Below are 71,313 nucleotides of genomic sequence, written 5' to 3' on the forward strand. Positions count from 1 at the left end.
CTCTGGGAACAATTTGAATGAGCAATTGGTAAATTGCTTTATCAGGACATTGCATGACGTCCCATTGACATACAGCGGGGAAGAGCGATGAGTACGGTGAGTGTGTCTTAGCAGGGATCTGGCTCTAAAGTTGGATGAATTCATCAAGTACAGAGTATGAAAATGCTTGGCTGTGTTATGTATGTACGTGTGTGTGTGTGTGTTGTGTGTTTTATATTTTTATTCTCTCTGTGTTGTATGTTGTATGTGTTGTGGGTGTGTTACATGTGTTATGGGTGTATTATGTGTGATGAGTGGGTTGTGTAAGTGAAGGAGACTTGCCTGATGACAGATTTCTTCAACACTGAAGACCAGACATTCCAACAGCCAGTGCTTACTTGGTGCTCGCTCCGAGCCACGCGCTCCTCTCAGTGCTTCCCGTGTAATAAGTCATTCATCTCTGCAGCAGTCCTATGCAGTGGCTGCTAGCAGTATCGTCGGTTTATGGAGAAGGCCGTGGAGGCCCAGAAGGATCAATCAACATACTCTAGAGCACCCAACAGTAAAAGGTAGAGCTGGGATTGGAACCCGGGGAGACTGGCTTCAAATTCTGGGGTCCTTTTTCTTTTCTTTTTTTAAAAAAGATTTTAATTAATTAATTAATTAAAGAGAGAGAGAGAGACAAAGATAACGAGAGCCAGCAGGAGTGGGGAGGAGAGGGAGAAGCAGGCTCCCTGCTCAGCCTCCCAGGACCTTGGGATCATGACCTGAGCCGAAGGCAGACACGTAACCGACTGAGCCACCCCTAACTGGTGCTCCCAGATCCCATGTGGAAGATGATAGAATTATCCTCCTCATTCTGTGGTGACGAGCCTGTGGACCATGTGAACACGTGTTGGCTGAGACAGTCAGCACCTCCAATTAAACATTAGCTGAGGGGAGCCAGCCATTGCTGGCCTTGTAGTGTATGTGTGATTTCTTTTAGTTTAAAGATTATTAAGAATTGAAAAGCATTGTTGTTAAAATCTTATATTTCACGCTTGAGAAATCTGTACAGACAAAATGGTTTCGTTCATTTGTTTCCTCTAAAACCGTGGACTACCTAGAGATGACCAATATCTATGGATCAGATGTTGTCTGGCATATGAGGACAGACTGTGATTTATTTGAGGAAGGATGGCATTTTGTCTCTCGTCTTTCTTTCGTTGCCTTCCTGGAGCCTGTCACTTTGAGGTTGAGAATAACGGCAAAAGGTCTTTGGTAATGCCACTCAAGGTGGAGGAGGAGACTGAGTCCGTTACTATAGCAACGCAAAGGCAGTGCTCATCCGTCCATCCATCCATCCATCCATCCATCCATCCATCCATCCAACAAAGGTCTACTGAGCACCTGTTTGGTGCCAGGCACTGTTTTAGGTGACAAACATTCCGAGATGAATGAAATAAAGCAGTTACTTTTGTGTAGTATCTATTCCAGTGGAGAAAAAAAGACCTCAAACCACTGAATAAATATAAACACAACAGAAGTCTAGGCAGAGATAAGGGCGATGAAGAAAAGCAGGCAGGAAAAGCAGAGAGAGATTGGCGTATTTTACACAGTGGGGCCACAGGGGCTTATCTCAGGCTCTGTACAGTGGTTAATCTAATTGTGTAAAGAATTATCTTAAACATCCCGGGGCGCCTGGGTGGCACAGCGGTTAAGCGTCTGCCTTTGGCTCAGGGCGTGATCCCGGCGTTAAGAGATCAAGCCCCACATCAGGCTCTTCCGCTATGAGCCTGCTTCTTCCTCTCCCACTCCCCCTGCTTGTGTTCCCTCTCTCGCTGGCTGTCTCTATCTCTGTCAAATAAATAAATAAAATCTTAAAAAAAAAAAAAAGAATTATCTTAAACATCCCAAGCCTAGACCCCACTCTCAGTGGACTGCTTTCTTCTTGTTCCCCGTCTTCCACAGGATCTGAGGGTAGCCCATGTCCCCAAATCCTCAGCTGCAGAATAGAGGTGGATGAGGGACATGTGGGCAGGGGATGAGGAGAAAGTGCAGCTAGACCCTGGGGAGGGGAACAAAGTGTTCCGAGGGCTTGGGGCCCATGGGATGAAGGATCAGTGGTTGTTCATTATTACCTACTCAATATCCATTCCTCTTCTCCCCACTTCCTACCAGCACTCATATTTGCCTTCTGGGTTTGGATGGGATGTCAAGGGGGTTCCTGGCTGTCCTAACAATCAGCATCATCTCAATCCTTTTGCCTCTGTGATCAGTTCAGATTGTGGAGTGCAAGTGTGACACTAGAGTCTTCTGATGGACATTGAAGTAAAGTTCTCTTCCCTCCCGGTGTAGACACAGGTAGTCCTGGGTCCATCTTGTGACCTTCATGGAAGCCATCCTGGGGATGAAGCCGGCACATGGAAGAGGGCAGAGGGCAGAGAAGTGGAGCCAGACTCCCAGTTGTGCTTGAAACACATAGTGTTGGATTTTTCCCTTTGTGAACCAATTCATTCATTCATTCAAAATATTTTGAGTGCTTATTATGTGGTAGACATTGTTCTACATGTTCGGGAAAAAAATCCCTGTCCAGTTTTTGTTGGCTTTTCTTTTACTAGCATGGGAGGAGTTGTGGGCAGACGAGCACCAGAGGCAGTCTGCCTGGGTTTAAATCCTGGCTCCACCACTCTGTGGCTGTGTGATATCAGGCAAGTTATTAAACCTCTCTGTGCATCGGTTTTCCACCCACAAAAAGGAGATAGTTCTAGTGCCTACCTCATAGGATTGTTGTGAGGATTAAATGAGAGAACATGAAGGGTGTAGGACAAGACTGGGCATGAGATATGTGCTTGTTGGGGGGGGGCTCTGATGTCCACCCAGCCCACACTTTGGGAATGCCTTATTTCTCCCAATCATGGGCAGTCCTTTACAAGCTTTGCCCCAGGGGAAGATGACCATGTTGCCCCAAGGCCAGGACCTCTTTCTGGGGACAGGCTACATCCCACAACTGACCTATGAGGAACTATAAGGGCTGGACCCCTTGATTCAACTCAGGACAACTCTGAAAAGTCACACTGGTTCTGGAACTCTCCCTGGGGCTGATGGAGGTCTTTGTTGGGCTTCCATCTCATCTCAATTTCTCCTTCTGCCCAATTCTGCTTCTTTCTCCTCCCTTTCTGTGGACGTTGATCCAAACAACACATCGTGCATGCTGGTCTCTGAGTTTCTTGTCAGGAACCCAACCTATGACTCAATAAATGTTAGCTGTTATCCTCACCCCTCATCTTCATCCAAAAACATCCTAAGTGGTAGAGAAAAGAAGAGAAAGAGTGTGAAGGGGAGAGGTTTTCCTACTAACTGGGGAAGTGGGACCGTACAGGGCAGCACAGAATGGCCAGAATGAAGACCTCACACCTTTTGTGAAGCTGAAGGGTTGTTCGGTGGAGTAGGGGAATCCTTCTCAAGTCCTTGTCTCCAGTTCTGGATTGGAACTGGTGACTTGAACCTCAAGTAGAGCTCTGTGTCTGAGCTTGACTGGCCAACAGTAAGATTCTTATTTCTTAATGGACTGTCCCACCCTCTCCCCTCCAATGTTAAGGGTGCAGTACAGGGTTACACTTTTACCTTGTTATTCAATTTCCTGCCACTGCTATTCTGGGAATCTGGCAAGTACTTTTCACATATAAAAGCTCAGCTTTTAGTGCCGCAATGGGTGGACCAGTTGGAAAGGGATGGAGGCTCCCGGTTTTATAGTCGCATGGGGGCAGGAGTTTGCTTTCTTGAATCTGGAGAGCCATCAGGGCACTGGTATTCACAGGCTGAATCTGGCAAATGAAAACCAGGATTTAGCACATGCCCTGCTCATGGCTTTGCTGGAGGGGGAAGTTCGTTTCTGTCCTCTGGCTTTTTAAGCCAAGTGATGGTGACGCAGGAAAGCAAACTGGCTGTGCTCTCTTTAAAATGCTAATGGATTCAACTGAACCCCAGAGCATCATTCAAGGGCCCACCATGGGCAAGCACTGTGTGTGTGTGTGTGTGTGTGTGTGAGAGAGAGAGAGAGAGAGAGGGAGAACAGGGCCCTACCATGTGCAGGGGAGATAAGCCATGTTGCCAAACAGCACACTACCGAGCACAATGGATTTAGAACCAGACAGACCAGTGCTCAAAACCTGAGTCGAGTTCTAGTCCTGTTACTGAAGGATGTGGTTTTATATTCAGGGTGACACAAAGCTCTGCAGACCAGTGGGCAGGAGATGGTAACTCAGGAAAAGGGAACTGTCTTGTTTGGCGTGTTATTTATGAATATTCAATTTTGCTCTAGAAAAGGAGAGAAATTAAGTATAGAAGCAAGTAGCTTATGAGATTTTTTTAGACACAGATAGAATAAATAGAATATCTACGGGTTGAATATAGATCAAATGAGAACGTTACTTACAGACAAGGAGTGAGACCAAGTGAACCTTAAATATCTATAAGGCGTGGATCATGTCTTCTCTAAACTGAAGCAACGTCATTCCCACGTTGGCCACTCGGTGGTGATGCCCTGAGAAACACAGATAACACCCACAGCTGCTCAGCATAGTCACTGGGGTGCTGCCGTGTGAACAGGTGTATTTGGCCCTGAGTCTTCCCAATAGAGGCAGTTTGTGTGTTAACTTGAGGCGCCGCCTCCAGGTGGCCCCCCTGGCTTCCCCTCCGCGCTGACCCCTGTAGCCACAGCAGCAGGAGAGAGCGCGGCTGGGGCGGCAAGAGAACAAGATGTAGAGTGTGGTGTGAGCCAGGGTTCCGGTCGGGTGATCGTCCATCTGCTGGCACTTACCCTCCATGTGTTCACCCGTCCTGTCTCTTTGCCTTGCTTCTTTCCAGTGTGGGTTCTAGGCTGACTAAATAAATGCCACGATTCAAGCATCTTCACTTGGCCCGTGAGCCTTTCTGTTCTGTGGCCTCTGGTAGAGGCCGCCTGGAAGTATAGTCAGAGGCTAGCCTTGCCTCCAGGTAACTTCCCGAATGACATGGGAGTCGTAGCTCAGGCTTCCTGGAAGCAAAGCCCAACACATAAAATCTTGTGCAAGTGATTCGTGAGGGGGTTCTGTCTGGAGCCAGAGTCTGGGGAAGTGAGAAAAACAGGCTGGGAGAAGGGAAGAGGTCACACAGAGATGAGGTTCCACTGAAGTATAACCTCCACCTGGTCCCGTGGAGAGCTCTGGAGCACGGACGGTACGCAGGTCTGACCTTCCTCGAGGCAAGAGTCCAGCCTTCTTCTTTTTCTTCTTTTTTTTTTTTTTTAAGATTTTATTTATTTATTTGACAGAGAGAGGCAGCCAGCGAGAGAGGGAACACAAGCAGGGGGAGTGGGAGAGGAAGAAGCAGGCTCATAGTGGAGGAGCCTGATGTGGGGCTCGATCCCAGAGCACCGGGATCACGCCCTGAGCCGAAGGCAGACGCTTAAGGACTGTGCCACCCAGGCGCCCCAAGAGTCCAGGCTTCTGTACCTGGCATCAGGGAATGGATGCGCCACCCTAGGACAGGGTGCTGCTACGGGTGGTCGGTCTGAGCTCCCTTCCCAGGTGGGTGACAGTGGCAAGGGAGGGGAGAGAGAACTTAGTAGGTTGGGAAAGTAGTGGGAGAAAGGACTGGAAAGGCACGGTGCCGTGTGACTTGGGAGGGTCTGAAGCCAGAGCAAGAAGTTAACACCTGATTCCACGGGCAGGAAGCCATAGGGAGCCACGGCGTGTTCTTGAGCATAGGTGTGATTTTGGAGCAATGGTTAGGAAGAGAGCCATATGACAGTGGTACGTGGTGGGAGGAAGCTGCTGGCAGGGAGGGCGGCTGGATCTGGTCTGGGCACTCGTACAGGCGGGCAGCTCTGTCACTCCAGAGGCCACTTTACCAGGGTCTAGTTTTGCAGCCTTCTTCCTGGTCTCAATCTCATCTGATTCTCTTAAGAATCAGCCTGGTCCCGCAGGCAAAGGGACTGGTACCACATCCCCCGGAGGTCAGCCTCCCTAGGCCAGGCTGGGGTGGGCAGGGGTAGGGAAGAGGTGCATTGCTGAAGGTTCTCCCTCAGAGAAGAACACCTCGTAAAAAGCTCAGCGCAGATCGAGGCCGGCTGCGGAGGGCTGATTAATGCTGGAGTTGTACAGACTGAGCTGGCTCCAAGTAAGTTTACCTGATCTCTAAGTAATACGGAGCTTTTAAGCCTCTGGCTTTTGTCCGGGGCTCTGTAGCCACCTGATGGGCAGCAGGCCGAAGATTCTTGGCTTCAGACCAAGCCAGCCTCCAAGAGATGATCCCTCCTGAGGACAGAGGTTTTGACTATCAAAACTTTAAGGGCAGTGGTTCCTGAACTCTAACCTGCAAAAACACCGCGTGGAGGGCTTGCTGAAAGCCCAGGTTTCCGGGCCTCACCTGCAGGGATTCAGACGCAGCAGGTGGGGGCGAGGAGTTTGCATTTTAAATAAGTACCCTTGTGACCGGCACCAGGCTGTGAAAGGGTCACAAGTGGGGAGCGGGACGATCCAGCACTGATTGACTCAGGAAACACAGCAGCCCTGTGGAAGAGGTAATATTATTTCTATTATTCTCAATTTATAGATGGATAAACTTAGGCTCAAAGGATTTAACTACACTTCCCAAACTCTCAGAACTAGTAAATGACAAAGCTAGGATTCAAATCCACTCACGTACAGCCTGTGCTGCTGTCTGAGATCTGGAGGAAGAAGAATAGGGGATCGGGCTGGCTGCACGCATATGCGGGGTCGTGTCCTGACACCCCCCAGTATGAGCCCTCTGGAGCCAGGCCAATGGTACCAGTGAGGAACAGGCTAGGTTGTGCTGCAGTAACAAATGAGCCCTTGGGTTCATCTCTTGCTCATGGTACACGGCCATTCAGACCAGCAGGGGGCTCTATTCATTGCAGTCACTTAGGGATCCAGGCTGGGAGAAGCTCTATGTTGACAGGCGTTTCCACGATTGCAGGGGTAGAGAAAGAGGACACTGGCTCTTGAACCATGCATTTCTGTCTGGAAATGAATGGGTGTCACTTCTGCTCAAATTTCAGTGGCCAAGGAAGTCCCATCGCCCTGCCTGAGTTCATCAGGGTGTGGAAATGTAAACAAGAATAGAGCCCGCCACACCAACATCCACTCATAGGAGCCTGAATGCACCTTCTTTGCTCATGTCTTTGCACATGCTGTTCCATCTGTCCTGTCCCTGCTTCTCCTCAACTCAGTGTCTAATTCTAGACTCCCCTGCCACCAGCTCTGGGCAGCCCTTCCTCATCTGTCCCAATCTCCAGCCACCCCTCTCTCTGCCAGGGCCCTGGGCTGATCTCTGTTAGGACGCATGCCATGTTGCATTGCAACCGTCAGTTTGTCTGTCCTCCACCCACTGGACCGTGGGCTCCCGGGAGACGGGAACATGTAATGGCGACAGGCCTGGGAGGCAGCAGGCGGGCAGGCACTCAGGGCGGCAGAGCGGGGTGATAAAGAGCTGGATTCTGGAGTTTGCAGGAGCTGCCCCTCTCCTTTTCCCACAGGAACAGGCTCTGTGTGGGCTTCAGAAAATGGGGAAGAGGAAGGTAAGGGTTCTGTGACTTCAGGATGAGCCAACTGCACACAGGAGAAGGAAAACCCCTGCAGCAGGGGGCTTTTTCCGAAGCTTCATTGCCCCATCATGGAAAGACTCACCTCAAACCCGGGTTAGTCACCACCCGGAGCTGGCTGTGTCACCACAGGGTGAATTTCAAGACCCAGAAAAGGACATTCTACAGCTGGGGGAAAATCCTTGCTGTCCCCGCTCTGGGGCCCCTGGGGCCCATTAGAGGTCATCGTTAGCCAAGGGACAGGTGTTGCGGTCTCCTCAGAGAAGCTTTGCCTGAGTCCTGTCACGCCATGGCCTCTGGGGTCTGGGGCAGGCTCTTTGGGTTCAAGGCCTGCTCAGCAAGGTCATTAGCCTGACTCTGATGTGGGGCTCTGCCAGGTCTGGGTCACTTGCTGGGTGCCCCACACCGGGAGTGACCACAGAAGCGAGGCAAAGAGGCCCAGAACTGCGGGTGGGAATAAAGTTCCTGCAGTCTTGGGTGGCACACGGCAGGATCTGTCTCTGTCACCCCGAATTCCATGGGCTCAAGCTTTCTCCCCCTTCCCACCTCACACCTCTGGGGGAGGAACCATTTTCAGTGCTTGGGATCCCCCGTGCTCCCTCACTTCGGAGCCCAACACAAATCACGGCCTTCTCACTGCATTTTTCACGAGAAATTAAATTCTTCCAGTGTCTTGCCTCTTTGTAGTGTGGCTTTTCCTGAAGTCTGTGGGAGGCGACTGTGTAGGGTAGGTCCCCTTGTGCTGTGACCACACTCAACTCAGCTCCCCCTTCCTTGCCGGGGAGGGGGGGCAACCTTCCTCTCCACCTGGATGTCCCAGAGCCTCAGCTCCTCCCTCCATCATGCACCCTTTTCCCCCTTCCTTTAAAGCCTCAGGGCCCCACACCCTGGACTTAGAGGTGCAGTTTTTGCCCCGATCCAATACCTTTTCTTGAAGAAGGAATTACTCTTTCCGAATAATATTCTCCCTGCTCAGCTGCTGAGCTAATATATTCCCCACCTCCTTGTACGGATTTCCTTTGCTTGGACGCGGGGTCCCACTTGGCCTCGCTAGGCCATACCCCGTTGATCTCAACAGGCCTGACTCCCTACGGTTTAGGCTAGCGCTTCACCAGGGGGCTTCGCAAGAACGGATTGTTCAATTTTCAGGAGTTTTGCAGGCTGATTGTTAAACTCGGCCATTATTAAAAATTCAGGTATGGTAACAAATACTAGAAAGTCATCATTTCCTAAGTACTTTAGTACATATTCCCTGTGCTCTTGAAGTTAGATCTCTTGGACCCCTATGGTGAAAACACTCTATATTTTATAGGCTACTGTGCACCGCCAAATCTTCCTTCCGTGGGTTACACTGTGTCTTCGTCTTAGGGCTATTATAACAAAACACCACAGACTGGGTAGTTGATAAACAACAGAAATGTATTTCTCACAGTTCTGAAGACGGCAAGTCCAAGATCAAGGCACCAACCTGCTTGTCTTTTGGTGAGGGCCCTCTTCCTGGGTTACAGCCAGTGCCTTCTTTCTTCCATGTCCTCACGTGGTAGAGGTGGCAGGGATCCCTCTGGAGCCTCTTTTGTGAGGACACTAATCCCATTCTTGAAGGATCCACCGTCATGGCCTAACCACCTCCCAAAGGCCCCATGTCCTAATACCATTGCTTTGGATTTCGACATATGATTTTTTTTGGTGGGGGGGGGACACAAATATTCAGACCATAGCACGCGGAGAGCTTGAAATCAGCTTTTGTTCGTATGTTTACACCCTGAAAATCAGCAAATACTATAAGTCGGGGATTAATTTACTGTTGTGTCGATTGTCTAAATTTAAGGAAGTGATGGAGAAAACGCAGATTAAACTTAAAAGTGTGAAACTTGTAGCCACTGCATTGTGAATAGCACAAAAAATCAAGGAAATATTCATTTGGTATTTACAAACTACTATCCAGTTCTGCAAAGAAGGTGTTCACGTCACTGACAAATAAGTGAAGTTGCAACATACATTTTTATCTCACTTTTGTCTTTTTTATGAACGTAAACAAGAATATCAGCAAATATCCTGTTGGGACCACACTTGCTCATCAAGTCCAATGCTAGACTGGCTCTAGGTCCAAATATTAGCAAAACCAACAGAAGTATTCTGTGAAAATCAATAGGTTGCATGGAATTTATAATGAAGATCACTGTATATGTTATGATTTGTGAATTACATGCTATCTATCCTTTACAGCGGTAACATTCATAAACACGCACAAAGTTTTCTGGAGAGTCCGTTGTTAAACATTCGCCAGCACACCACTGCCCAGAGTCTGCTGTTCTGCCCCCATCCTAGAACTTACCTGCTGTGCTTGAGGGGCGTGCTGGCTCGTCTGTACCCCCTCGGCACTGTGGGCTCTGTGGTGAGGAGGGCCATCTTGTTCACGTGCGGGTACTCAAGTACTAATCAGGACTCAGTGCTCAGGAGTCACTCAATCCATACCCGTTGCATGAACATGCTAATGCAAAAATACTTCTGGGTCCTAATGGTGAGGCAATGATTCTCGTCCTCTGTGTCAGCCTGTGAAGTGGAGGTGGGTATTTAACCCACACATAGCTGGCAGCCAGCACAGCTTTCCCTTCTTTCTGCTTCTCTGTCCAGATCCAGAGACGGGCCCAGTGCTGGGTGGGCTCCCTGCAGTGTCCCATCTGCAGCCAGATGGCTCTGAGACCTAAGGGGGCGTGAGGAGAATTCAGGACGACAAGTACATACAAGCGGATGGGAGTGGGATACAGTGGTCCTGGGGTCAAGCTGTAAGCCCCTTGAGGGCTGAAGGCAGATTTCATTATTGTCTCATCCCTAGAACCTGTCCTGACAATGGCCAACATGGTCCTACATAGCGGACCCCACTCCTCTCTCCTCCCTGCTCACCTCGGCTTACCTCTTCTGACCCTCTCTGCCCCTACGCTCCTTTCCGCTCCAGGCACACCGACTCCTGGCTCCTCCTGCACCATGTGCCCTCTTGCCTCAAGGCCTTTGCACCGACTCTTCCTGACCTGCTCTTCCCCAGAAATCCACATGGCTTGTCCGTCAAGTTAGGTCTCTGTCCAAATCTCACCCGGTCAGAGAGGCCTTCGTGACTGGTGTGGCCTTCGGTCCCTGTGCCTGGCCTCCTTACCCACTTAGCTTTTCTTCCTGGGCCTTTCTGCCCCGAGTGAGTATGCACTTGGTGATTTTCTGCCATCTCTCTCCCTGGTAAACTCTTGGAGCAGGATCTTTTCTTTCCTGTTCCTGACTTTATCCCCAGGGTCTAGCTCGGTGTAAGTGGAGGTACAGTCCTCCCTGAAGCAGTGTCTGCTGACGGACTCAGCCTACCAGAATGAAGGGTCTGCAGTCAGACAGAATGGGATACTGATCCAGCTCTCGGCTCTCCTGTCTAATTTGGACCTAGGCCATGTTCTTCTTGGACCTGTCATCTGAAAACCTGTGTATCTTTTCTTCTTTCTCTGGGGTTACCTCCCCAGCTCAATGGGAGGTGTCAGCTCTTCTCCAGAGGAGCCTGAAATCCATGCCACTTCCGGGCAGCATGCATCAGAGGCACCGCTGGACGGGCTGGGCAGCCCGACTCTGACCCAGGCCACCCCTGAGGCCCAGGGCTCAGGTTGGTGGGTCACACTCAGCCTGGGGGTGGGGGGTAGGTCTGGCTGACCCGTAGATGCCTTCGTCTGGTTTTACATTGAAGATGAATCCAACATTCAGGAGTGGAGACATTTCACAAGACAGTCAGAAGACCCGGCCACCGTGGGCCTGCATTCAGGCACGGCACAGCCCCAGGAGCTGAAAAGCTGGCCCTGTTTTAGCTCAGCTCTCCGATTTGCCACGGTCCTCACCCCTCCTGCAACATTTGCTTTGGGACCGTCTGAAATAAAGCACACAGATGCACACAGGGTAGCTTCTCTCCTCACACTAGCCGTGGGACTGGAGCAAGGCTCTTAACTTCCCGAGACCCCTTCCTCTGCAAGACGGACTTCCCAGCGACCCCCTGAGTCCATGGAGGACTGGATGGGAAATTCCTTGGGAAGCAGCAGCACTCTGCCCTTCCCCCAAGCGCTGCTCTGCCACTTCCTCTTCTCTTCGTTCTCCTCCCCAGATGCCACCCCTTCTGTCCATGGACACTGCTGTCTAGCTGGCCCAGGTGGGTCCTTGCTTCGCAGCTGGATCTGCCTTCCCAGGTAGGGAGACCTGGGAGCAGCCCCTTACCGCTGCACCTGCATCAGTGTGGGGTCTCTCCTCGGGAAGGATGCCTATGTCACGGTGAAGGCGTAAGGAAATGCAGGAGGGCTCTGAGTCCTAGTGGGGCTTGGCCTCCGAACAACGACAAACGAGATCTGAGCCGCCAGATGAGAGGTTGCTGCGGACAAGTCTTCCCTTTCCAGTCCCGAGGTCCTTGTTCTAGAACCAGGTGTCACAGCAAACGCCTGTGAAGTCAGCTGGGTTTGCTCAGCTTTGCTAGGAAAAGCTCCTTCTTCCCTCCTGGGGCTATTAAGCTAGTGCACCTTTTAAAAGGTTTTAAACTTTTATTGCTTCTTTGAAATAAAACATTCCTCTCATTCCAAAATGAAATGCATTTCAAATGGATTTCCCAAGATTTTCTTTATTTTGATGACAAAAGTAATCTGTCCATGGTTTTTATAGAAAAATTGGGGAAATTAAATATAAAGATGCAGAAGGAAATGAAAGCCTCCTATAATCATTGTTAATACTTTTGGTTTATATCACTCCAGACTGTTTTCAGTATACTCCAATCGTTCATATATAAAGGCATATATATGTATATGTATTATATTTAAACAGGCATTTTTCACATAGGATGCAGATTATTATATATGCCATTTTATAATACCCAGCATAAGGCTTGGAAAACAGTAGGCAAGAAATAAATATTGCCACTGCTAATAAATATCATTTATCGAATGCTGACCACATGCCAATATGTTAGGTGTTTTATATACACTGTCTCACTTAGTCCTCAGAACGGTCCTATGATACAGAAGCTGCCTTCCTCATGTTCTAGAGCTGAGAAGCTTGGGGCCAGAGAGATTATGTTACTTGTCGAAAGTTGCAAAAGTCACCAATGAGATGGACAAATACATGTTTCTGTATTTTTGTGTGAACAAAGTGCCCATTTACAGGTTTAAAAGTTTTTCAAAAATGGATTTAAGAAGCAACTTATTGCCTACTCAGGTGAGAATTTTCACTGAGAATGATGGAAAAACAGGCTCCAGTCTTGCAGGCAGGAAATCTAGGTCTGCAACTGATAGCGCTATGATCTGGAGCAAGTAACAGCCTCCCTGACCCTCGGTTTCTCCTCCACAAATTGGGATTCATGTGGAAGGCAAGGTCAGCACTGTGCCTGGGATATAGGGGCGTTTGAAATGATTAACAAAGGTTGATGGCAATTGGAAAATGTGAAGAAACTGCAAAAGCACAGAACACAAAGCTTGCTTTTAAAAAGTTCACCCATGATGCTTCAAGGCGATATTAGCCAATGTGGAGCTGGTGGGGATACGACCTTGGTCAGTAGTGAGTCCCCACGAGGCTGTGCTTACTTCCTAGGGAAATGCTGAGCTGTAAAAAGACTGCTTATCAATTTGTCTTTGAAAAACAGGTGATCTACAGTGTCTCAATGTGTCCAACTCCTAAAATAGCACATCTGTGTCTCTAAAATCTTTGTGGCCCAAATAAAAATCAGTGGCAGGGGAAAATGAAAATGCACAAGTTATCTGAATTAGCTTGAATGCTACTGCAATTAGGGGGTCTCCTAGTTCTCCCCCTTCCCCCTGGCACATTAACTTTTCTGAGCCTCAGCTTTGCCCAGTGTCAGCTGGGAGCGGTAATACTCCCTCCCCGGGGTAGTGTGACGATGAAAAACAGTGTGTGTGAAGGTGTGAGCTCAAGGTCTCAGTCATAATAAACAACACCCTTTATGAGGCCATATAGATGAGGGGGTCTGGACGGGCTCTGAGGTGAGCCACGAGCTAGAACCCTGCTTCTGCCATTCGCCAGTTTTGTCACCTTGGACAAGCTATCGAGCCTCTCTGAGCCAATCTCACGAGGTCTGTAAAGACTAAATGCTAATATATGTGTTGTTTGGTGCAGAGCAAGCATCCGACATCAACTATTACAGTGAGGACCTCCTTGCTTTCTCCTGGTCGCAATGTTCTTTGCATTTTTGATCCTCGTAAAGCCCGAACCGCATACTAGAGCCCTTGATTATACACCGCCTTGTACTGTCCTCTTTGCTTTCTTTTTTTTTTTTTTTCTCTTCTCACATGCTTCCCTCTGGTTTTTTTTCACGGGGCCCAGACCCTTGAGGGCACCATCTGGGACATAGACTTCTTCAGTATTCCTTCCAGGGACTCATGTATGTGCATGCCCAATAAATCTTTGCTGCCTTGAATTGCATCTGATTGATGGCTCTTTCCCTGCTGATTTCTCAAGGTTTCACCCAGATTGAGCCGAAACCCTCGGGAAAAATTGCAGCAGCCTGTCCAGGTCCCCAGAGACCGGAGCTCTTGGCTCTGCTGAGAATGACAAATGGAGGAGCTGAAGGGCCCGAGCGCCACTGGAGGCATCTGACAGCTAAGGAGAGGGGCCCCTCAGCCCCCCTTCTTGGCCCTCCCAGCCACCTGACAGCAGTGCCTGTGGCTTTGCGGGACAGCTGTGGCCTTAAATGGCACAGGAGCTTAAGATGCTTCCCTTGTTTACATAGCTTCTGTGTTAAAGCTGGGAGCAAGTGCTTCTGCCGTCCCTGTCCCTGTCCCGTCCCCGTCCCCGTAGGTAACTGGAGGAAAAGTTAAACAAGAAGGAAGTGAGGGAGGGGCCGAGGAAGGACCTGGCTGTAGACCACATTTGTGCTTAGTTTCCCCAGCTGAGTATAAGTCACCGAAAAGGGGAACTTTCCACCCTCCCAGTGCCTCTGTTATTTCCAACAGTTTACTACTAGGAGAGGGACTAAAGGCTCATGAAAATAAGGTAGTTGACCTTTGGTGTAGGGCAGCCCTGAGGAGGGACTGTGCTAATTTGTCTATGGTTTTCTGCGAGGACAGTTGCATAGTTCGTGGCTGTTCATGAGTACTGGGCTGCTTTGTAGAACTTTTTTTTTTTTTGCTTGTTTGATTTTAGGAGTTGCAAAGTCACTCATTCATTCATTAACAAATATTTATTGAACTATGGACTAGGTCCCATGAATACCAAGTTTACTACTGGGTGAATATCGGCTCGATATCCTACACGCAGGCCCTGCGGCAGGTGCTGGGGAGAGAGCTGTGGCTGAGACAGGCGTGGGCCCAGTTTCGCTGACCTGCGGGGAGCAAGACGCAAATAAAGGGCTAGTTATAACATCTACGGTGCAAAGTGCCATTTCATAGGGTGGGAAGCAAGTTCTTAGTAAGAGTCCTATACCGAGACTTGGAAGTCCAGGAGGAAGGGACAATTAAGCTAAGCCTGATAGAAAAATAGAAGTTGGCCAGGTGTGGAGGGGAGTGGTAGAGAGCCAGTACGGAAAATCCTTGCAGGCAGAGGGGAGAGCATGTGGAAAGAACTGGAGGGGGTACCGTAGATGATACTGCAGGACGAGAAAACCTCACAAACTCCAAGTCACTTAACGCAAGGAAAGCTTCTCACTCAAGCAAAATTGGATTGGAGTTCAGAGCAACTGGTCTCCATGGGGGAGGGGAATCTCAGTGATCCAGGATACCTCCATCTCAAGACTCCATCATGTCAACATAGGGCCAGGAAGACAAGGAGAGAGAGCAGGGAGGTGCACTGGAGGTGAGTTACTTTAGCCCAGGAGTGAGCGCCTCACTTCTGCTCCCAACCCATTGGCCAGAACTAGTCACATGGCTGCATGGACTTGCTGCAGGGCTAGAAGAGTAGGGGAGCAAGGGTAGTATTTGCTGAAGGAGGCTGCCTGGGCCACACAGAGAGAGGATAACCCCTTGGGAAACTGCCCATTGTTCTGAGGGGCAGGGCCTATTGTGTGTGTGTGTATGGGGATCTGGTGGGCAGGGGTGGGGAGGGAAATTGCAGGGGGATAAGCTGAGACCAGCCCTTAAGGGCCTTGCAAGTCATGTTACATGATGAGGAATTTGGACTTTAAGGAGGCAGAGAAGAATTTTACTAGGGCATAATAGAATTATATTGGCATTTTGGAAAGATTATCTTAGGAAGATCGGGCTTTCTGTGGAGACTGGATGGAGGCGGCATGAGTAGAGGACAGTTAGGAAGCTGTTGCATTGACCAGGTGAGAGATGATGCCCCAAGTAAGGAAGGGTCTGTGAGGGTGGCGGAGGTGGGCACATGCAACAATTATGTAGGATGTGGAATCCACAGTGGGGGCGAGGACAGGCAAGGTGCAGGGTGAAGCTCAGGTGTGTGGGTTTAGCCACTGGCTGGAGAGTGGATCTGTTCACCTGCTAAAAATAACAGGAAGAATAAGTTTAGGGGAAAGACATGTTCCGTTTGGGATTCATGGAATTTTAGGGGTCTAGAACATCTAAGGGGAGGAGTTCAGGGGGCATTGGGATCTGCATCTATGGCTCTGATGCTTAGGAGAGTCTGGCTCGTGATATCAACTTGGGAGTCTTGAATACATAGATGGTATTTGAAGTCATGACGATGGAATGTTGAGTAGCTCTTGAGTAGCTAAGAATCTAGTGTAAGCTGGGGGCCAGGCATATAAACAAATATTGGAATTCAAGGTGAATGGTATGACACAGAGGCAAGTACAAGGTTCAGTGGGGGCACAAAGCCGAGAAAGTCTGATGGAAGAGGGACCAGGGCTGCGTGGATCATGGAAGGGCAGTTTACATGGAGGGAACAGCATGTGCAAAGGCACAGAGATATAAAAGCAGCACTGTCCAGCCAAGAAGTCCTTGGAGCATTTTCTAGAGCATTTCAGTGTGCTTGTCTGAGAGAGAAGAGAGTAGTAGCACTTGGAGCCTTTGACAAAACACCTGTCACCAACATGCAGGCAGTGCATGCTACGTGCAGGAGATTTGCACAGTTGAAGAGTCCATGATAAGGTGACATCTTTTTTTTTTTTTTTAGGATTTTATTTATTTGACAGAGAGAGGAAGAGCACAAGCAGGTGGAGCCACAGGCAGAGGGAGACGAAGAAACAGGCTTCCCACTGAGCAGGGAGCCCAAGGCAGGACTCAATCCCGGGATCAGGACCTGAGCCGAAGGCAGATGCTTAACCGACTGAGCCACCCAGGTGCCCCTAAGGTGACATCTTTTAAATTTTTTATCTTTTTTTTTTTTTTTTTTTTACCATAGGAGCTTTTAAGTATATTAAAAAAACAGAGAAAATAATACAAAGAACCCACGTGTATTCATCACCTAGCTTCAATAATTATTAACGTTCTGACAATCTTTGTTTATTTACTCATTTCTCTCTCTTTTTGATTGCCAGAGCACTATTTTTAACTTTCTACTATGGAGAAAGTAGACAGTGGGGTATAATAAACCCTCAGGCGCCCATCAGTAACTCCCAGGAAACTTCAGCGGGAGGTCATTCCCTCCTGGCCACGCCCCCGCCAGCCCGCTCCTCTCCCCTGGCAGCATTTCGTCTGCCAATACTTCAAATAATATATCTCTAATAGATAAAGACTTAAAAATACAACTGCCTTCTCATTATCACACCCAACAAAATGAACATGAATTCATAAGGGGGCATTTTGAAGACTTCGGGGCCGTGTCTGCCAGAAAACGCTATGACCGTGAGAAGTGCATTTCAGGTAGCAATTCCTTAACAAGACCACACCGGGCAAGCCAGGTGGAGAAGAAACTAGGGGGAATTTAGCCAGGAGAAGCTGTGGCGGGGGAGGGAGGACAAGAGGCCACTCAGCCCTCCTGGGTGTCCCTGGCAGGCATGAGGCCACCACCCAAAAGAGAGAAAGTGGCAGAAGAAGGGATGGAGAAAGGACCAGAGAGAGAAGGAGGTGGGTGGAAAGAGGCTGATATTGAGAAGGAAAAAGAAGAGTAAAAATAATCGCGAATACCCGCAGCGCGCCAGGTGTCAGTCAGGGGCACTGCCTCTGCCCCTCGCGGTTTCCAGGAGCGGGGCTCCCCCAAACCTGCCTGGCCTCTTGCTCAGCCCTTCAGTGAGTCACTCGGTGGAGCGAGGGCAGGGGCAGGTATGCAGGTTTGCGTGGATTGATAAGGAAGGAGCGTTTTGCCAAGGCCTGAGGGGCAGGGCTCAGCAGCGAGGGCGGGGCAGTCTCCAGCAGGGCGGTGGCAGGGCCGAGCAGGTGCCGGGCGGTGGCGTCTGCGGGGTGGCATCCGCCAAGGCAAGGAAGAAAGCAGGCCGCAGGAACGAAGGGGTTGGTCCTCGCGTGGGAGGGGTACTGCGGGGCACCGGTCTCCCCAGTCTTGGGTCTGCGCAGGGCTCCCCCGCCTGTGCCGAGGGTCTGGTAGAAACCGCGCCCCAGCGCCCTGCGGCCTCCCTGGCTGTGGCCGCCCGCGACCCTGCTAGGGGGCGGGAGCAGCACGGGGATGACCTGCGGAAGTAGCGGGTCCTGGGGTTTCGGGAAATCGGTGAATCGCGGGGAGACTGTGGAGCCCCCGGGGCGGGGGCGGGGACGGGGGCAGGGGCCGGCCTGGGGCGCAGGGCGCGGCTGCTGCGGGTGCGGTCCTGCCTGACTTCCTCCCAGCTGGAAACGCTGCGGGTGATATCAGCGGTGGAAAGGCGGTCATCGAGGCCCCAGAGTGCCTTCCTCGAGGGCTCTGGAGGAACTGGCGATGGGAGCTGACTAGACAGTACCCCGACTGAAGACTGCTCTGAGCGGCTCCAAGCCCCCACCCCCAGCGCCCCCAGATCCCGATGAAGTTCTGGGCCCTGCTCCCGCTCTCGGGGGCGGTGGTGGGGGGGTGCTTCTTAGTTCCCTCTCAGCCAAACGCTTATCCTCCAATCTGGGGTGGAAGCGCACCGAGGAGACCAGGGACTCTGTTCCCCTCCCAGACGCCCCGGTAACTTAATGGCCAGTCTGCCTGTTGCCGCTGCCCTGAGCACTCATTGGCAGGGTGCTTCCTTCTGGGACGTCGTGGGATGGGGTGCAAGAGACCTGCGGTCCAGTGAGGACCCTGACATCTCTTTCTGCCCTTTCTTACTAGACAAGGCTTGGGCTGGAGGTGAGCCGCATCGATTGGAATCGGCACAAGGCTGGTGGCCACGTGAAGCCAGGGGACCGTCTCAGGGGCGTGGCTTCCCATCAGCTCTCGGAGGTTGGTGAGCACACCGCAAAGGGACAGAGACCAGAGACGGGATAAACCAGATCTGAGGACTTGTCTTCAGAGGGGAATAGAAATAACGAACACCTAGAACTCTCCTTATGGGCTGGGTGGGCACAGTTCCTACCACTGTCCCAATGCATCTCATGCATGTTCTAAACATGCACAATCTGATTCCACGACATTATTCCTGATTTTATAGATGGAGAATCTGAGCCACTAAGACATGACATCGCTTGGCCAAGATCACGCAGCTTCTGGGGCCAATGTTCTATTTTGCCTTTGTGAAGAAGAGGGAATATGGCACTGAGCTGTTCTGCAGCAAAAACAAGCTGATGTCAGGGATTCTTCCAGAAAAGCACATTTCAGGGCCATTGCTGAGATCACTACCCATTCAGCAAATGTCCCAAACACTGAATGCACTTCTGTGTCTCAGCCCGTGGCATAACTGATGTTCCTCATAATGACCTTCAACTACCCAGGAAAGGTTAATTTATATTTTGCAAGCTCTGTTTAATCAGGCAGGGGGAGTGAGTGACAAGCTTTAACAAGATCTCTATCAAAACCAAATTACCAAAGTTAGACACTTAAATGAATTAACCCCTCTCTCTGAAAAGCTGGGCTGCTCTGGTAACCCCTTGTAGAGGAGCCTTCGCTTTAAACATTGCCCCTTCTAGAGGGGCTCTGCTCTTATGCTGCTGGTGTCCCCACTGCATCTAGGCATCAGGAATGAGCTAGGTCTCACCATTATGTCCCTGACAAGGACTCCCAGAAGATGGCGGGGATCACGTGGGGAAGTTCTCTTTCTTCCCCTGGCCTCAGTCTGAAATTCCCCAAACGCTTGGGGCCCTGCAATGCTGGGCAGCAGGCAGTGTCCCCAGCAGTGGTCCTGGCATCCTGCCCCCTTTACACAAAGCGATCACTGTTGCAGAAAATGAGGGTCCTGTGACCATTTGGCACCATCCCCTGCCTGGCATTTGCGTAGGAGAAGGAACTTTCTCTCTCCCTGACAATAGACTCTGATCACAAACCAGGCCCCTTTCAGAGAAACAGCTTTGCAGAGAATGACTTTGCCTAGAGGTAAGAACTGAGTGAGTGAACAGAAGTGGTTTCTCGCAGGAAGCCTGTTAATATCACTGAGAAATCAGCCGGCCCATGGAGGCCTCAGACAGCTTTCCGCGCACCATCCTCATTGCCGCGCCGGCTCTCAGCCAGGCCTCTCTCCCTTTACCCTGATCGGCTCCTTGAATTCGTTTCCCACGGTGACATATCTGGTTCCCGGCCACTGTGACACCTGTGTCACCCTGTTGTTAGTGTTCTAGAATTCCAGCCTTACCTCTAAATGCAGGTGTAACAATCCTACCTTACAGAGAGCATCTCCCTGGGTAACTTTACTGGGAACTTAACATTGGTGTAAAACCATTAACCAAACTACAGGTTTTATTCGGATTCCCCCAGTTTTCCCACTCATGTCCTTTCTCTGTTTCAGGATAGTGTATCACACCGTGCCTCCTGCGATCTGTGAAGGTTTGTTTCTCTGTTGTTCCTTATTTTTTCACTACCTCGACATTTTCAGGTATTTTATTGAGTGTCCCTCGATTTAGGCTTGCCTGAAGTTTTCTCATGGTTAGACCAGAGCTATGGATTTTCTGAAAGAATACCGCAAGGGTGAAGTGCCCTTGCTTTTCACGCTGTATCAGGAAGTACACGATATCAACATGACTAATTAGTGGTGAGGTTAACCTGGATCACATGGGTAAGGTGGCTTTGCCAGTTTTCGCCACTGTAAAATGACCATTTTCCCCTTTCTAGACTCTACAGATTGGAAGTGAATCACTAAGTCCAGCTCCTACTGCAAGGGAGGGAAATGAAACTCCACTCCCTGGAGGGGGGAGAATCTACAGGTATAATCTGGAATTTTTCTATACAGAAGACTTGTCTCATCTCCATGATTTCTTTATTTATTCACTTCTTTATTTATATCGGTATGGACTCAGAGATATTTATTTTATTATCTGAGTTATAATGCAATACTTTTTAAAATCGTTGCTCAAATTGTTCCAGCTTGGGTCATTGGGATCTCTCTCAGGTGCACTCCTGTGTCTTTTTCATGGGCTCCCCATTTGTTTTTTCCATTATCTTACTTTCCGGCACTCTATGGTGCTGCACGCTCACCTGTCTTTTCCTTGCCTTTCTTTCTCCAGGGAGCCCTGGTTCCATTATTGGAAGATGGTCTTTGGAAACCAAGTTCTGAGTGCTGGGTGTGCTCTTTGCTACTGGGTCATTGCTCTCTGCCCTCTCAGGGCACACAGCTAGGAAGTGTCTGGATGTAGAGTGGCCAACGTATGTGCCCATATCTGTATTTTGACACCTGTCTCTAGATATCCTTAAATAAAAATGAGTTCACACCAGTACCTCCAACTCGAATTCGGCACCACTGGGCTTGTCCTGGCCTTCCGCCTTTCCTCATTGCCCTTCCTTTCGCAGACAGTGCCAAACCCGGCTCCTGCTGTCTACAATTTATACACTTACTTGTTCAACCTTACTTTGCATGTAGTTTCAGAATTGCTAATCCATATCCCTATGAAAGAAATTTTTCATGAGAATACAGCGTTTTTGTATAGTTCCTTCTGTTTTTAGCTTTACGGATTCCTGTCGAAACACTGTTTCCGAAAATTGCTTGGGTCAGCTCATCCCCCCCTTCTTGATGGGTGCAGCTTCGTATTTTCAAAGGATTTTCACGTGAGGCTTCACCTTTGATCAGTTCATTATTTTGCGCGAAGGAGGAAGAAACCGTGACATGTGGAGGAAGACTTGGTTGCCTCGCGATCATTTGGACTCATGAGTATACCTGGGAACTTTGGGCTTCGCTGGACCACGCCACCTTCGCTGGACCTGCTGTTCGCTGGGTGGGTCTGGGCTGCAGAGACGGCTGTGACATACAATGTCTAGTCAAAGGAGGAGGTGAAGTACAGCTGAGTATCTCTTCCTTGGGCAGGCAGGATTGTCAAATGTCAGGGAGAAGGAGACTTGGAGATCTCGTAGCTCAATTTCCCTTATAGATGGGGAAACTGAGGCTTAGAGAGGAGATGTGACTTGTTCAAGATGAACTAGCTGGTTCGAGCCATAAAGGGTGGGGGGGGATAGGATTCAGGACTCTGCATTCCCATGTCTGTGCTCTTCTCACCACCCTGTGTGGGTTACAGGGCCAGAGGTCACAGGTCTGCAGAAAAAAAGCCCCTTTGAAATGGTTTAAACAGGTGGAAAAATTCACCCTCCTTTCCTGAATAGAGAGGTAGATCCAGGAACATTTCTTCATACCCTGTGCCGTCTGAAATGGGGGGTGAGTGGATTAAGAAATGATTGATGCAAAGTTGGTCCCTGCATGTCACACAGTAGTGACCTCATTCAAAAGTGGCAACTTGAGGGATCTTGTGAATTCCAGAACTACCTTTTTTTTTTTTAAAATCAGCGTCATGTTCTCTCTTAACTGTCATCCCCCTTAGTACCTAAAAAATTGAGATTAGTGTCTGTCTTGCCCAGGTCAGGGGGCTATTTTAAGGCTCCTTACCTAATTGGAATGAAGAAATCAAACTTTTTTTTTCTTTATTAACTGCTGATTTCCGAATCTCCAGCATCATACATAGCACACCATAGGAATTCAATAAATATGGGATGAATGAATTACGGATCACGTGAGATGTTTCACGTAAAAGGACTGTTTTATCTCTGAAGCCTTATACAAATGTAAGGCATTGTTAATGGCGTTAGCTAATGCTCTGACCTTGGGCAAGTTGCCTAACCTCTCTGGACTTCAGCGTCCCAATCTGCATTATAAAATGCTCCAGGCTCATCTTGTATCCGTAATTAAACTAGATGATCTCTACGGTCCCTTTCAGATCTGTAATTCTGTAATTTCAGTGTTCACTGTTATTATAAAGAGTATTCTGAGAATTTCCAGATAGATTTAGGATATAAAAGTATCACAAACCATCATGTGATAAAAGTATCACAAAGCAAGGGTGACAAGTCGATTTCTTTTCCTGTGTGAATTCTAGTTGATTGGTAGTGGCTGCCTGGAAGGACTCTAGGTATAGGGTTATAGTGATTGATTAGTGATGTCTGTCATGGGTACAGAATACAAAGCAATAGCAAGCATGCCAAATATCTACCATCTCCAACCTAGATGCTTAAAATAGCAGCTGCCCTAGAATTTCTGAGAGCAATGTTATTTTTCTTTGATTTTGCATGATAATGTAGACACCCCTTGGGTGAGGCCAGGGCTTCCTGGAGGTAAACCCAGAGCTCTACAGACTTGTAGTAAATCACCCTTCTCCCTTTCGTTGTGTCTCTTTTTTATTTATCAGGCAAATAAGGACAATTAACATGATAGATTAATGATGGTTGAGAAGTGAAATCTAGACTCAGAATCTTTCTACCACCCTGAGACTCAAACAGATATATAGCCTCTGTTCTTGAGGAAATTGAGAATGTGGAATAATGTAAAAATTCTACATATAAACATGAACCCATTCATCCAGTAAATATAGGTTGAACACCTACAGTGTTCAGTCAAATGCATGCCACTGAAAACATAGATAATCTTTCCAGAAATAAAGCTTTTCCCTCTTCTCGTTTCTACTGACCGGTCATTATATGTGGGTCCGTGAGCTTTCTCTTTTCTTTTTTTTTTTTTTTAAAGATTTTATTTATTTATTTGACAGAGATAGAGACAGCCAGCGAGAGAGGGAACACAAGCAGGGGGAGTGGGAGAGGAAGAAGCAGGCTCATAGCGGAGGAGCCTGATGTGGGGCTCGATCCCAGAACGCCGGGATCACGCCCTGAGCCGAAGGCAGACGCTTAACCGCTATGCCACCCAGGCGCCCCTGTGAGCTTTCTGAATGTAACCCGTGTTTCCCTCTTTCTACCCTCGTGGTGAGGAAATGATAAATTTTGGGTCTAACTCCCAGGATTCCTGAAGGAAATATACCAGTGAGGCATCTTAAATCTCTCATTACAGATGGGGGATGCTACCCGGGCCAGGAGAGAACGTCCCAGCCCTCAGGTACCATCCTGTTGCTCAGCGTGCTTTTGAAGCCCAAGGATACTGTGACCATGAGGATGCTCCCATTCTTTCCTGTGCCTAGAAGTGTGGAGAGGCCCCTGCATCTCGGTTTGGGGGTCATGTATATTGCTTCCCACCTGTCATCACTTCATAGCTGTCCAGAAATGTGTCTCAGTGGAGGAGGGATGTAGGCAACCCCAGCCCCTCTTCTCCCTTCCGGGTGGTCTGCCTTTGCCATATAACATTGGCTTCTGGTTACCCTCCCTCAGGACTGGTCTTTCTCCACTGTCCAGGCAGTTCCTGAAAAGGCTGCACTAACTGACTGAGTGATTACTTCAGGACTTGAAATAGCTTTTTTCCTGTCCCAGATATGACACAGTCACTTCCCCAATAGAGCCATCACTCCAAGAGGAACAGCACGTCCTTGTAATGAAGCCAAGAGGGTCACATGATCAGACAGCGGGGGGCAGGGAGGGGCCTCCTGAGACCTTGTTTCCCCTTAAGCTGTTGGCCCAGAGTTGTCTACAGAAGCCTATCTGTGACAGACCCTGGCAAGCCATCCCCAGCCTGCCCTCTTCTAGGGTTTCAGTCCAGAACAGTTTCTCCAAGGAATACGTGTTAGCGAATGAACGAACGTCCAGCGCGGCGATGGTGAGAACTTCTGTGGAGCATCTTCGGCGGCCCCATGCATGCATGTGGTTCTGCACTAGAAGAATCGAGGAATCCCCACGGCTTGTTACCCTCACCCCAGCAGCACCCCTCCAAGAAGATTGGACAGGCAGCCCATCTTGCTGATTGGGGAACTCTTGGCCTAGCTGGAGTAGAGAGTGTGAAGCAGTGGAAGGAAAGGTTTTCCTCAGGAGTCCGGGTCAGACGGGAGAGAAAAGGTATCTACGAAGGATGAAGACCAGCCCAACCCCAGCCCCAGACCCCCGGACCTCGCAGACATGGTTGAGTTTTATTGCGAAGTTACCAGGCACTCCAGGGGGAAAATATGATTTAGGCAGCCATGCAGCAGCAAGGGTGAGAGAGCTGAGAAAGGTCTTCAAGAGGCCCAAAGCAGGGGAAAATTCGCTGAGTCAGAAGCCAACAAGAGGAACCCGAACCAGAGGAACTCAGTCAGTAGAGTCAGAGACAGCCTCACACTGGGAGAGAGAGGTGGGGTTTTTTTTCCCTTTTTTTTTTGTTTTTTTCAACTCTTGCATTTCCGGGGTCATACAAATCTGTAGGAGACATAAAGTGATCTTACATTTATTTAGCTAAGCCTTCTAGTCAACTAAAAGTCACCTTTTGGGTGAACGGGAGAATCCCCAATCAGACTAGGAAAAACCTCCGGAATGCCAGGAACCTGGGCAGATTTTCCAGGGCCATCTGGTTTTGCTGCTCAACCCCTTCCCTTCTTTCCAAGAGTGAAATAGCAGATAAATCCAAAAGCTCCAGGGATGTTGACCTCTGGAAGAACTGAAGCTGGCTGCCGGCCAGAGGAGGCCACATAACTTCGATTCATACACGGGCTGTGCGGAAAGCCAGTCGGGGCGGCATCGGTTAGAGTGCACGGTTGCGGACCACAGAGTTCACGGTAGCTACTCTCAAGCGGGAAGGGATCTAGCTGAGGACGCTGGGAAGCTCGCAGAATTCTAACCAAAGCCAGAGGGGCAGGCTGCAGGCCGCAACGTCTACACACACCTCCCAGAGCCACGCCGTAGGATTGGGTGGGCGGGGAGTCACGGCTCCCGCCACCTCTAACCTGGCAAACCTGAGGTTCCGGCCACCTGTTGGACCCACCAGATGTGTGCCTGTCCTCCTGGTCCAAATCATGGTCTCAAGGGCGTGCATCTAAGTGGCAAAATCTAAGCCACATGTCTGTGCCCAGCAGCAAGGGAACCTGGGAAATATCTACACACAGGCACACACATAGACACACGCACACACACAATGAATGAATGAATGAAGTGAATATCCTTAAAACATGAAGAAATTATGCAAAGCCTTTCAAGAAGTAAGGAATGATGGAGAGTGGCTGCAAGGGCTCTGGGAGCTGTGGCCTGGGCTACTCAGGAAAAAGCAGTGTGAAAAAAGTGCCCCACAGTGTGGGTGAAGTGATGGATTCCCTGGCGGGCCTCCCTCCGTAGAATTATGCTCAGTTGGTCTTAGGCAAAATGGAGAAGTAAGAAATGCTCGTGTTCTAGATTCTTCACACAGCAGTCACCACCATTCATTTATTTTTAAGATCCTTCCAAAAAGAGATTTGAGTCACCAGGGTATTGTTTTGCATACTACAATACTAGTCCATTACGGGCCTTCTGAAAGACACTAAAAGTTCAACCCAAGGCTGCTGGTCTTCATGGGGAGCCAGCAAACATACATACTCACATTGACCTTATAGAAATCGCCGTGTTATGAAAAGCACCAAATGACTGGGGTGGACAATGGTAGTCAAGTTGCTCAGAGGAGAGCTGTGGTTTGGGTGGTCAGGACGGCTTTTTGTAGATGGCAGGACAGGAACTGGGCCTTGAATAATGGGTAGGATTTAGACAGAGTGCTGGAGTGTGGGCGTGAGGTGAGCGTTGCTCGGAGTAGGTGGGGCGTGTGTTATGTCAACACAATCCATCGGAGGAGTGGTCGGTTATGAGCCTAGAAGCAGTGCAGGGATGAGTTGAAGAATTGTGGGAGATCACAGGAGAAACTTGAACTGGGACCATGTTTTGGAGAATCTTGATTGCCCCACGTATTAATCAGGACTACTTTTGTTTCCAGTGATAGAAATCCACTTCAAATTAACTTAAGAGAAAGGGAATTTATTGTTTCATCTCATTAAAAAGCCCAAGGCATGAGTTTGAGATACGGCTAGATCCGGGTGCTCAGCTGTTGTCAGGACTCAGCTCTGGGTTCATGTGTGTTGGTTTCACTTTCCAGCAGGCCTTCTCCATGTGGCGGTTCCTGGCAACTCCAGGCTTACATCATCCTGGTTCAGCAATCTCTTGCTCAATGTTTCTAGCAGGATTCTCAGAATTCTCAGGGCTGAGTCTTGTTGATTGGCTCTCCTGGGTCATGAGCAACCACTCCCTACCCCCATCAGAACTAGAACTCTGACCAGGGAAATATGGGGTCTCTCACTGACCAGTGACATGGCCCAAGAGGGCCCATGACCATGGGGAAGGATGGTGGCTATAGCAGATACTATTGATGTCTCATCCTTATTCCCTCGGCCCTTCCCATTTTGGTGGATGTTGGCTCAATTTCCAGCTAACACCTGCTTCTCTTTGCCTAAGGGCTTTCCGTGACCACCAGAGCCCCACCTCCCCACATTCAAGACCGGCCAGAAGTGCCAGGGAATGAACACTTCCTAAGAGCAGTCCTCTACCAATGACTAATGGAGTTGGTGCATACACACTCCAGCCCTCTTGTCTCTTGGGTGGAAAACTCTGAGGTTCTTGTTCCATAATGTTTCTCAGAGTTCCCCAGTGGGATTACATTTCAGTTGCCCAAGCAGTCACTTGAATGCTAGCGCGCTCTTTATTGAGTTCTTTCCCTTTCCCGCCTCACCTGCCTACTTCCCTGGGGTGTTTCCTGAGATCACCTCTGAAGGAAACCGCTCACCCTGGAATCTGCTCGCCCAGAGTCTGCTCTTGCAGGAACCCACACTAAGAGGTTCCCCAATGGAAAAGCAGAGTGCTGTTGCCAGAGTAAAGGGGAGTGGATTACCGGGTAGGTGGAAACAATAGATGTCAACCTCCCTTGGTCAAAAGATGGGGCCACTTTCGTTTCCTTGCCTCTAATTTGTCTACTTCCTCTTAGGGACGGGAAGCCAGGTCCTTGAGGGAAAGGATCCAGCTTGCTCACTGTGGTGGTCCCAGAATCTGGTGCACAGCAGATGCTAAGACAATGTTTATTGTACTGAATTGAATTTTATAGGCAATGAACAGTGATAAAAGATTTTCCTGAATCCATGACTGGCAGAACGTGTTTTGTTTTTCCATTAGAATTAAATAAAGTCGAGACGGTGTGCAGTGTACGTTGGAGGGAGGGAATCCAAGGAGATGCATTTGGCAGCGGTCATGGTAGTTTGGGCTTGAGGTGGTGAGGGTCTCTGGCATAGAGCACCATGACTAGCACACGCTAGGTGCTCAATAAACGTTTGTTGAATGAATGAAGGCTAGCAGTTGTGTAGGGGTCCATGTCATTAAGCTGATACTCAGGAGTAAGTTGAACAGCTGAGGTTGGGCTGTGTGGTTGGACAGAAGGCTGAAATTCTTCAGGGTGTGGGACCCTGTGGGGAGTTAGGCTGTAGACTGAGCACTGCAGGCTGAGAGCCCTTAGTTTCAGGTTATTGCTGGGTATTCCCCAGCCCCGCTTTCTTTCCTCCTGGGCACATAGCTAGACTACATTCCCAGGCTCTCTTGCAATTGCGTGGGGCCACGGGTGAGTTCTGACCAATGGAATGTGGGTGAGAGTGCCGTATACCACCTCGAGGCTCGGCCCCTGAAGCGTTTCCTATGAGCAATCACACTCCCTCTTGCCTTTCATTTGCTGGCTGGATGCTGAGGATGCAGTGGGGGATCCCAAGGCCATAGGAGGTGACAGAGCCACTAGGGTGAGGGGCCCTGGGGCCCCGGATTGCTGTGTGGAGCAGAGTTCATCACCCATAGTCTCTCACTGGTCCGGAACAAGAGTGAGAAACACAGATACTGTGTGAAGCCGCTGAGATTTTGGATTGCTACAGAGTGCTCATTTGCTACCCTGTTACAAAATAACTCATTTGGAGAAAAAAAAAAGATACAAACCAAAAACTCATTTGAAACTGGGGAGGGAGAGAGTGGAGGCCAGCATCACCAGTTAAGGCAGAGTCCTGGCTGTGATTTTCCTCGCACAAACTGAAAGCAGACAGACACGTCCACAGACGCAGGGGGTTGGGAGAGAGAGCTAATCATCAGGGAGGTTTTGGGCCCCTTCTAAGCCTGAAGGCTTTGGGGCAACAGGGGTATATATCCAAGTGGAAGTTCAATGGGACGTTGAAAAGAGGCCTGAGATTTGGCTAGAACCTATCCTGGCAGGAGCGCTCACTGAATCAGGAGAGGAGTGATTCCCCTGAGGAAGAGCTTGTGAAGGGAGAACGGCGTGGGGTCCCGGATGGAATCATGGCCACTTGCCAGAGGCAGCAGGTGGCAGGAGGAGCTGGTAGGGGTGTGGTCAGAAGGGCAGGAGATGCCTGTGGAGACGCACAAGCCAAGGATGGAGGAAGATGATAAAGAGATTATACCTCATATACCGAAGAGAGCCGGGAAGGGCCTTCCTTCTCCATGGACTGAGACGAACTGGGAGGAAGCTCGTGGTGTGGGAGCGGAAGCAGGAAGGTGCTAAGAAGAGAAGCCAACCATCTCGGAAACCCGGTAAGCTGCCTACACCAGGGTCAGCCGGCGAGTGTGCGGTGGGAGCGGAGTGACCCTGCTTGGCCCTGGCAGCTGAGCGGGTTGGGTGGAGACTCCCCAGGCATCCCTGGGAGTGGTTTGCCCCAGGAGACAGGGAGCCGGGAGTTGCTTTTTTATACAGGTGTCTGAGGTCGGGGCAGGAGAAGGACAAAGGACGGGTAGCGTTAGGTTCCTGTGAGCAGAAAGGGGCCAGGACTCAGCGAACTTGGGGTACAAGTGCTCACGTGACCTCCTCTGGTACACAGACTCTGGTCAGGTCCTGGAGGCCACGAGTTAGACGTTAGTTACATGAGGCCATGTACGTAACACTGTGCACTAGCCGTATGGGTTCGGGCATGTATGATCTTACTAAGCCTCAGTTTCTTCATCCATAAAATGGGGCTTAAATAATTCCAGGTTCTCCGGGGGAAATCAGGGAACTCTTCTTGAAAATAGCGTGAATAGAATCTAGGGGCAAAACCAGCTGATGTTCTTAAGGGTTAGTGCCTTTCCAGAAGGGTAAGGGTCTCTGGTTCTCTGGTATGTTTTCCTGTTCCTCTAGGACAGGGATGTATTAGTGCTCTTCGGATCTCAGCTTCTTGGGTAGGAGCTGGAAAACCTCCCACCTCACAGCTGCGGCCACCTTGGCACCAGAGAGGTTAAAAGGTCAAGGGTCATGTCCACAGTGAGAGGCACGGCGGGGCCTGGAGTCTGCAGCAAACATTTTGAGGCCACACCGCAGACGAGAACATGGGCTCACAGAGCTGAAGAAACTTTCCCAGTCAAGGGCACAGTCAATACGCGCCAGATCAAGAACTTGATCCAGACGGTTTGGTTTTGAGACTTCTAAAGACTGACCATCCTGGGGAAACAGAGGCAGCACCTGGGCGACACTGGCTCTTGGGGGAGGAGCCTCCCCCCCCCCCCAAAAAAAAAACGCATAGGGGATTGCTATGTTGGTTTGAGGCATCTGGAAACTATCTTCAAGGGGCAGCCCTTTAGGACAGTCAATGACTCCTTTGCAGCTGGTGAGGCAGGAAGGGGCTTCTGGGAAGTTCATTCAAACTATACCAAACCCTCTTTCCCGTGAGGGACGGGTCATGATAACCCCCCTTCTCCTCCCCTTCCCCTCTCCTCCCACTCTGTGTTGTAGAGAGGGTCCCACTCTAGACTCAGCCCGCTTACCTTTGGATATGCTGCTGGTTATTGTTCTGTGGCCTCAGGGAGGCCTTACCTGATAACCCAGCCTAGAGGGAAGCCTCTCATTCCCTCACCCTGCTTTATTCTTCCCATGGTACACGACGTGTATTGTTTTCTGTATTATCTGCCTCCCTGAATGGGATGGAGGTTCCGGAGGAGCAGGGTTTTATCTTGATCAGTCGTATCCCTAGTGCCTAGAACAGTACTGGGCACACCGCAACTGCTAATAGATATTTGTGGAATGCATGCCTGTGTCCCAAGCGCTGAGCTAAGTTCTGCCCATGCATTAGCTCATTGAATCCTCAGAGGCCTAGGGTTTGCCCACACTGAGCCCTGGAACCAATTTCAGGAGCTAGCCAAGTAGATATGTCCCCTTACACCCCTCCTGGCACCCTCCTAGCAGGACCTAGGTGTCAGGAGCCCTGAGGCTGGACCAAGCCGACTTCCCAGGCTGTGAAATTCACAAGGCCAGGAGTTCAGTGGGATTCTACCCTGGCTGTGTTAATGGTACCATCTGATCCCAGCACCTCTCTTGGTGTGAAAGTCTTTAAGGGTACAGGACAATCACAGCTCCCAGAACCTTCTTTCCAGAAATTAGCAACAGACCAAAGAGGAGAGAACCATCCATGGGTGAGTTGGGGGGAACTTCTGCCCCTGCTCCCTGTTGACCGCAGGGAGGGTGATCTCAGGACATTGGGTGGGGGGAGAGCTTGGAGTGGATAAAGGGAAGTTTTTTGGCCACCTCCTCTTCTCCTCGACTCTTGCTGCTGCCCTCCACTGCCTTGGGCGCAGGGGGAATGAGAGCTTTGGCCTGGCCAGAAGTTGCCCCAAGAAGAACTGGAGTGAACTGGCCAGCCCTTAGCTAGCGAGGGGCTCCTTTCTTAGGCTGGGCCTTTTCAGAAAATGGGAAATTCCACTATGTCACACCCTGAGAGCTGATGGTTTAGTCCTACCCCCCCTACTATATGATGTATTTAGAGAGCTTTGGAGGCAAACAGCCTTGGGTGGCTCACAAGATTTCTGGGATGAATGTTTACAGTTCTGGGAAGAAAAGGCTGACCTGCCATGCAAAGTCGTCCTCTTTCCACTTCCTTCTCAGTTTTGACTGTAGTGGTCTCCTTTTGTCTGGCTGGATCCTCCCCATTAAGTATTTAAAATAAACTCCCTCTCACTCAAAGGCTACTTGCTCTTTGATTAATTAACAAACATACAACAAATATTTATTGAAGACTTCTTGGATGTGAAGCTATGCCCACAACAGTGGATAAGACAGATAAAACTCTGGCCTTCGTGGGGTTTCTAATCCAGGACAGAGGCATTTTTCAGCCCCTGATGGAGGCCTAGTTCTGTATTCGTAGCATATCCTGGTATGGCCTGGTGTGCGGCAGAAACACATCCTTAACTTATTAGAATTGTAAAAACGTAACCCAGTCATGCAGAGCACCCCCACCCCGACCCCACACACCATCCATACCACCTCACAGCTCTCCTCTCTTCCTATTTAATCCCGGAGGCTGCCTTTAGCTTCCACGAACACCAGGACTCAGGAGGGGCTTTTTCTGACTGTGCGGCCAACACCACAGCAGGCAAACATTCTTAGGGGCTGCCCAGGGCCTGCTGCTCCAAGAGGGTGGAAGCTGGAGGAAAGATCTGTCCTCACCCTCCTCTGGGCTTGCTGTCTGGGCCTCAGGAGTACAGAGCGGGCAGGTGAGAAAAGGGAGAATCATCAGGCTCAGCGAACACTTTGAGCCCCTCCTGCAGTGGGGTGAACATCACGCCGCGAATTTGCTGTGTGGTTTGGACAAGCTTCCCGAGTTTTCTGCCTTTTGTTATGATACCATCAGCTGTTCCCTCATAGTTTCAGGGTAAGAACAACCCTCTGTTTATCCTCGGCAGCACGAAACTCTGTGGTTTTGTGTACACAGGAGGCCACCAAATGTCTGGAGAAGGAGGAGTGAGGTGAGAGAGTGCAGAGACCTTTGCCTGAGTGGCAAGGATTCCCTTCTTGCCTGAGAAACTGGTCAGAGGTTCCGAGCCTCGGGTCTGTGCTCCGGGGCCTGCATGGACACGATGACAGCCTAAAGTGACCCTGGGGCTGGTTAAGAGGCAAACTCCTGGGCGTTCAGCATGGAGAACTCTTTGACATGGGCCTCCCCCCAACCCCCCACCGCCCCCCCCCACCGCCCTTTCCCAGAGCAGCAGACTGAGTTTCAGAGAGGGTGAGTGTGACCAACTTAGCCTTGGTCACACAGTCAGTGGAAGAGCTGGTCTGGAATTGGGGATGCCGGTCCCTTCATTCGCAGCTCTTCCACCCCCATTTTATATGTAACCCATCAATAGTAATTTAACATCATACAGAGAAATGCCTGCATTTTCATGATCAAAAGTACGAGCAGTATTTTTTTGGTAAGAGGTTTAAATATTCCCAGGAGCCCAAAAAGAAAAGAATACAACTTTCCCCACTGCCTGTATCACTTCCCTGGAGAGACATTACGACCCCATAGAAATGTCACTATAACAGAACTTGAACCTGTTGTACCGAACAGCGTTTTAACACCTGTTCCAACCCCCACATATTGGAACTCTTGGGGAGGTGCATGTGGTCATCCGTGTGGATACGCATGTGCCCACATGTACTCAGGATAAAGGGATTTTTGTCGTAATATTTTTTGTTGCATCGGTATCTCCAGGGAATTTCTGGAAGAACTCGTTTCTTCTAGAAGTGCCCATTTTTGGAAGAATCTGTCCTTCTTTAGGTGCTCAGGCCTTATTCATTGCCAGTGGTGGTCAGTGTTCCCAAGCTTTGCTTTTTGCATGTGTAGGCGACACTGGGTAGAAAGTGCCCAACTTTCTATACCAGAAGTTCAATTATAAAGTGGTTATGGGAACTGGGAATACATTTTCTCATTAAAACCAACATTATATATGGCTATGTGGTTTAGTTAATCCTTGAAAGTTGTTTAACTTCATATATAGTTGAAATGCTGCCCATTTGGAATTAGTGTAAGTATGAAACACTGCCTTTTCACCATCAGGGCTTAAATAGAAAAACTATAAAACCAAATAAGAATTCCTTTTTAATTATCATGAATGTTGGTGGTAGGGGTGAGCAGTTTTCTTAGGCGTGGAGGCAGATGAAGACTTTGAGAATTCGGGATGGGACTTTTAGATATTCTGAGGACTTTGAGAGTGATGGTCCTGGTTTTTTAATATGGTTAATTTGACTCTTAGACTATGGCTTTCTCTTCCTTCTCTAAGGCATTGTTAGACCCACTGTTTCAGTTAATCAGACGTGATTAGGGCTTTGCTGACAAATGGAATAAAGTGAAGGAGAGAAAGAGAGAAACATTTTCCCTCTTGAGATCACTAGGTAGGAGTTGGAAGAAAGTAGGTAGATGAACTTCCTGTGTATGTGAGCAGGGACACCCTACGGTGTGTGGATCCCCTGGCACTGATTTTTTTGGGGGAAGGGGAGCAGGAGAGAGCTAATACACAGCCCACTCACATGGCTCAAGCTCAAGGGTCAGTGGTAGCCCAGAGCCGTGAACTCTCCCAGTGTCTGATGTGAGTCACTCCAAATCAGCATGTCAGCACCATTCTGGCAGCCCCATCCCATGCGGTTCCATGAAGGAAATATCCTGCTAGACAGCAGGAGTGATCCACTTTCCCTGATGCCATCCCGAAAGGTGAACCCAGCCAGAACCCCAGAACAACTCTATAGACATGAAGGCTGGAGCCCTTTGGGACATCTGGTCACCATGATACATTCAGGGAGTGGGGAGAAGACAGGGGAGGGGGTGGATAGAAGGATTAGAGAACATCCCAGAGGGAAGATACAAGATCTGGGGCAACAGAGGGGGACTTAGAAAATTTCGAGTGGGGCATAGCTGCACTTGCCTAAAGGCAGTACTGCTTGAGAAGCTATCCTGAGATGGGCCCAAATAGACTTTGAATGGCAAAGAAAGAAAAGGGGAGAAACTGGCATTTCAAGTCTTCCAAGTAAGAGAAGAAAGGGGACGGTGGGATGAGGTGTGGTCAGTCCCATGCACTGTCTGCCAGCAACATTGACCCTACCCCTGGCTTGGCTCAAGTTAAAGCAAATAGAATGATGTTTAACTGACATCACGAGTGCTCGTCAGGGAGAAAGCAACCACAAACGCACTGTGCTTGTAAATGCTTGGGTTGGAGAAATAAGGTTTGATCAGGATGGCCCGAAGGTCATAAAGTCTATAGATTGTTTTTGTTCTTAAAATCTATCCACAAGTCACACCAGCTGTGGATCTGAACCACACGATTTTGGTCGACAGTGGAAATGCTTTTAACAAATTCAGGTTTCTTAAGAAGCCATCGGCCTACACTGAGGGGTGTTTTAAGAGACAAAATTGTGGAACTCCTGGCCACCTTTATAGTAAGAATGTTGTATTCTTTATAACGATCAATGGAAGAAATTTCTCTTAGGTCTTGTTCTAGGCATAGTTATTTTTCTCCTAAATACCTGGATTTTATTTTATGGATACTCGGAATCATATAACTGGCATGTCTCCTTGCTTATTGCTTATGTTAAAATTTGAAGCGATGGTGAGCAAGTGTACAGACCCTTATAACCCGCAGAACTAAAATCTCACTGTTTGCATCTTCGTCTTCTTTTTCTTGTTTCCTTTTTTCTTTAATTTCCTTGTGTATCTATTGTTTTGCCTTCATCATCATGCATGTATTTTTAAAAGCTCATCTCAGATTATTTTGGGAACAAGGTGGTTAAGGAGATACAAAGGTGGCGAAGGGCACCAGCTCACCCGGGTCCATTTGCTGACTGTGGTTGGGTGGCCTGGACAACGGGCTATTCATAAGTACAGGAAACTTGCAAGACTGATGTGAGAAACTCTGGAAGTACCTGCACTATTTATAGTTGCATTTTTAAACAAATTCTTGAATCTGAGCAGTGACTATGTGCCATTCTAACTGGAAAGGTAATTATCAAATTCCTTAGTAGTCACTGGGCCATAGAGCAGAAGTACCTCCACTCAGGGGAGCGAGAGACTGGCGAGTTCTTTCATCCAAGCAGCGCTGTTTTCTTTTTAAGGTTAATTCCATTCAAAGATCAAAGTCCAAATACTTAATCAAACCCACTGATTTTGCAAATCCTCGGCCTATCTTGGGCTAGATTGGCAATCACCGAGTAGTGAGGAAAGCAATGTGAAATGGGACCAGGCCCTTAAAAAACATGTTGGGTGTTGAACTGTTTTTCTTTCTTTCCTAGTTAGCACTCAACACTGAACCCTGTTGCTCTTCAAGTTATCTTTCTTCTCGACCGGGAAAAGAAACAAGCTGAAGCTAGAAATGATTTGAATGGGTCAAAGAAGGGTGTTTATTTTCTAAATACAGCTGACCCTTGAACAGCATAGGTTTGAACTGTACAGGTCCACCTATATGTGTGGTTTTTTTTTTCAGATACAGTACACGACTATAAATGTATTTTCTCTTCCTTATGATTTTCTTAATAACATTTTCTTTTCTCCAGCTTACTTTATTGTAAGGACACAGTATATAATACATATAACATACTAAATATGGGCCAATGAACTGTTCATGTTATTAATAGGGTGTCCAGTCAACAGTAGGCTATCAGTAATTAAGTTTTGGGGGAGTCCAAAGTTATACACTGATTAAAAAAAAAAAAATATATATATATATATATATATATATATATATATATATATATATATATATATACACTGATTTTTGACTGTGTGGGGAGTGGTCACCCTAACACCCATGTTGTCCAAGGGTCAACTGTACTTTCTCAGTTGAAGTATTGCTTCCATTTCTCTCGGTCTCTTCTGGTCACAGGAGGGAATGGTAAGGAGCCTACCTGTTCACAGATGGCACAAGTACTGGGTACAGCTCAGCGTCCTGGGGGTGGGCAGAACACAGGTGTCATTTGGGGAAGAGATTCAGTCTTCTAGGGCTTGCTTCTCTACAGGACAACCAGAGGCCAAATTGGGGAAAAGAAAAAAGATTGGTCCTCATTCCTTTGGCCCCTTTTCCCTTGGGAGTGATTTTTGACTCTCACCTGCTTTGAATCGAGGGTGTCAAGGAGATTTTCTGGTACAAGTATTAACAGTGCAGAAAATTGGCTTAGAGTATGGTGGGGAATTGGAAAAGGAAAGAATCAAGTCTGCTGTGTTCTTAAAGAAAAGACTGAGGGGCACCTGGCTGGCTTAGGTGTCTGCCTTCAGCTTGGGTCATGATCCAGGGTCCTGGGATCGAGCCCTGAGTTGGGCTCCCTGCTTGGTGGGGAATCTGCTTCTCCCTCTTTCCCTGCAGTCTCTCCCTCAAATGAATAAAATCTTAAAAGAAAAGAGAAGACTTGGGAAAAATTTGCAACTTGTAAATTTCAAAAGACCATCTTCTTTCCAGTGTTTTCTTTATGAGATACAGATATAATAAATACTCATTTGTACACATTTGCCCTAAGAAAAGATCTCTGAGGGGCTCCTGGGTGGCTCAGTTGGTTGAGTGACACTTGATTGCAGCTCAGGTCATGATCTCAAGGGTTGTGAGATGGAGCCCCACACTGGGCTCCCCATTCAGCGGGGCGTCTGCTTGAAGATTCTCTCCCTTTGCCCGTTTCCTCATTAATGTGCACGGGCATGCTCTCTTTTTCTAAAATAAATAAATCTTTAAAAAAAAAAAAAGAAAAGGCCCTCCAAAATGCGTAGTGGTGGGACTCCAGGAGATTGTTTTTCTCTTGTTTGGATCTAAGGTCCGATCTCCCCACAATAGGTGTGCGTGACCATATGGTTGGATGCTAAGTGGGGGCAGGTTCTCGAGTCAGTATGTAAAGAGGAAAGTCGTGTCCAGGAAAATCACCCCAGAAGATAACTCCCCACTGAAATAGGATGGACACGGCCTGGAGCATCCCACGCTACCTGCCTTGCATTGAGGGGGCCAAGATGCACAAAAAGATGCACTGTTTATACACCAGAACCCAGGTAAGGTGCCAAGCGGTGCTCCGCTTTGTGAGAGCTGAAGCCGGTCACGGAGGAAATCTCTGCCATCCTGCTCCTCAGCCTGTGGAACCCATCCCCACCGAGTGGAACGGGGCCTCCGGAAGCGTCTTATTCTTCAAATTGCTCTCTCTCTCTCTCTCTCTCTTCCCGGGACGCGGTGTGAGGGCTCATCTTGAAGCTGGGTTTGCAAGACAAACCGTTATAATCGCTTAGATTGCATCTTGTAGAGCAACAAAACCAGCGTTTTATTTTAAGGTGGACTTATTTAATTAATTAAATGTAATGTATCACAGTCTAATGCGAATTTATTCCCACGTCACCTAAGATTGGTAGGAATGGAGGAGGTCCAGTTATAAAAGCAGGACTTTTTAGGAGGGCGATGAGGGTGCCTGCCCACATTTGCTCCGAAGCCCAGCCTGGAAGTTCTGGGTGCTTGCGGCAAAAGTCTTTTGTGAGGCTGGCTCTTAACCACGGGTCACTTTCCTAATTGGGGTCCTGCTCTGGTTAGGTTGGGGTGGAGGACGGGAAGAGAGAGAGGTTGGAGGCATGGAACGGAATCCTTTCTCTGTACCCCTGCCCTTCACTCCCTCATCCCCAAATAGAAACAGGGGTCGCCAAGGCTGGTCTGCCACTGAGAGGTGTCTGGGGGCCCAGCAGAGGGAACATTCACCCCAAACCCCACACACACTTATTGAGCATCTGTGAGATGTGGGGCGTCTGGGACAAGCATCGAGTCTTCTTGGGGGCAGCCTATATAGCTTCCTTCTCCCCACAAAGGCAGAAACAAGGTGAGGGAGATGACACACGGTGGCTGCTCGGGCCCTCTCATTCAGTGACTTGTCCAGCCTTGCTGAGCAGGTGGAACAGGTCAGCGGGGTTAAGACGTGGGTTTTGGAGCCAGACAGACCCGGGTTCAGATCCCACTTCTGGTACTTGTGAGCTGCATGATGTTGGACAAGTTATTCGGCCTTTCTGAGTTTCAGGCAAGTTATGGAAACAGTCTGTTAATGGGAATGATACTTAAAGAAGCACCTGCTGTGGGTAAGGTACCAACGTTCTCTGCCCAAGAACCTTACGGGCTATGGGAAAGACTGATATTTGTATTTGGAAGGACAAACCACGGTGAGTGCTCCAAAGGGAAAGAGAAGAATCCTACGAGACTGTGCAGCCTTTGCCCTAGTTTGGGTCTTTATGGGGAGAGGGTTTGAAGGGAGGGCTCTCTTAAGAACTGCCATTGAAGTTGAGAACTGTGAGATGAGAAGGTTGCTAGTCAGAAAAGTGAGGGAGAGAACGTTCCAGCAGGGTATAAAGCATCTGTCTAAATAAAATCTTTAAAAAAAAAAAAGGGGGGGCGCCTGGGTGGCACAGCGGTTAAGCGTCTGCCTTCGGCTCAGGGCGTGATCCTGGCGTTATGGGATCGAGCCCCACATCAGGCTCTTCCGCTATGAGCCTGCTTCTTCCTCTCCCACTCCCCCTGCTTGTGTTCCCTTTCTCACTAGCTGTCTCTATCTCTGTCGAATAAATAAATAAAATCTTAAAAAAAAAAAAAAGCATCTGTCCCACCTCCAGCTGATGGCACCCCCCTGCCACTCCCCCTGGAGCAGAAGATGCCCTTCTTAGTGAAAAAGAAATTTGCCGAGCCTCTGAGGAAAATCCTGTCACTGCCCAGAGCCTCCCAGAGAGACAATTCTGTGGCTCGAACCCTCTGTGTCCCACCTCACAGGATGTGTAGGGCTGGTGGTCCTCAAATGGCAGCCCCACACCTTCCCAGCTATTTTCACCTCCCTGAGAGCATGTCTCCAGTGAGGCTGGGCTCCCAAGCTGGGCGCCCGCCAGTCAGTCTGGCCAGGGAAGGAACTATTTTGGGAATTTTTATGATGGAACAATATTTTTTTGGTAAACAAATGGAAAGCTGTTAAACAGGGAGGCTCACCCCCAGCTCCTGGTTCACCTTTCTCCATGCGGGGGTGCCACAGAGGCAGCACTGTCCAGTGGGGACAGGGTCCCCAGGGCTGCCCACCTTCCATGCACACCCCATCAATTCTCTCAGGACACACATCTGCAGAAACTGGGAGGCTGCCCCCTCCCCACGCCCTGCTTGGGTACCTTGCGGGGGGGGGAAAAAGCCTTTAGTGCAGTTGGGGGTCGTAGGGGCCAGGTCTGATTAACCCCTTAGGGCTTGAGGGTGGTCTGGACTCAGAATGTGAGCTCTCACAGGCACCTGAGGGAACATCTGCCACTCCTTCCCATCCCCCTCTACAGGGAGGGCACCAAGGCTCAGAGAGGGAAGGCCCCTTTCCCAAGGTCACAGAGCTCTTCTACAGAAAATAAGGTTGGAATCCAGGTACCAGACTCCTCCTCCTCCTCTCTTTCTTCAGGAACAGTAAGCCTGGCCGGGGGTCAAGAAGAGGCAAGAGTGGGCTGTGAGCTTGGTATTTTGCAGGGAGCCTACAAACTACCCTCTCAAGGTCAATCCTGAATACCAAGTTCCCCAACACCGACCCCACCTTCAATCTCAGCTGGAAGAGAACTCTCTTTACTTCTGAGGACCTGTCCTTGCTCCTGGCCCTGCCCTGCCCTGGCTGGGCTTCTCCAGGGGCACTGGCCTCTAATTGGCTGCTGCAGTGGCTGGGAGTTTGTGACCCAGGACCCCTCTCATTGGTGCTGGGACCACCCCTGCCTAATAAGCGTTATTCCTCCAGCAATTATATCGCCTCTTATTCTCTCTACAGCTGCCTGGGCCGCGTTTTCGCAGACTGGGCTACTGTCATTTTTTAATGTTTGAGTCGAGAAAAGTTAATTGGGGTCCCCACTGAAAATAGAACGAATGCATTACCTTCTCCTTACTCACAGAGCTAAGAGGCCACTATATTATTATAGGAATGGTGGTTTCCCTCATAGACATGTTTTCACTCAGCAGCCATGCATGGTAGGGATTATTTGTCCCACTTTACAGATGAAGATACTGAGGGCCAGAGAAGCCCGAGATCATATGACCAATGAGTAAGTAACGGAGCCGGACTCATTCAGCTCTGCCTGGCTCTAATCCCACAGCTCTCCCCACCAGACTGCCCCCAGGTATGAGACAAAGGGAATCTGGCCACAACAGTGTCAGAAGCATGTTGTGGAAGGGACTTTGTGTGCAAGCTCCTGTGGATTAAGGGTTGGGGCTTAAAGGACAAATAGAACATACCACCTAAGTTTTGAGTCTTGTACTGGTCAGGAGTCTTCCATTTTTGAGCAATAGAAACCCAACTCAATGTAGCTTAAAAGAGGGCTTATCTTTATTTGGGTGCCTGGGAAGTCCAGGGAGATCTGGCTTTAGGAACAGCTTGATCCAGGATAGTATTTCTTTTCCTCCTCCTCTTGATACCACATGATGGCATCCGTGGTTGCCGGAGCCCCAGAATCATACTCTGTCAGCAGAAAGGGATAATTTTCTTTCATAGCTTTAGTGAGAAAATTCCAGAAGGCCTCCAATGAGCTGGCTTAGGTCATGAGCCCAGCTCTGAGGTCTGAGCCAATCACTGTAGATAGAGGGAGGGAGGTTTCTGCGCCCAGAAATGTGTGCCGCCCAGAGTGCACTGCCAACAGGGAAAAGGAGCTTGGGTGGCTGGTGAAGGGGAGAAAAAGTAGAGCAAGACAGAAACAGCAGCCCTCTTTAGGCTTGGGGGCCGGGAGGATGGCAGCGGCACTGATGGTCAGAGGGAAAATCAGGGGAAGGGTTCTGCAGTGATAGTTGTAGTAACTGTAACAGTACTAAGCAAGATTTATTACTTTACAGCATCCGCGGCCCTCACTGGTTGAGGTTAGCCCTCATCTACCCTGAAAGGCAGGCGGAACAGGTGTTGTTACCAACCTCATTTTATAGATGAGGGACAAGTCTAGAGAGAATGAATGATACGCCCATGGCTGGCAGGGGGCAGGTCTGGGACTCAGATGGCGGACTCACACCCACTTTCTCTGAATCCCAATTCAGGAGAGAAGATATGCTGAGTGTGGAGTGCCTGGTGTCCTGAAGGAAGATGCTACTCTCAAGGCGAGAGGAACACCTGAGCAGGTCACTTTGAGGTCACGCAGCTTCGTGCGGTCCATGTGGGTGGGGACCTTACCTGCCTGGTTCACTGCTCTACCTTAGTGACGAGCATAGGCTTAGCAAGCGAGAGGCACTGAGTACAAAGCGATCTAATAGCGCCCTGCTGAGCGGCTGAATCTCTGCTGCGGGGTGGAGGGTGGAGACCAGAGTCACAGGCCAACGACCGAGCCCGGGGACCATGTATGGGGAGAGAAAAGGAGCGGTTGGTCCTCGCTCCAGACAACCTTTGTCAAATGCACTGCAAGCCTCGCATCTTGCTGGGCAGACCAGGCTGGCCATATGGGATCTACAGACTCTGAAAATCCCATTGGTGTGGTTTACCTGCGTGGCTCAGTCAGTTAAGCCTCTGCCTTTGGCTCAGGTCATGACCCCAGGGTCCTGGGATCGAGCCCCACTCTGGGGTCCCTGCTCAGTGAGAAACCTGCTTCTCCTCTTCCTCTGCTGCTCACCCACCCTGCTTGTGCTCTCTCTCACTCTTGCTCTCTCTCAAATAAATAAATACAATCTTAAAAAAAAAATCCTGTTGGTGTAACAGGACTGGGTTTGCACCAGGTGAATTGTGCCTTTGGGGCCTGTCTTTGCTGCACCTGCTTGAACTTCTCTTTAGTTAAGTTCAGGTTAAGTCAATCAAGCTACATTTATCGAACACCAACTATATGCCAGGCATGTGCATGTATTGTGCACCAGGTGTCTGGTGATAAGTAAGATACAATCCTGCTTTTTTAAGTCATTCATTCATTTAACCCTCATTATTTCCCAGGTACTGTGTGAAGCACTGGGTGTGCAAGATTTGGTGAAATTCTTACTCTGGGTAGGTTGACACATTTATGCCCAACTGATCATAATACACACACTGTGTAAGAGATGGGACCTGCGTCTACAAAGGTGCTTTGGGATTATAGAGATAGAAGTGACTAATTGTGGTTCCGGAGACTCAGGGAACTCTTGATAAGATCTCTGAGCTAGACTAGCAGAACAAAGGAATAAGGTAAGTCTGTGTGCCTGGCAGGCTCTGAGGCGAGCTGTTTGGGTGGGGAGAGTCGGTGCACAGGGGCAGATGGTGGGAAATGGAGGGTGGGCAGGAGGCCACGCTTGAAGATGAGTCCAGTCCAGTCCAGTCCAGTCCAGGGGTTTCCACTTGATCCTTAGATGCCCTCCCCTGGAAGGGAAACCCTTTCCTGGGATATGTGTCCCGTGCTTTGCCATTCACTCGCCTGCTGGTTTAATTCTTTGTTCTCTGGTCAGCAGCATGTCCCTTTGTGTCCAGCTTTGTTGCTTCTTAAACTGTAAGCTTCCTGTGGGTGAGATTTTTCCCAGTTTCCGTGCATTTTTCCTTTGGTCCGAGCCCAGGTACGGCGTGGATCATAACCAGGTCCCCTGGTGCTGCTGGGGGCCAGGGGTCTCGCAGGGAGAGGCTGGCCACAAGCTCTGCTCAGGGACTGGGGAGCAAATCCAGGACACCCAGAGCTGCTGAAAATGAGCTCTCGCTGGGCTTCCCTTTCCTACCACCCGTGGGGTCACCCATGGTGTGTATGCTGGAGTGTGATGCCTGTCCACTGATATCTGTCCCCCCTCATTTGGTGATAGAACTCCTGAGTTTGAGCTGCTCACCCCCCAGCCAGCCTCCCGTGCTGCTCGGTATGTTCACACAACCACAGCCAACCGCTGGGATATGAGTAGATGCGACCCACGTTTGAGTTGGCCCTAACAGGAAGGCATGACCCCTCCTCTGCCCTTTTCCTCTTCCTACGGCAGGGGTGAGGGCCACAGGGGAAGCATCTCCGACGCGGCAGCTGTGTGTTGAGGATGGCAAGGTCACCTAATGGCCTGGACCACCTCTCTGCACTGGGGTGCTGTGAAGCCTCTTTATCACAATGGCTTAGTCTGTGCCTAAATCTGCTTAGTAGAAGGAACCTTGGAGAGCTAGCTCATTGCCCTGTGGTCTTGGACAAGTCACCTTATCTTTCTAGACCTCTGTTGGCACACCTGTCAGAGAGGAATACGAATAACTCTTTCCTTGCTCCACGAGAAGCATCGAAGGGCCGCAGAGGTGGCTCTGATTGGAAAAGCGAAGGCACAGGGCAAAAGTGTGTGGGAGCATTTTCAGGGTGAATGATGATGCTCTCTGGTCGTTGTTTATCCCTGAGCCCTTTCCTCTGTAGGGGATTTTGAGTGTCTCAATTAAATTGCTGGCCCAGCTAATCAGAGCCGGTTGGGGCGGGGGGGAAGCGGGGGGCTCTGTGTTCACCATCTGCTCAGAATAATTCCCTCCAACCTTTAAAGTGCTCAGAAAACACAAAGTTTGTCTTGGCTGTAACGGGCCAGACCTAAGGAAGTGATCTGGGTCAAAAAGCTTTTAGACAATTGTAAGTAATGGAACGTACTGAACCCAGTTGAACTCATTAAAATGCCGTGGCGGGCTGAGTGTTTATGTTTCATGCCCATGATGTTTGAATGTTTAAATTCACATGAAAAACATAAGCACCAAGATGAAATAGCTGGCAGGGTCTGGGCCACTATTTCAAGACGAAGCGTACGGGATGGTGACAGCAGTGCTGACGGAGCACAGGGACTCTGAAATACGTGGAGGCCCAGCTCACACGGGCCCCACACTTCCCACTCTGCAACCCACCCGTCAGCACGATTTGCCTTTTCTCATGGGACCAGGGGCTTGCTCAACCTGCAGCTGGTAGATTTATCATACATGAAGGACAGAGGCCATGTGATTTGGGAAAGGCAGGCGAAGAGCAAAATTTAGGGGTTCATTGGGGACAGTGAATGGAAAAGGGGAAAAAAGGAAGATGTCCAGGGAAGAAATATGACAATGTGTCTGAAAAATTGGAAACAGATTCCTTAAATACCTCACAGTAGTAGAAGAGTGAAACAAATTAAGGCCCAGTTACTCATTCCATTCATGGAACAATACATGTGTTCATTGTCTACTGTGCACCGGGGTCCTGTGTTGGTAGGTTCCGGGTCAAAATCCCCGACCTCAGATGATGCAGCTATTTAAAATGATAGTTATGGAGCCTAGGTAACAGCATGGAAAATGCTTATGATATAAATTTAGCAGAAGAGGGAAGGGTCGAAATTTATGTACAATGTGATGACAACTAGCTTTAAAAAACCCAGATGCGGAGGGGGAGGAAATGAGAGGAAACACGGGGAACAGGCAATGATTGTTAGGGCGGTGGGGTGTAGTTGTATTCCATTCATAAATATAAATTTTTTTTTTTTTAAACAAGAAGGACCATCACCTGACAAACTGACCCTCCCACATTAACCGCCGGTCCCGCTAGTCTTCGAGGAGTACTTCACGGCCGACAAGGCCATCTTCCTGTGCCAGCCTGGCTGCTGGCGTTCTCCAGGTGTGGGCCCTGCTGCTTGGAGTCTGAATCGGAGATGTGAAAGCTTGGGAGGGGCCCGGATATGCCAAAGGGCACCCCTGTTCTCGGAGATCGCAAATCCAGCAGCTTGCCCGTGGAAATGGGGAGGCCCCCGAACCAGCACAATGCAGGGGCTGGTATTTCCCCTGACTCTCGGCGCTGGGCACCTGTCCATTTGGGGCACAAGATGAAGGAGTTGGCCAGCTTCCTGCCTTGGGAATGGATGGGCCAGCCATCGCATGCCAAGCCCAGGCCAGGCCCTCACAGCTGCGCCTGCCTCCCCAGGAGAAGGGGAAGGTTCCATCTGCCCCCTCCCAATAGACCTGCTTGGGGCCCAACTCTGGGATGTGGCTTTGGAATCAGATAGACCCGAATTTTTAAAAACTTTACAAATATTTAATTGAAGAACTATATGCACATGGTTAGAAAAATAAAATGGTACAGAAGGGCTTATAGTTAAAAACAGATTTCCATTCCATTCCTTGGATTCAGTCTTGCCTCTCAGAGGCTACAGTTTTGGGTTCTGCCAGTTTACCTTCCTGTCTCTGAGTCATACGCCAATACTGCTGTGTTCTGGTGGTTCCTCTGGGGACATTATCTGTTGTCTCCCTGCTCTGATCAAGCAGGATTTAGCTCACGCGAACAGTTGGGGAGACATGGAAAAGCACCGTCCAGGCCTTCCAAAACAGCTGTGGGGAGCATGGGCAGCAGATGGCCACCAGCTGCCAGCTCCCGTGTGGTCAGCCTCAGACGCACTGAGAGCCACCTGGCCCCAGGTCCCACCCTTGGTGGGGCAGCCTGCCATCCGGCGACCAAGCACAGCGAAGGAATAAGGCCATTTCCGCCCAACGTGGGCCTCTGATGGGGAATGCTCACTCCAGCTCTGGGCCGGCTCGGTAGGGCTGCATCACCGTTGACTTCTCTCTCTGGCCAATTTTTTTTCCCCCTTCTTTTCACAGGTGTCCCTCCTAATACACACCGTGCACCCCAAGCCCTGTCTTAGTGTCTGCTTGCAGGGAGCCCACCCCACCACCAGCACCCTTGTCCCTCTTGCGGTGTTTCGGTGTCTATCAACTTGTGCTGTGTCAACTTGATCGAGTAAGAGCCACATTCCCCCCCATTCCCTCCCCGCGGTGGTTCCAAGTCAGGGTCAGCCACGAGGGACGAGGGACGATTGTGCAAGAGTCAGAAGGCAGGGGGCGCCTGGGTGGCTCAGTCGTTAAGCGTCTGCCTTCGGCTCAGGGCGTGATCCTGGCGTTATGGGATCGAGCCCCACGTCAGGCTCCTCTGCTGGAAGCCTGCTTCTTCCTCTCCCACTCCCCCTGCTTGTGTTCCCTCTCTCGCTGGCTGTCTCTCTCTCTGTCAAATGAATAAATAAAATCTTTAAAAAAAAAAAAAAGAGTCAGAAGGCAGATATGAAGCACTAGTCATTTTTGCTCGCTGAAGGTTGGCGGGGGGCCAGGCTCTGCTGCGGTTCCGGCGACCACCGCCGGGCAGTTCACCTTGTTGGTGGGCTGCCCGGGGCTCCTCCAGCTCCTTCTCATTCTCCTCCTTCAGCTCCTGCGTGTCCTGGGCCAGACGCACATGCGGCTGCAGGAGGGGGGCACCTGCTTCCCCAGGAGCTCAGCCACGTCACAGAGACCGGAGGCACAGAGACAGATGCGGGTTTCCGGTTGTCCTTGTGGGTTCCAGGTGGTTCTTCCTTTTCCTCACTTCCACCTTTTCTTCCCAGCTGCTGGTGCTTCTGACCTCAGGCCCAACCCCAAACCCAGAGGCAGGGAGCGTACATATACCGTTTAAGCAGCTCCTGGAGCTGCGTGAGGTCTAGTCCCCCTGACAGCTCCGTTTTTCTTGAATTCTAACTCATGCAGTCACTATTCCTAGTTCCTCTCTTTATGACTCTTATTTCATCGGCTCTCAATCGTACCTGACTCCTTACCCCATAAAGGAGGACACTAGCATCATCGTCCTGTCTTCCTCTCCTCCCACCTCTTCTCTCAGCTGATTTTTTTTTATTGAATCACAATTGACATACACTATTATATTGGTTTCAGGAACACAAGCCGTCTGGTTACCATCTGTCGTACAGAGTCGCTGCGATGTTATGGACTATATTCCCTGTGTTGTACTTTTCCTTCCGGTGATTTCTTTGTTTTATAACTAGAAGTTCACGCTTCTTAACTCTCTTCACCTATTTCACCCCTCGCCCCTCGCCTCCCCTCCCCTCCCCTCCCCTCCCCTCCCCTCCCCTCCCCTCCCCTCTGGCAACCCCCAGTCTGTTTTCTGTGTGTATGAGTCTGCTTTTGTTTTGTTTTGTTTGTTTGTTTTGTTTGCCTTTTAGATTTCCCATAAAGTGAACGCATATGGTATTTGTCTTTCTCCGTCTGCCTAATTCACTTGGTGTCATAGCCTCTAGGTCCATCCGTGTTGTCACAAATGACGAGATTTCATTCCTTTTTGTGGCGAATAGTCCTTGTGTATCTGTACCACAGAGACTCTATCCATTCATCTATTGATGGACACTTAGGTTGCTAAGTGTTTCTCTCAGCTATTTTGTAATTTCTACATTGTCAAGTGTGGTCACATTATATCCTGCCCTAAAATCATAGTGAACTTTCCTTTCTTTGTTCACAGGCCATTTTAAAAGTTGAAGACCAATGAATAGCAACCGGAGTAGTACCATTTTGTGTGGGTAAATATCACAGGGCCCGGTGATGGCCTATGATCGTATTTCTTTCCCCGAATGTCCAAGGGAAGACACCTGTGTCACTCAAAGGACAATGTTCTTGGCCCCAAGATCAAATAGACGTTTTACGTGCCACCATTTGCCCCAGTTCATCTTACCTCTTCTGTCGTTTCAGTTTTGGACCATGACTTTCTTGGTTAGTGGTTTGCTCTTCCCAGAATTTTTGATTACTTTCTTGTTTCTGTTTAGGCAAAGAAACTAAGTCTTTGCCCTACTGTCTCAAATATTATCTAGCTTTTTACTCATTCTATGTGTTTCTGGGAATCTATTATATTCTTCCAAAAGGCTTTCTCCTTGGGACCCATTGACATTTTATTGGACACCAATTTCTTTTGAGACAGCTGTCATTCTGGGATTTTTTTTTTCCATTGGACTCTGGGTTAATTGCACCATTTCTTGTATTTTCACCTTATCCGTTTGTTCCGTTGATGTTCACTCTGGTTTTGTTGGAGTACATTCTCATTTCACGCATCCATGTAGCATGCACAAGCAGGAAATTTCAAGTACTTGCATGAGCATTTCGCTGTGTGACTTGGGCATGTCCCTAACCAATTCGTGCTGTAATCTCCTCAACTACAACTTGGGGATTATGTCACCCACGTCATGGAATCGCTGGGAGGACTACATGTGATAACACTGGGCGAGTGCCTGATCTTTGGTGCTGAGCAAATCTTGGTCTATTTCCCAAATTAAGTTCCTTTTTTTGCTAAGAGATCTTACAATGCTCCCCTTGCCTATGGAAGAAAGTTCAAACTCTTTAGCATAGCTCAAGACCCTCCATAATTGAATCCCAACTGACCCTTTGAAATTTATGTCCTATTACTCCCTTCACACACCTTGTGCCCTGCCAAACTCTTCCCCTGCACTCCTGTGTCTTCCAGCCATCAGGCCTTGACTCTGCTCGCTCTGCCTGGAAAGTGGTTCCAAACCTAGAGTCTATGTGTGCAAACCCATTTCCCTTCTCCAGTGGTCCCTCTGCCATCATCACCCTTCCCTGATCTCCAGCTACACGCAGTCCCACTCTCGCCTCTGGCTTTTACCCCTTCCCCCTGGCTATGAGAGTCCTTACGGCCACACACTTGGCTGGCTGCCTGTGGATGGACCAAACTCTTTCAATTTTTCTCTGCAGCTGGGGCAGCCGCAGTCTTGAATGATCCTCTTTTTGCAGGCTGGGCAGACTCCAGGATGCCTCTAGGCAACGTTTTCAGAGAGCCAAAAACTACTGCTTCCTTCCTCTCTGCTGCCAGGGTAGCTTCCCTCCCCCGCAAACAGCCCCTCCCACCCCACCCCACCGAAGGGCAAACCTTTCTTTTAGGGCAGCCCCCTCTTTGGTGAGGTCTGATGGCCGTGGGCAAGTGCTCTGCCATCAAATATCTCTTCCACTAGGATTTAGTTAAGGGAACAAAATGCACGTACTTCTGGGAGGGGCATCACATTAAGTATAATTTAGAACATCAGCATTCACTCCTCACTCCAGTGTATTAGGTGACGCTGGTGTGCCAGGCATTGTGGAGGGCTTGGGGACACGAGAGAAAGGCATAATCCCAGCCCATGGGGAAATCGCAATGAGCTTAGTTTAAATCACTTTCCAACCATGAGGTCTAGCTGATAGCGGGACATTGGAGCATCTGAGGGCGAGCAGAGGGCTGGGTATGTGGGCTGGGATGGTGCAAGAGGAGAGTGTGAAGGCCCCGGGGGCCTGGAAGGAATAGAAGCCACAGAATAGCGGGGAGCCTGAGACGCATTTTTCTCTATGTCACAGTTTAGGCCTCGGGTATGATGGGGGCTGATTGGTCACCGAGTGAGGCAGGGGGTTGGGGAGAGGGTGGAAGGGAAGGTGATGCAGCCTCTGAGTATAGGGTTCTACTGTCCCATTCACACTCCATACTCTCTCTTGACCCTAGTAAGACCCCCCCGGCCAGCCCTTGTCACAGTACCTGTGAGGGAGCCACAGAGAAAGGGAAGTCCCTGAGCTCACCTGGCTGTGCTCCCAGCCATTTCTGTTCATTTTCAGGAGAAGCATGGGAGGCATGGGACAAGAAGCATGGTGCAAGCTGGTGGTGTCCCCGCGCCAGACCCCGTCACTCTGACCCGCACCGATGCACAGGGCAGCCAGCCCTGGTGGTGCAGAAGCTTGGGGAGGTGTGTTTCTGAGTAGACATTGCAGCCTATTAAAGGTTGAATTCCGTCTGGTGGTCACATCCTGCACTGGCTGCCCCACGGCGCACAAAGCTCCTTTTGTAGCCAGTGGGACCAAGGGAAGGGGGAAGCTGAGTTCTTAATGTGACCAACCAACTTCCAGCTTACATCAATAAATTTCTCCCTGAACCTTTCCAAAACAAAGCTTCCCTAATGCGGAGCTCGGGGGCTGTGGGAGCTGGCCAAGCTCTGGCAGAAGCAGCAGGCCCAGGTTCTCCTTGCCCTTGGCCAGAGTCAGCTCTGGCGAAAACAAGGAGGGCTCAGGCTATGGGGAAACTGGTGTGCAAGTTGGTTAAGTAACTGCCCACAGCTCATAGGTCCCGTAAATCTCCGGCAGAGCTGATTTGAATGCAAACCATGAAAAGTCTTCTAACTGGGCTTTGGTGTTATCTGTCCTACCCTGGAGGGAGGCTGTCCAGGCAGCCCACCTGTAATCAAAGACTGCAGGTTCTTGCGGCCGGAAGGGTCTTCACAGATAGCCAGTCCAACCCTTTTGTTTCACGGGGGATGAGGGATTTCGGAACTCTGTTACCTACAGAGAGAGTGACTGGGGTGGGGCTCAATTCCCAGTCTCTCTACTCTATATCGAAAGACCTTTCTGCTGACACTGCACATGACTTTTCTTTGGGGAACGTGTACGCTTCAAGAAGACAAAAGGCACTTAAACTCTAAAGAACCAGCAGATGATGGTGACAGCCGAAACAAAGTGCCCTACAGGCCGGGGGTATCCTGGTTCTCCCCATATCATTCTCTAGCCCATAGTCTGGAGACCCAGAGAAGTGGTGGTGTAGTTCTGGTTGGAGCCCAAAAGTCCTGAGAACCAGGGGAGCCAAGGTGGGAAGGTGCAGTCCAAGGGCAGGAGAATACCAGTGTCCCAGCTCAAACAGACAGGCAGGGACAAAAGGGGGCAAATTCCTCTTTTCTCCACTTTTTGTTCTATTCAGGCCCTCAATGGATTGGGTGATGCCCACCTACACCGGCGAGAGCAATCTATTTTACTGATTTCACCAATTTCCATGCTAATCTCATGCAGAAACGCTCTCATGGGTACATCCAGAAACCATGTTTCACTGGCCATCCGGGCACCCCCCGGCCCAGTGTGCTGACACATGCAATGACCCATCACAATGTCCTTGCTTTGTACCAGGGTCGTAAGTCTGTTTTTTTTTTTTTGTTTTTTACCCTGGATGGCAAATTTGAAAAGGAATCAACTGCAGCTGCTCATCCCCACAATACCTTCCTCACAGTCCGAGGGCTTCCCTGTGCTGCAAGGGCTGCCTGGTGGGAAGCAAAACCAGGAGCTCACTCACGGCACAAGTGTAGCTGCAAATAGCCATCGGGAAGTCAAACCAAGCCGGTGGTTCTGTGGCTATGACAGCAAAGAACAGCTCTGGGGCACTGAACTGGTAACTCATGTCAAGGTCTTCATGCACATTGGATGAGGCAACGTAGCTGAATAGTTTAGAAGATGGTCAATGGAGCCAGAAAAAGACCTGGGTTCAAATCTCGGCTCCGCCATGGTTTACGGGCCCTGTGACCTGTGGACAGTTACTTAACCAACTTGTCTACCGGTTTCCCCATCTGTAAAATGGGGATAGTATGAGGGTTGGTTGGGAGGGTTGAATGAATTCATCCTTGCCAAGTACCTAGAACACTGTTTGGCGCATAGTAAATGCTCTCTATGTGGTAGCCATTATTGTTGTTCTTATTGGAGGAATAAGTCAACGCAATAAGCATCGGTTGAGTGTTTGAGTGAGGTCTGTGGATGCCAGGGGCTTTGGAAGACACAAGAGTTAACAAGAAGAATGAGACACGGGCCCTGCTCTCCATGTGCTTTTGGGCTACAAGAAGAGAGGATACTGCCGTGAAAAGGGAGGCATGGCACGCAAGTGAGAGCAAGAAAGAAACCTGCGTTTTGAGAGAGGGAATTGGATCCCAGAAGGGAAGGCGCAGAATCAGGCCAGAACCTGAACTCTCTGAGCTTTCGGAGATGGGAAATCACCTTGAGTAATTTGGGGCAGTTGGAAAGGAAAGTTTTTTCAGGTTAGAGGCCTGATGTGTGTGTGTGTGTGTGTGTGTGTGTGTGTGTGTGTGTACCCACTCACAAAAAGAAAAGCCAATTTTTTTTTTTAAGAGAAGAGAGAAAGGAACTTTCCCTCCACCTCCCTGTAACCTCATTCCACAAGGCGGCTTCATGAATTCATTAGCACATCAGCTATGGCAACTCTGGGTTAGCACTCCCAGCTCCCAGGGTACGTGGGGGAATTCTGAGAGGCCAGCTTTGCCTGTCAGAGAGAGAAGGAGCTGAGCAGAGATTTCCAGGTCAGAGTAGAGCTGGGTGCCTAGCCCTCCAGCAGCTGATGGGGGCCCAGCCTGTTGGCACCAGGAAGAGTAGGGCCCAGGGGTCAATCACAGAGAACATGACTTATGCATAAATTTCTAAATTAAGGTTTCTTAGACAACAACTAAGAAAAAGAAAGGAAGACTTCAACCTGATTTAGAATCTCTTCACTCAGTTATTTTGAGCCTGTGTAACAAGACCTCAATTATTTGGAACCCCAGAGGGATAAGTTGTTCTGAAGGGTTAAAACTTGGGTGCCCTTGGGGCGCCTGGGTGGCACAGCGGTTAAGCGTCTGCCTTCGGCTCAGGGCGTGATCCCGGCGTTATGGGATCGAGCCCCACATCAGGCTCCTCTGCTGTGAGCCTGCTTCTTCCTCTCCCACTCCCCCTGCTTGTGTTCCCTCTCTCGCTGGCTGTCTCTATCTCTGTCGAATAAATAAATAAAATCTTTAAAAAAAAAAAAACAAACTTGGGTGCCCAAACTCAAATTTAAATCATTTTGACGGGTTTAAAGAAATGTATGCATGCTTCTTTGCTTTGTTGAATAGACTATTTGGAACATGACCTGGGTGCCTACTGTAGGACTCTGTTGCCCTTGTGATCTTGCATACGGGATGGCTCGAGGCCATACTGTAGGCCCAGACTATTGTGTACTTTGGATTTTATTGGAAAAAAAAAAAGACCAAAACACCATACAGTGGAATTCTAGATTCAGCTTCGGCATATAAAAAGCTTAGATGCTGTTATTTCTGTCCTTATAACATGAAAAAGCTGGACAAACTGAAAATCAATGACTTCTTTTGAACTCGTCAGAGAACGGGGGTTGCAGAGCAAGTCAGCAGCCTGAAATCTGGAGAGATGGGTGAAGACAGGAGCGCAGGGCCTGTTTACCTGAAGCAGATGCTGCTAGACGCATAAACTGGTGGGTACCTCAGCCTGGACCCCAGAGTCATACCTTTTAAACTTTCCGATCACCTCCTGTTTTCTCTTCTCATTCTTTCCAGGCTTAGCTATGCTCTGTGCCAAGCTTTATATCTATTCTTACTCCGGGTAAGGTAGTTTAGCAAATGGGGTGATGGGTGGCAGGGAGCAGCAGACAGACAGACAGGCAGACAGACAAAGCCAGAGACAGAGCTCGAGTCTGGGCCTTGGCAAGGAAATAGGGGCCCAGTTTCTGATCACCTCTCGACTTTCGATGGTCCAATAGCTTGATATCATCAGTTCAGACAAAGGTGACCCAACACCAGGGCAGCACCGTCCCATTGAAATATGGCTGGGGGCGCCTGGGTGGCACAACAGTTAAGGGTCTGTCTTTGGCTCAGGGTGTGGTCCCGGCGTTATGGGATCGAGCCCCACATCAGGCTCCTCTGCTATGAGCCTGCTTCTTCCTCTCCCACTCCCCCTGCTTGTGTTCCCTCTCTCGCTGGCTGTCTCTATCTCTGTCGAATAAATAAATAAAATCTTTAAAAAAAAAAAAAGAAATATGGCTGAGCCATTCATGTAATTTGAAATTTTCTAGAGGGAATATTTTAAAAAGTAAAAAGAATAGATTAACCCAATATATTTACGACGTTATCATTTATATAAAAATTTTATATAAAAATTATTAATGAGATACCTTGCATTCCTTTTTCAGTATGAAGTCAAAATGCAGTGTGGACTTCTCAGTATGCATTGGCCGCATTTCAAGTGCTCACTAGCCACATGCATGGGCCAGCACAGCTCCTGGGGACTAGATGAGGTTGCAGTTAGGTTTGGCTGCTAACAGCAAAGGTGACTTAAACTAACACAGAAGTACAGTTCTCTTATATAAATGTTCAGGTAGGTGTGCAGGGCTATGTGATAAGGCTCCTTTCTTGTTGCTTCTATCTTATATCTTGCTGTCTCTCCGTGCATGGCTTTATTTCCAAATTCCTCAACAGTCCAAGATGACTGCTTCAGCTCCAGCCAGCACATCCACATTCCAGCCAGCAGGAAGGGAAAAAGGAAGGAGAAACCCTCTGTTAATGGTACTCTAAGCAGTTCCACATGTCTTACTTTTACTTCCACGCCTTTGGCCAGAATTTCGTCAGATGACCCTACCTAGCTGCAAGGGAGTCTGAGAAATGTAGTCTAGTTTTTAAGTAACCATGTGACCAGCTAAAATTTGAGGGTTCTGTGACTAAGAAAGAAAAAGAGAGCATATATTGAGAATCAACTTGTATTGTTGGTCTCAGACCCATTCACACGGAAGAAATGCAGATTAGAATGGTAAACCAGAATGCCAATTTATTAAGCGTTAATGGGACTGTAATTGCCAGCCAGATGGGAGCGCCTGGGTTTGCTGACTGTTGTAAACTCTTCCCAGTAGGATAATCTAAATGGTTGGAAGGTTAATGGATCAGGCTATCACGGCCTGATGGACCCCTTTCCATTTAAGGACATACCGCCCTGCCAAGAGACCCGAAACAATCCTCCAGCCACGTGGGAGCCCTCTCTCTGGGATGGCACTGGAGATCCTTGGACAATCTCCTGCCTTCAACGGTCCTTTATCTGAGCTTCTGGGGGGCTCCATCCTTTCCTCATCCTAGCTTTACACAATATAATTCTACCTACACCTGTTACATATTAGACTTGAGAGGGTAAGGTTTTGAAGACACACCAGCCCTTTGTTGTAGACTTTGGAAATACTCCTGTCTTATCAGCGACACTCATTCACTCGAATTTATTGAGCGCATATTGTGTGCCAGGTATTATATTATGCTGAGAGTAAGAACCTGGCTTCTGTCCTTAAGGTGATCATAATATCTGAAGAATAGGGAAGGGGTTGATGGGCAGGGTTAAAAGATGAGTAGGTGTTCACTGAGCAAGAGGAATGAAAAAACATCCCGGGTAGAAGGGACAGCATGTGCAAAGGTTAGAGACATTAAAGAACATTTCGTATTTGGCCACATGACATATCTGGCAGTAGGACATAGCGGGGTGGGATTTGAGGGGAGGGGGTGCCAGAAGGGTGCTGCAGGGGGCCACTGTGGTGGTCTCCGCAACATCCATTCCCTCTTGGTAACTACCCCATGTTCCTTTGGGTTTGCACCCTCCCTACACTTCTCACACACTTCTGAGGAAGTTGACTCCACCCTAGCCCTAGGGGTGAGGTGAGTTGTCTCAGTATAGACTCATTAGCAAAATCCCTTCTTGCCCAAGGATGAGCAAGTGACCCAATTCTAACTCAAGGTACTGGAGGAGCCTTTGCCGGCAGCTTCAAGGACAGCAGCTCTCTCTCTCTTTCTCCCTCTGCATGGCCTGGAGTGTGGGTACGAGGCCAGGAATTGTTGCAGCCATTTTGTCGCCATGAGAGAAGCCTGCCAAAGGATGAAGACAATCCCGTGGAGGGCAGAGGGAACATCCTGAGAAGCAGGGGCTTTGATGACATTGTTGAGCCATCGAGTCAAACTTACCTGAAGCCCATCCTACCCCAGGGCTTTAGCAGGTTTAGACCACAGTGTGAGAGACCTTGGGGCTTAACCTTTATGCTGGGGGCCAGAGGAAACCATAGAAGATTTTCTTTTTTCTTTTTCTTTTCTTTTTTCTTTTCTTTTCTTTTCTTTTCTTTTCTTTTCTTTTCTTTTCTTTTCTTTTCTCTTCTCTTCTCTTCTCTTCTCTTCTCTTCTCTTCTCTTCTTTCCTTTCCTTTCCTTTCCTTTCCTTTCCTTTCCTTTCCTTTCCTTTCCTTTCCTTTATTTCTCCCTTTCTCCCTTCCTTCCTCCTTCCTTCCTTCCTTCCTTCCTTCCTTCCTTCCTTCCTTCCTTCCATCTCTTTCTTTCTTTCTTTCTTTCTTTCTTTCTTTCTTTCTTTCTTTCTTTCTTTCCTCGTTGTGTGCTTATTAAAGACTTACATGGGAAGCTATTACCCGAAAGAAAATTCTATTAGTGAGGAATTCTTAAATGGTCCCTGGAAACTTTATTCCATATAATTATTTATAAGGGGAAAGAAGATAGGGTTTTCGGTACCTCGTTTTGCTTCTTTTACACCCCCATTCGGTCATTCCTTTCAGGTGCTAATCTTCTGCTTTGGAGTCTCTGCTTTCCTTTCTTCCACCTGCCAACCATAGAGGCCTGCGCGTCCCAATGACCATAAACGCACTTCAGTTTCTCGTCTTCCTGCGGCCTCGTTGGCTGCCTCTCCTCCCATGGAAGGCTTTCAAGCAGGGCGTGAACTGACTGACCCACGTGGTAGGACGTTGTCTTGGGGTGCCGAGCGCAGAGCCTGGACCAAGGCCAGAAATGAGGACCTGAGCTGAGACCACCGAAGAGGGGCGAGTTTGAGGGCCACTCAGGTGCCAGAAACCAGGCTGACTGGATCAGAGGCCATGAGGCCCAGGGTGTGCTTCAGGAAGACTCGAACTCATCACCTGACTACAGGAAGGGAGACACTTTCCTTCCTCCTTCTGCCTCCATCCACGTACCCTGGTGAAATCACTTCCACGGCCAGACTCTTTATTCTCCTCTCTTGTACGGTTCATGCCTCTGATTACAGTTCCTTATGGGCACACCTGTCCTCTTCCCATCATGCCTCGGCATCCTCCCGTCTCCAAGATGTGGCACGTGGTTGGCACTGGTTAGTGCTGAATTGGATTGAGCCGATAGCACACCGGTTCTTGCTGAGTTGGTGTTAGCTGCACCCTCCTCCTGCCCCCAGGGCTGAGTCATCTCTTTCATAAGTAGCCTCCAAAAGCTGCAGCCACGATACCCCGCTTCCTTGTTGTTGGCAGGTATTGGCAGCCCGCGTGCCAGAACGCCAGGGAGGCAGCCACTAGGAACACGTTGGGCTGCAGACAGTGAGCCAAGTCATCAGGCCTCATATACATTTACAAGAGGAGTGTGTGTGCTCCCCGGGAGATCTGTAACAACACCCCCTTTCCAGGAAGCAGAAGCCAGGCCTCCTTCCTTTCTCTTTTCTCACCTGTCCTGTCTTGTGGCCAGAAGCACATTCATTGGATTTCCATGGTTCTAAAATAAATCAGTTTCATGACCGTACTCTCCCAAGCTATCCGTTTTGCTGCTCCCTGGGAGTGTTAACCCCTTACCATCCCACCTGGCCTCCAAGGCTGGGGTTCCACTTCACAAAACATTAACACTTTAGCTCCTTTCTGAAGAGGGATCTCCGGTTTCCTGAGAACTGTCTGCCCCCCACCATTCCTCACTCTGCCAATAATTCATCCCATAGAATGTTGACTTTCTTTGGGGATGGTCATGGGCTGTATAGACTTTGAGGGAACAATATTAACCTTTCTCAACTTTGTGGGACACCCCTCCTTATCCCTTTTATATTGACCTCCGCTGGGGTCTTGAGATGTGCCTTGTTCCTCCAAACCCCAAGTTTTCCTCATCGCCTCTCCAAGATTCCAGCTCTTCCCCCGGTCTGCATGATTATGGAAATTCCTGGTCCTGCTAGCCCGCACTTCTTGCACTTCTTCGCAGGGCTCTGAGATTCAGCTCTCATCTGCCCCACTGTTATGTTGTTTTCCTTGTCGCTATGGCAGGGATTAAGACTCCAGCCAGGGAAGGAGGGTGGAGGGAAGAAAGTGAGCAGGGAAAAGCGGGAGGCTGATGGGAGAGAGCCTGATTGGAGCGTGTCAGAGCAGGAGGAAGCAGAGAGAAATAGGCTGAGCGTGTCAAGGGCGGAAGAGGGATTCCTGTTTTGTTCTATTTTGGTTTTGGTGTTTTAGTTTGGGTTTGTTTCCGGAGATGAGGAGATATACATTTAGTGCTGAATCCTGTCCCTGATGCAGAGTCAGAGCTAAAGAAATCCTCTCCCATAGTCCATAATCCAGAGGTAATCTCCAGTCCCCACATCAAACAGGAAAAACTCTCAAAATAACTTTGAGTTATTTTTAATTCACTTTATGGACAGGCCTGCTGGGGCAGTGTGACGATGTGACTCAGTACAACCCCAAGACCCAGGCGTTGACCTTCGGAGATCCCTGCCCTGACTCCTGTGCATCCCTGGAGGGAGACATCCTCAGGACCAAGGGAGATGCCCAGCCAGAGCCAAGGCCCAGGCCCACACCCACCCTGGTCTAGACCTCGCTCCTGGTACTCAGGACCCTAGAATCTCTGCCCATAAGGCCCAAACCTGCTTCCAGGGCCCACGTGGGCCTGTTACCAAGGTCCTCCCTCTCGAGGGTGGATTGTGCAGCCAAGAGCCCAGAGGAGGCTGCTTGGGGCACTTGGACAGAATGTGGAGGTGCAGGCTGGTGTTAGGAACATGCCTGTGGGCCAGTCCCTCGCTGAGGGTAGGAAAAAAGGGAAACTAGCCCTGATCTGGGATGGCCTGTCCCTGTGCTCCCACATTCTGGTGCGAGGAGCCTGAGAATTCTAAATTTGCTCTTGGCCTTCCAGAAGTTGAGAAAGGTATGTTTGTGTGGGTAGAAGGCTAAGACATATTTTATTTTATTTTTATTTTATTTTTATTATTATTTTTAGAGAGACAGTGTGCTGCATGCACAAGCTAGGAGGGGGTGTAGGACAGAGGAAAAGGGAGAGAGAATCCCAAGCAGATGCCGCGTTGAGTGTGGAGCCCGACACAAGGCTCGATCTCACAACCCTGAGATCATGACCTGAGCTAAAATCAAGAGTTGGATGCTTAACAGACTGAGGCACCCCAGTGCCCCAAGACATACTTAAACAATTTGTTAGCTTGACTAATAGCATTTAAATATTTAGATATATGGTACGTGGGTCTTTATTTGAATTCTTGCCCTGGTCCCACAAGCCTATGGGAAAATGAAGGATTTGACCAGCATGGGTACCTCTAGCTCCAGCTGTGCCTCCAAAAGTCTTGTTCTCCCTGTCCCAGTCTTCCTCTGGCACATGACTGTGTTCAAAGGCTCCAAGTCTATGTGACTCAGTTACTCAGCTTCCCACAGTTACAGTAAGGGTAGCTGTAACGGAGAAGTACCATTTTGTGTTCTCTGTTCATTCTTTCTGGTTGTCTAGCTTCTGAACCCCTTTTCTGTGTTTGGGAAACACAGTTGAAGCTCTATCCTGTGCCCATGTGTGCATACATGTACACACACACACACACACACACACACACACACACACACACACACACTTTAACGAGCCTTGGTAGGAAACAGCTCACATCCCAGTACAGAAGACAAAAATGCTAGGAACTTGCTATGGTAGATGCCACCAGTCATCTCCTGTGATATCTACCCTCTTCTTTAGTAGGAGAACCCCCAATTTTTAGCTGGAGACATGGCTATCTGGATCAAAGCCCACATTCTGCTAGATGCGGCCAAAGGATCAAGTTTCAACCATTGAAATGTAAGCAATGTGTGTGATTTCCAGGAAGTGGTTGTAAAGAAAGGGGGTCATTCTTTCTCTTTCCTGATAGCTGAAATGTGGACTTGATGCCAGGCGCTCAAGCAGCCACATTGGTCCATAAAGAAGCATGCAAAGGCAGTCGAAGGAGCTTCAACAGCAATCTTGCCCTCTTTACCTTCGAATTTTTACACAGAGTGAAAGAAATTTCAATTTTGCTTAAACCACAGCTATTTTGAGTTTTCCATTATGTGGCATGGAAACCAAGTGTGAATAATTTATTTGTCTTCCCAGCCTCTCTTGCAGCTAGGGCACAGCCTGTGGCCAGGCTCTACCTAAGAAAGGCTCTCTGGTCAAGGCAGCCTCAGCAGGGAGCTTGCATTCCTAGAGTAGGGATTGCATCCAGTGTCCAGTGGTAGTGGTGTGGGCGACGCAAGATGAAGGGCCCCGTGCTTGTTGATGGGAGCGCATCCTTACTAGGCAGAACTGGCCTATTCTTGGCTGCATGGTTTCAAGCTGGGTCTTCCAGCAAATTATCCAATCTCCTGTTAATAAATTCCCTTTCTGTTCACATCTGTCAGAGTTGGTCAGTAACCCACAGTCTTAGCCCCTTTCAAAATACTTTTTAGCAGTAAGATTTCACCAAGAATGTCGGTTTTTGCCATCAAATGAGTTCACTGATGAGTCTGTAATCTGTTAACTCAGACTCAACATGAGGCATGAATTTCATTTGAAAGTCAGAATTTTCCAACACACTTGTTTCTAAAATGCTCCTGATGGGGGCAGAATTAAGTTCTTTTGAATATTTGGTGTCTCTTGTCACAAGGATATGTGCCATCTGCTAGTTGAAGCCATGGTATTTTGGGAGGATACCAGCAACCAAAATTAAATATGAATTTAATTAAATTTAATACAAAATTAAATTAGAAGCATATTCCAAGGGCAGTAGGACTTCACTATCCAGAGGTGACTTACACAGCAACCTCAATTCTTTGGAACAGGAAGCAGAAAACGAGCAAAAATCAACAAAAACCAAAAACTGAGGAGGAAACAAACAACCACCTTCAAAACAAAAGAAAAGAGAGCTCGCAGCCAAAATAAATGTCCCCGAACTCGTCCCTCACAGTTTATGCATTTACCCAGAGGCGAGCCATTTAGATCCTCCTTTAGTTTTACTCTTTGTGTAGACACAGTTTCAGAGAAAATTTGGGTGAAGAACTTCCCATTCCAGAGCAGATTTGAAAAAGCACCTTGGGGGGGGGGGCGGGGAGTGGGAGGCTGCCGGAGGCTGACATTCTGGTAGGAGTGAGATGTTTGTTAGTTTGTGTTTAAGGCAGAAACGCAGGCGGGAGAACACAGCACAGCCTCTGAGCCCATTCAGTCTGACAGGGATCACCCTGTGTTACAGTCCATCCAAGAGCGGGGCGGTGTGTGCTGTGGTCTGAATGTTTGTGTCCCCCCAAATTCATATGCTCTTAACGCCCTCGGTGATGGTGTTAGCAGGTGGGGTCTTTGGGAGGTGATTAGGTCATGAGGGAGGAGCCCTCAAAAATGAGATGAACTCCCTTGCAAAGGAGGCCCGAGAGATCCCCTAGTCCTGCCACCACGCGAGGATATAATGAGTCTGCAACCTGGACGAGGACACTCTCCCAGCCGTGCAGGCACCCTGACCTTGAACTTCCAGCCTCCGGAGCAGTGAGAAGTAAGTTTCTGTTTTTATACACCACCCAGGCTGTCGTATTTTGTTATGCCAGCCCAAACAGCCCCCAGACAGTGCTATTCATGAAAACCCTGAGCACCACGGAAAGTTAGGAAAAATTCAAAAGGGAGCCGGTATCCGGCATCAATGAATATGAGGAGCAATGTGAGTGGATTCCCCCACTGCTGGCGGAAGAATAACCATTCAGGAAACTGGTTTGGCAGCACGTTGTAAAGCCTAGCCCATGCCAAATCCTTGACCCAGCAGTTCCTCTCCTACTACATACAGATGGTCCCGACTTACAAGAGTTCGACTTACGATAGTTCGACTTACGGTGGTTCGAAGGCCATATACATTCAGTAGCAATTGTACTTCGAATTTTGAACTGTGATCAAATTTTCCTGGGCTAGCATATGGGGCACGACACTCTTTCCTGATGCTGGCCAGCGGCAGCAAGCAGCCGCTCTCAGGAAGCCCCACAGTCGCAAGGATAAAAGACCGATACACTTACAACTCTTCAATTTTTTCACTTTTGTCACGGATTCAATAAATCTTGGACCAGGCTAAGCTATGATGTTGGGTAGGTTAGGTGTATTAAATGCATTTTCAATGTATGATAGTTTCAACTTACGATGGGGTTTCTCAGCTCATAACCCCATTGTAAGTTGAGGAAGATCTGTGTAGAAAGAACCCTTGCCCACGGTCATGGAAGACATGAGCCAGAAAGTTCATGGCAGGGCTGTTCGAGATTGTATTCAAAATCCCTCAGACACCCACCCGACAGTAGAATGAACAAATGCACTGTGGTATGGTCTGCAATGGAATATTATTCAGCAAAGAAAATCAACAAATTATAGTCACACACAGTGGCACGCACAAAACTAAAAAACACAACGTTCAACAAAAGGAACCACTCGCAACAACATACACAAGGAAGATTGAAGTTATGTGAAGTTCAAGAACGGGCAAAACGAATTCTGCTGTTTGGGGCTACATTCACATGTGGTAAAAAAGCAAGGACAGGATTAATACATAAATTGGTGGCCTGGTTACCTCTGCCATGGAAAGGGGACTCCTCAGTTACGATAGTGATATTCTTTTCCTTGCCCGCGGGGTGGTCAGTTGGTATCTACTTGATTTATATTCTTTAAGCTGTATACGCATGTTTTACTCATATGTATGATATATCCCACCAACGATTTTTTTTAAAAGAAGGAAGAAAAAAAGCAAGAGTCAAGTTTTGTCCAATTTACTCCATGGAAGACAGCAAGATAGCATTTAATAACATTAGAAACCTTTCCGCCAATAACACTTAAAAGGAAAAGAGTTTGGGCACCTGGAGGGCTAAGTTTCAGTGATCTGGAAAGTTCATTTACACAAGACACTTGCTCAGCTTCTTCTCTCCATACAAGGGAGATTATAGGTAGTGACCTGGAGTCCCTGCAGTGAATTTCTGAACTTTGCGTTGGCTAAAATAGAAAAGAGAGGGGAGGGGCGCCTGGGTGGCACAGCGGTTAAGCGTCTGCCTTCGGCTCAGGGCATGATCCTGGCATTATGGGATCGAGCCCCACATCAGGCTCCTCCGCTAGGAGCCTGCTTCTTCCTCTGCCACTCCCCCTGCTTGTGTTCCCTCTCTCGCTGGCTGTTTCTATCTCTGTCTAATACATAAATAAAATCTTAAAAAAAAAAAAAAAAGAAAAGAGAGGGGAGCCTGAGTTGGGGCTCCCTGGGGATGGCACAGAGGACTTTCACCAATCAGCTCCAGGTCTGCATGTTGGCCTCCTTCCTTCCCTCTGGCCTCCCCACGGGCATCACCGGAAGCCGGTTATAAATGCAGATTCTCGGGCCCCACCCTAAAGCTACTGGATCAGAGTCTACTTCGAATGCACATTGAAGTGTGAAAAGCACCGCTCAAGCCTAGACCATGACCAGGGCCCGGATTGATACCCAGCTCTTTATACTTCCAGGAAAACTCACCCTTTAAATAGGCCCAAGGTAGACTCTTAGTACTGAACCCCACGCTTCAGTAAATAGTGCACAGAAAACTTTGAACCCATGCGTTCATTCACTTAATATTAGGATGAAATTGCCATTCTCTATAGGTCAAAAATTGTTGAATGTTGTCAGTTTGCTATGGTCTAGCTCTGAATATTCGTTGAGCTCCTAATACGGGCCAGTCACCAAGGGAGTGTTAGGGATACAGCAGGGGGCCAAGCCAGTCTTGGTGGCTGCCTTCATAGACCTCACGGTCTACCAGGAGAGACAGCCATTAATTTTTTTAAAAATCCATACAAATCATGTAAAATCACAGCTGTGTGCTTAATTGCTACAAGGTGGAGGTCCCTGGTGCATGGATGGCTCATGAGTTGACATGTTTCAGAGCAGGGGGCCGGTGGACAGAATGAAAATCTCATGGGTGAGGACGGCATGGGAGTGAGGGGTTCCAGGCAGAGGGCACAGCAGGTGCGAAGGCCTCCTGACATTGATTCTAGGGAAGGCAGAGACCCTGCCCTGAGTGCAGGACCCAGCTGGCCCGGTCTGGATCTCTCTCCTCCCAAAGGACTACCAGAGAGGTAGCAGAGTTTGTCCTCCGAAGCTCCCCACACTTTCTGCTTTTCCTGCAGCCTCTGTTTAAAGAAGCTCCCAGGGCTTTCTCTCCCCCATGGGAGGGAACTGGCAGACCATGCGTTAATGGTCCCGTAGTTAGGCTTAGTCAATTCACATCTGTGGGATCTGCTTTTGGTCTTCTTGTTTGAGTAAACTTTGGTGGCCCTGGGAAGCTTCTTTCATTCGTTCCCTGAATGCCCGTGATAATATCTCTTGCTGCGAGGACTTTGCATGTGCTGGTCCCTCTGCCTGGAACGCCGAGGACTTTGCATGTGCTGGTCCCTCTGCCTGGAACGCCGTATGGACAGCCTGCTCACCTCTCTCCACCCCAAATGCCTGGCTCACTCCTAGGCATTGGCAGCACCTGTGCAGGACGTCGTCTTTATCCCCTCCTCCGGATCTTGTGCTCCCACAACTCCCTGCACGTAGTCAGGCCAAACACGCATCACCCCTTAGCACCAACTCTGATTTTACTCCTCGATCCTCCCAGAACCCAGCTCAGGGTGCGATAGATATTTAGTACTCACTTGTTGAATATGTACACGAAACATTGTATTTAACCAGATGCACAGGGGATTTTTTGTTTTGTTTTGTTTTGTTTTGTTTTGTTTTGTTTTTTGCGCTGTGATGCCTGGAGCTGCAGTAGCCATGTTTTAACCACGAGACAAAGGCCAACAGAATCAAAGAGACAACAGTACAGATGCTGCCGAACCGCAGAACCAGAACCAGTGGCTACTTTATCTCTGGACTTCTCCTCATTTAAGGAAAGCAAATGCCTATTTAGTCCACTGTTAGATTTTTCTGTTATTTTCTGCTGGTTGCATGCGTGATAAGCTAGGTCTCAGTGGCTGCCAGCAAGGGTGCAGGGAGAAGGAGAAAATAGAGAGTCTACTACTTCTTGGCTTGTCAAAGAAGGAAATTAACATTTCTTGAGCATGTTTACGTCCTAGGTCATTACACTAGTTGCTTCATATATATGACATTTAACCTCACAATCCATCCAAGTAGAATTATTCTGTCACTACACAGATGAGGCAACAAAGGCTCAGGATCTGCGTGACTGCAGCTGGTATGGCAGAGCTGGTGTGGTGGGCACGGCTCTCTCCCTCCGTCCCACTGCTGCCCCAAGAGAAGGGTGGTGGGCTCTTGGTAGAGTCAGCCAGGTGTTACTGTGGTGGGGGCACTGGGGGTTTGTCTTTAATCTAGATCTCTCCCCAATTGACTAGGATCCTTCTAGCTCAGCATCCTTTGTGACCGGCAGCCACACTAGCTTCATAAAAGTCACCCTCTTGTCGTTAGAGCAGCAGTCGATAGCTTTGTGGGATAGATGGTCATGCATCACTAACATTAACGCCGGCCATTGTCACTGCCAGAAACATCCTGCAGAAAACAAGTCCTCTCCCCACAGCTCAAGCATTTTGCTCAGCAGTGCTTGCATCTTGGGGGTCCCTAAGCAGTGACAGGGCAGGTGGTCCTCACAGCTTCCCTTTCTCTGGCCCCTTTGGCACGTTCTCTCTCTCTTTCCTGCTCTAAGTGCCTAGTGCTGGCAGGTGTTCTCAGTTGCCCCTCCTAAGAGGAAAAACCAAATTTATAAACACAAAGCCATCAGAATATTGGTGATTTAATGGGTTCCCTCTCTTGGGTCCCTCTCCCACGGTGTTCCATCCCTGGGAGCTGAACGTGGTGCTATGGTAAGCACCCAGCCCAAACCCAGACTGTCAGAAGCAGTCCTTGTCCTTGGCTGGGGGCGGACAACAGTCTTCTTGGCTGCTCCCGCTTTGAGGCCTCAAGACATTGTGCAGGCTCTGTGCTAACAGCCACATGACTTAGGTATTATGAGCCCGTTTTACAGGAATGAGAACTGAGGCTCCTATCAAAGGTCCATGCAGGGAGAACTTACAGCCAAACTTGTGGGACTTCAAACCCGAACTGTATAGCCTTTTTGGTCAGGGTGTTTTTCCCCTGGTACTGCCATCATCTCCCCCATTTACTTCCTGCTCCCCACCCCCCAATCCCAGGGAGCCCAAAGATTCCCCATTACAAGACTTATTCCTGAGGCTGAGAGCATTTTGATTTTCAAGAGTCTTTGTTAAAATGCAAAAGCCCCAGGGAAGTATCATCCCCTAAGCCTTTATAATACCAGAGTAGGGAGGTTGAATGGACCAGCTGCGGGGGAGGGGTCACAAGTAAGACCTGGGGGCAGGGAGGAGAGGGGCAGAATGAAAGTGCTAATTGGCCCAGGCCCCCTATCCCCTCCTGCCTTGATGAGCCCAAGGTTAGCTCTCTACCTGATTCCCAGGTGCCTTAAGGCTGGTCATTTTCAGCGAGCCACTCGGCATTGGCAATGATTCCGAGAGCACCTTCGTCCTGGTCAAGTACCGTGTAATAAGGCTTCGGGAAGGGAGCCTGGAGTGCTCGTGGATGGGGGCAGCTGGGCCACTTGCTTTCTCCTGACTTTGGGACCCAACTGCTGCAGCTCAGAGGGCCAGGTCCTTCGGAGATGGGTCTGAACATGTGGCGTGTGCACTTGTGTGTTGGGGGGAGGGGAGGGGCTCAACCCTACCAGCTGACCTAGCCCTCTGGGTTGTTATAGCAACCTCTCCTTGAGCCAATCTCGGATGGTGTGGATGTTTCTGAAGGCAAGCTGATAACTTCCTGGCTGACAATGTTGATTTAGGCTGGACGGAGAGACCCTCTAGATAAAGGGATTATCACATTTCTGGCTTTGACACCTTGGGCTTCCAGAACTCAACCTTAAGAATCAATATTTGTATTTTTGGCTTGGCACGGAAGTCCCTTTGCTGACCGGCAGGAATACAACTGCCCCCCTGCCACCGCATTCTGAGTCAGAGACTGAAGGCAGGTGACAAACAACCCTGATTGGAGGAGGAATGTTCCTGGGACTCCCCTTCGCTGGCTTGGTCCTCCTTGCCTGGCTACCGCATCCACATTGACTGCTCTCTTTCCCTGCACATTTTCCAGGAAATAGGATGCCGGTTATCCTCATAAGGACTAAGGAATATTGATCCATATGCCAGGCATTGTGAGAAGCACTTTACATGCCTCATTTACCCTCACAACAGCCACACAGCGTACAGAGGGGAACTCAGGATGCAGGGGAGGGCACCGATGTTCCATGTTAAGGGACGCTGTGTGGCTTGCCTGGGGTCACGGAGCTAGGCGGCCAGAGGGACCTGGAATTGAGCCCAGGTTGTCTGACTGCGGACCCCGTGCTGGAACCACTAGCACGCTGCCTCTCAGTCTGAATCCTATGAGCAGACCCGCGGGGGAGCAAACGTGTATACGTAGGGAGATGGATAAATGGAACCAGAGGCAATACAAAGGCAGCCCAGGTTAGAGGTGGCTTCCCTTTCGCTGCCATTCTGCATTGCATGCCCTGTGGGAAGAATGTGTAAGAGGCACCCCTCCCAGGATTTAATTATGTGGAATAAATATCAACTTGCCTCCTCAGAAGTTCAAATTTGGTTTAAAATAGCAACGCAGTGATTTCCAGTCTTTTCAGATTTGTAATGCTCTGTTGCTTTTGCTTGTTTCTTCCTTTGTTCCTTTTTCTTTCTTTCTTCTTTCTCCTTTCTTTCTTTCTTTCTTTCTTTCTTTCTTTCTTTCTTTCTTTCTTTCTTTCTTCTTTCTTTCTTTCTTTCTTCTTTCTTTCTTTCTTTCTTTCTTTCTTTCTTTCTTTCTTTCTTTCTTTCTTTCTTTCGATTTTGTAAGTATCCCTTTTGTAAAAGGACATTTATCTGTGATATGAAATTCAATAAAAAAATGTTTGCTTTGGGGTGCCTGGGTGGCCCAGCTGGTTAAGCATCCGATTCTTGATTTTGGCTCAGGTCATGATCTCAGGGTCGTGAGATGGAGTTTGGCACTCAGCGCCGAGTCTGCTTGAGATTCTCTCTCCCTCTTCCTCTGCCCCTCCCCCTGTTCATGCATGCATTCTCTCTCTAAAATAAATAAATAAATCTTAAAAAAAGAAGTTTGCTTTGAAATCTTCAATGAAACCCCTTAAGGTAATGGAGATGCCTAAAGCTGTTATTAGCTAAACTAAGTGGAGCAGATTATTAGACGTGAACACTTATCAAGTTGCACACTTAGGATCTGTGAACTTCTATATTTGTATGTTACACTTCAATTAAAAAAATGCACTTAAAGTACAGAAAAATGAATGCGTGAGGGCCCTCTCTGAAGAGTGTGCAAATTAGAATGAGGGTATGGGCATCTACAATCTCAGTTTTTTGGTGGAGCTGATGCTGGACTTCTGGGTCTCACGTGCAGCTCTCAGGGCCCCCTAAGGCTTGCCTTATAGGCACACCCTTGTGAAGACTTTTCTCATGGCAGCCTGCTGGGGCCCCGTGTCCTTGCCTTGTAGCTTTCAGGGGCTCCAAACATAGAGTTTGCACAGGGTTGACTGTAAAGACGTCAGTGCACGTGTGCACGTGCACACGCGTGTGCAAGACAGAGGCAGGCCAGCAATTCTGAAAGCAGTTAGATTGTTTTTATTTGCAGGGCAGCTCTGGCTCACACTAGCTGTGTGACCCTCAGTGAGTTCCTTCACCTTTCTGAGATATAGTTTCCTTACTTGCAGAGTGAATATGGTAATAGGGCCCACATCAGAGAATTGCAGAAAGGATTCAGCAGGATAATTCACATAAAGGGCTTAGCCCAGGATCTGGTACACAGTCAACACTAACCAAGAATAATGTATGCAATCAGCATCCCTGGAATGGGGCTCAGGCATCAAGTTCTTAACAAGCTCTGTAGGTGAGGCTGACACACAGCCAAGGTTGGATTACACTTGGACCTGGCCTCTGACCCCACCACAGCCCGTGGAAGATCTAGAATGTTAATTCTCTTTTCTCCCTCTGTCACGGATTAGAGCAGAGTTCAGAGGGGCCTTCCCTTTGGAAAGAGTGCATGGATGCCAAAGGAATGTCATTCTTTCTTTCCTCCCACAAATATTCACTGAATGTGTGCCAAGCACCGTGTCGGGGAAGGACGGACAGATGGTCAGGTGTGACTCCTGTCCTCGAGGGGCTAAATGCTCACAAAAGAAACTGCCTGACAGCAGGCACTGAGGTGAAGAACACTGAGTCCCTGGGCTCTGCTTCCATTTTGCTCCATTTGAGCTTCTCGGGGCTGTCATTTTTACATCTGGAAAATGAAGAGGATGGACTGGATGATTTTTGAGGTCTTTCTATCCCTGAAATTCTATGAATCCGTAAGTGCATCCTTAAAAACACTATATTGTGAAACTGAACACAAAGAAAATATCAACTCAATTAAAAATGGGCAAAAGACGGAATAGGCACTTCACTGAGGAAGATACACAGATGGCAATAAGCATTTGAAAAGATGCTCACATCACAGATGATTCCAGATTGCAGGTTAAAACAACAATAAGATACCACTACACACCATTAGATTGTCCAAAATCCAAAACACCGATGACACCAATGCAGGTGTCATGCAGGACGTGGAGCAAAAGGAGCTCTCACTCAAAGCTAATAGGAATGCAAAAATGGTACTGCCGTCTTGGAAGACAGCTCGGCTGTTTCTTACAAAGGCAAACATAGTCTTACCATACAACCCAGCAACTGCAGTTCTTGGCATTTGCCCAAATGAGTTGGAAAATAATGTCCACACAAAAGCCTGCATGAGAAATGTTTATAGCAGTTTTGTTCCAAAACTTGGAAGCAACCAAGATGTCCTTCCGTAGGTGAATGGATAAATGATGGTATATCCAGACAATGGAAAATTATTCAGTATTAAAAAGAAATGAGCTAACAAACCATGACATTGGAGGAAATTTAAGTGAATATTGCTAAGTGAAAGAAACCAATCTGAGAAGGCTATATACTATATGATTCCAACTATATGATATTCTGGAAAAGGCAAAATTATGAAGGCAGTAAAAGGACCCACGGTTGCCAAAAGTTAGCAGGGAAGAACGATGTATAAGAAGAATACTGGGATTTTTAGGGCAGTGAAACTACTCCGGATGATACTATTGGTGGATATATGTCATACATTTGTCCAAATTCATAGAATATACAACGTCAAGGGTAAACCTTAATGTAAACTATGGACTTTGGGTGATAATGATGTGTCACTGTAGGTTCATCAAGGTAACACGTGCTCCTCTCTTGTAGGGGTGTTGGAATGGGGGGGGAGGGGGCAGAGAGTATAGTTGACTCTTGAACAACACAGGTTGAAACTACATGGATCCATTTATATGTGGATTTTTTTCAATAAATACAGTATTGTAAATATATTTTCTCTTCCTTATGATTTTCTTAACAACTTTTTCTTTTCTCTAGCTTACTTTATTATAAGAATACTTTATATAGGGGTGCCTGGGTGGCACAGTGGTTAAGCGTCTGCCTTTGGCTCAGGGCGTGATCCTGGCATTGTGGGATCGAGCCCCACATCAGGCTCTTCCGCTATGAGCCTGCTTCTTCCTCTCCCACTCCCCCTGCTTGTGTTCCCTCTCTCGCTGGCTGTCTCTATCTCTGTCGAATAAATGAATAAAATCTTTAAAAAAAAAAAAAGAATACTTTATATAGTACATATAACATATAAAATAGGTGTTAATGGACTATTTATATTATCAGTAAGGCTTCTGGTCAACAGCAGGCTATTGGTAAAGTTTTTGGAGAGTCCAAAGTGATACACGGATTTTCAGCTGCACGGGGGTCCCGAATTGTTCAAGGGTCAACTGTAAGTGGGAAATCTTTGTACCCTCTGCTCGATTTTGCTGTGAACCTAAAACTGTTCTAAAAAATAAAGTCTATAAAAAATCAAAACCAAAAACAAATAAAATGCCAAATAATGTATGGTTAAGAGCACAGGCTTTGCAGTTCAACTGTTTGAGTTTGAGGCCCGGCTCTGCCTAACTAGCCGTGACCAACAGCAGACGAGCTCAACATGCCGTGCCTTGGTTTCCTCTTCTGTAAGATGGGGATAATAACAGTGCCTGCTTCCTGGGGTTTTGCTTGGAATAAATGAATTAATAAATCTAAAGCATTTAGCCCAGTGCTTGGCATTTGGCAAGTGCTCAGTCAATATTAACTACTATTAGAAAAGCGAACCTTCGAAAGAGCTGATTCCAATCAATTGGTTGCCACTACCTTTTGTCCACAGCAATCCCCTGCACTTAGAATAAATAATCAGTTGCCTGACAGGATGACTTCTCTCTGCCGTATGTTGGGGTAGAAGATCTTTTTCAGAGCCAGAGCTTCCAAGCCCACACGTGTTCTGAGGCCCAGAGAAAATGCCTCCTGATGGGACTACACCAATGAATCAGGAAGAAAAAGCAATGAGGTATCTAGGTCTCATTTGCCTGAGTGACCTGGCAGGTCCCCCAGTCCCCATTCTTTTCTTCACCAACCAAGCATTGTTGTGCTTCT

At 48.7% G+C, this 71,313-nt stretch overlaps 1 long non-coding RNA gene across 5 annotated transcripts; it reads left to right on the plus strand.

Moving 5' to 3' along the window:
• The first annotated feature begins 16,344 nt into the window (after window positions 1-16,344).
• On the plus strand, window positions 16,345-31,556 carry LOC123798966 (uncharacterized). 5 transcript variants are annotated; one of them, XR_015721821.1, is made up of 7 exons: window positions 17,836-17,922; window positions 18,713-18,823; window positions 20,319-20,356; window positions 20,642-20,733; window positions 21,034-21,738; window positions 23,850-27,602; window positions 27,693-31,556. It is a non-coding gene; the product is annotated as an uncharacterized LOC123798966 (long non-coding RNA). The 5 variants fall into 5 exon arrangements; XR_006781462.2 differs by having other exon boundaries at window positions 23,850-31,556; XR_015721822.1 differs by lacking the exons at window positions 17,836-17,922; window positions 23,850-27,602; window positions 27,693-31,556 and adding an exon at window positions 16,345-16,825 and having other exon boundaries at window positions 21,034-23,460.
• Window positions 31,557-71,313: the final 39,757 nt, after the last annotated feature.

Source organism: Ursus americanus, chromosome 26, assembly GCF_024610735.1.
Source record: "Ursus americanus isolate L20-20 chromosome 26, mUrsAme1.1.p, whole genome shotgun sequence".
Taxonomy (NCBI): Eukaryota; Metazoa; Chordata; class Mammalia; order Carnivora; family Ursidae; genus Ursus; species Ursus americanus.